This window comes from Trachypithecus francoisi, unplaced genomic scaffold, assembly GCF_009764315.1.
Source record: "Trachypithecus francoisi isolate TF-2019V2 unplaced genomic scaffold, Tfra_2.0 Contig01705, whole genome shotgun sequence".
Taxonomy (NCBI): domain Eukaryota; kingdom Metazoa; phylum Chordata; class Mammalia; order Primates; family Cercopithecidae; genus Trachypithecus; species Trachypithecus francoisi.
This window is the reverse complement of record NW_022681450.1, coordinates 898,542-969,655: the sequence shown is the minus strand read 5'-3', so window position 1 is coordinate 969,655 and position 71,114 is coordinate 898,542. Positions and strand designations below refer to the sequence as shown.

The following is a 71,114-nucleotide window of genomic DNA, read 5'->3' as shown; positions in this document are numbered from 1 at the left end:
CCACAAGGCAGCACTGCTGCTGTGCCTGGTAGTGGCCAGACTGTTTCTTTCAGTTTGACCTTGATTCATCCCTTCTCGATGAATAGGTCCTTCCTGTGGAAATTTCAGGAACTCCAGCCAGGGTTATATGGTTGGTGGGAAGCCTGATCTTTTTCTGGGATGGAGGCCCTCGGGGAAGGGTCAGCTGCCATCTGTACAGTTGTCAACTCAATCATTCCAGCGGAAGCAAATGAACAAAACTGTCGGGATCACATTTTCTGACTTCAAATTATATCACAAAGCCAGTCACCAATATGGCATATTACTGGTATAAAAACAGACACACAGATCATTGTAACAGACTAGATAACTCTTTGGCACAGAGTCAAAGGAACCTGCACACACAGCCAAGGGAAGCAGTTACTGAGTGTGTGACCCCTCCCAGAAACCATGCTTCTTCTATGGATCTTTGCAACCCATGGTTCAAAAGATCCTCCCATTAGCTCATGCTATAAGGGCCTTCTGTTTGATAGACAGAGCTGTGTTAGGTGTTGGCGGAGCAGCCACTCAGACACACACAGAGACCCAGGAAGAATATATACTCTGGCCTTGAAAAGCTGGGCAAGTCAGGAGTTCCATCTCTACTTTCCCTCATGAAGGCCCCTGAATCCAGGGAGCCAATTCTGTGGGCCCCACTTCCAAGGTACTTGTCATGTTAAGACCCACTGGCTTGGAATACCAGCCAATCAGAGGCAATAGGATGGACACTACCTGAGACCACAGTGCTCTGGGGAGGTGAGAGCGGCCACCATCCTTGTGTTTCTATGGATTCAGACACTCTAGCCTGCAGGCTCCAAGGAGTCTAGGTGGTCTGGTCCCTTACAAGGCAGCACAGCTGCTGTGCCTGATTGTGGCCAGACTGTTTCTTTAAATTTGACCTTGATTCATCTTTCCTCACTGGGTGGGGCCTTCCTTTGGGAATTTCAGTAACTGCAGCCAGGGTTATGTGGTCGTGGGAACCCGGATGTTTTTCTGAGATGGAGCCCCTGCACGGAGGGGCAGCTGCCATCTCTGCAATTGTCAACTCAGTCTTTCCAGCTGAAGCAAATTAACAAATCTTGGGGCATCAAATTTTCTGACTTCAAATTATAATACAAAGCCATAGTCACCAGTACAGCATGGTATTAGTTTAAAAATAGACACACAGATTGATGTAACATACTAGAAAACCCAGGAAGTAAACCACACATTTATAGCCAACTGATCTTTGACAAATCTGACAAGAAAATATATTGGGGAAACACACCCTTTTTAATAATTGGTGTTGGGACACTTGAATTGTTATATGCAGAAGAATAAGGCTGGACTCCTATTTCTCACCATACTTACAAAAGTCAATTTAAGATGAATTATAGACTTAAATATATGTACTGAAATGGTAACAATATGAGAAGAAATCTAGAGAAAAGTCTTCTGATCATTGTCTAGTAAAGAGTTCATGACTAAGACTTCAAAAGTACAGGTAATAAATAAAAAAACAGACCCATGCAAATTTAAACAAAACTGAAAATTTTAACTAATTAAATTCAAAAGCTTTGTTTAAATGAAAAAGCTGCTGCACAGCCAAAGAAATAATCCTCTCAACAAAGTGAGCAGACCATCTGCAGAATGGAATAAATTATCTGTAAACTCTTCATTTGACAAAGGACTAATATTCTGAGTATACAAGAACTCAGCTACACAGAAAATTCCAAAGGATCCCATTAAAAAGTGGGAAAACAACATAAAGAGACATTTTTTATTATTTGTTTATTATTATTATTATTTTTGAGATGGAATTTTGCTGTTGTTGCTCATACTGGAGTGCAGTTGGTGAGATCTCGGCTCACCGTAGCCTTTGCCTCCTGGGTTCAAGTGAATCTCCTGCCTCAGCCTCCATAGTAGCTGGGATTACAGTCATGCACCACCACACCTGGCTAATTTTGTATTTTTAGTACAGACAGGTTTTCTCCATGTTGGTGAGGCTGGTCTCAAACTCCCGCCCTTAGGTGATCTGCCCACCTGGGTGTCCCAACATGCTGGGATTACAGGCATGAGCCACCAGACCTGGCAGAATTATTTATTTTTTTGAGACAGGTCTTGCTCCATTACCCACGCTGCAGTGCATTGGCATGATCTTGGCTCACTGCAACCTCTGCCTACTGGGTTCAAGCAATTCCTAAGCCTCAGCTCCTGAGTAACTTGCACCACAGGCAGGTGCCATTGCACCTGGCTAATTTTTTGTATTTTCAGTAAAGACAAGGTTTTGCCTTGTTGGCCAGGCTGGTCTCGACCTCCTTGCCTCAAGTGATCCACTGGCCTCTGCCCCCCAAACTTCTGGGATTACAGGTGTGAGCTCCCGTGCCTGGAGAGGAGACATTTTTTAAAAGAACACATACAAATAGCCAAAAGATATATGAAAAAAATGCTCCACCCAATGAATCATCAGAGAAATGCTCATTAACATTATAATGAGATATCTTACTCCCGTCGGTATGAGATATCTTACTGCAGAATGAGATGTCAATGAGATATCTTACTCCTCAATAAGTATTATTAAAGATAAAAACATAACAAATGTTAGTGAGAATGTGGAGAAAAAAATAACTCTTTTACATTGTTGTTTGGAATATAAACTAGCACAACTTTTATGGCAAGCACTATGGAGATTTCTGAAAGAACTCAAGACAAAACTAGCATTCGGTCCTGCAATTTCATCACTGGATATCTAATCAAAGGAATAGATCAAAACGACAGCTGCACACATATATTTACCACAGCATTATTCACAGTTACAAAGATATGGAATCACCTTACCTGTCAAACAACAGGTCAATGAATAAAGAAAATGTGGTATATATACATAATGGAATACTATTCAGTTATAAAACAGTAGAAAATAATGTCTTTTGCAGCAACATGGATGGAACTGGAAGTCCATATTTTCAGTAAAACAAGCCAGGCATAGAAAGCTAAATATCACATTTTTCAGTACAGTCATGGTGGTTCACACCTGTAATTCCCATGCTTTGGAGACAAGTATGAGAGGATTGTTTGATGCCAGGAGTTCAAGAGCAGCCTGGGCAACATAGTGAGCCCCCATCTCTGCCACAAAAAATAAATAGAAAGAAAAAGAGAGAAAGAAAGAAGGAAAGAAGAAAAAAAGAAAACAAAAAAAAAAAGAGAGAGAGAAAGAAAGAAGAAAGAAAGAAGGAAAGAAAGAAAGAAAAAAGAGAAAGAAAGAAAGAAAGAAAGAAAGAAAGAAAGAAAAAAGAATCAGCTGGGCATGGAAACATTTGCATATAATCCAGGCTACTCAGGAGGCTGAGGCAGGAGGATGATTTGTGCCTAGGAGTTTGAGGCTACTGTGAGCTACGATCACACTCCAGCCTGGATGATAAGAAGGGATAGTGTTTCAAAAAAAAGCAAGATGATTCTGTTCCAAGATGTCTGAATAGGAGCAACTCCAATCTGTAGCTCCCAACATGACGGATGCAGAAGATGGGTGTTTTCTGCATTTCCAACTGAGGTACATGGTTCAACTCAGTGGGACTGGTTGGACAGAGGGTGCATCCCGCAGAGGGCAATCTGAAGCAGGGTGGGCCATCGCCACACCCAGGAAGCACAAGGGATCAGGGAATTTTCCTCTCCTAGGCAAGGGAAACTGTGACAGGCAGTACCTGGAAAAACCGGACACTCCCACCCAAATACTGTGCTTTTCTAATGGTCTTAGCAAATGTCCCACCAGGAGATTATATCCCATGCCTGGCTTGGTGGGTCCCATGCCCACGGAGCCTTGCTCAATGCTAGCCCAGCAGTCTGAGATCTACCTGCAAGGCAGCAGCCTGGCAGGGAGAGGGGCATCTGCCATTGCTGAGGCTTGAATAGGTAAACAAAGCCTTTTTTTTGTTTTGTGAGGGAAGCTCAAACTGGGCTTAGCCCACTGCAGCTCAGCAAGGCCTGCTGCCTCTGTAGACTCCACCTCTGGGGGCAGGGCATAGCTGAACAAAAGGCAGCAGAAGCTTCTGAAGACTTAAAAGTCCCTGTTTTACAGCTGTGAAGAGAGCAGTGGTTCTCCTAGCATGGTGTTTGAGCTCTGAGAATGGACAGACTGCCTTTTCAAATGAGTCACTGAACCCCGTGTAGCCTAACTGGGAGACACCTCCCAGTAGGGGCCGAGTGACACCTCATACAGGTGAGTGCCCCTCTGGGACATAGCTTCCAGAAGGATCAGGCAGCAATATTTACTTTTCTGCAACATTTGCTGTTCTGCAACCTTCACTGGTGATACCCAGGCAAACAGGGTCTGGAGTGGACCTCCAGCAAACTCCAACAGACCTGCAGCTGAGGGACCTGACTGTTAGAAGGAAAATTGACAAACAGAAAGGAATAGCATCAACATCAACAAAAAGGACATCCACAACAAAACCCCATTTTTAGGTCACCAACATCAAAGACGAAAGGTAGATAAAACCACAAAGATGGGGAGAAACCAGAGCAGAAAAGCTGAAAATTCTAAAAACCAGAGCACCTCTTCTCCTCCAAAGAATTGCAGCTCCACACCAGGTGTACAGCAAAGCTGGATGGAGAATGACTTTGACAAGCTGACAGAACTAGGCTTCAGAAGGTCAGTAATAACAAATTTCTCTGAGCTAAAGGAGCATGTTTGAACCCATCACAAGGAAGCTGAAAACCTTAACAAATATCAGATTAATGGCTAACTAGAATAAACAGTGTAGAGAAGACCTTAAACGACCTGATGGAGTTGACAACCATGGCATGAGAACTACATGACACATGCACAAACTTCAACAGCTGATTCAATCAAGTGGAAGAAAGGGTATCAGTGATTGAAGATGAAATTAATGAAATAAAGTGAGAAGAGAAATTTAGAGAAAAAAAGAGTAAAAAGAAATGAACAAAGCCTCAAGTAACACGGGACTATGTGAAAAGACCAAATCTACATTTGATTGGGGTACCTGAAAGTGATGGAGAGAAAGGAACCAAGTTGGAAAACACTCTTCAGGATATTATCCAGGAGAACTTCTGCAACCTAGCAAGGCAGGCCAATGTTCAAATTCAGGAAATACAGAGGACACCACAAAGATACTTCTCAAGAAGAGCAACCCCAAGACACATAATTGTCAGATTCACCAAGGTTGAAATGAAGGAAAAAAATGATAAGTGCAGCCAGAAAGAAAGGTCGGATTACCCACAAAGGGAAGCCCATCAGACTAACAGCGGATCTCTCAGCAGAAACCCTACAAGTCAGAAGAGAGTAAGGGCCAATACTCAACATTCTTAAAGAAAAGAATTTTCAACCCAGAATTTCATATCCAGCCAAATTAAGCTTCATAAGTGATGGAGAAATAAAATCCTTTAAAGACAGGCAAACACTGAGAGATTTTGTCACCACCAGGCCTGCCTTACAAGAGCTTCGGAAGGAAGCACTAAACGTGGAAAGAAACAACCAGTACCAGCCACTGCAAAAACATGCCAAATTGTAAATACCATCGATGCTAGGAAGAAACTGCATCAACTTACAGGCAAAATAACCAGCTAACATCATAATGACAGGATCAAATTCACACATAACAATATTAACCTTAAATGTAAATGTGCTAAATGCCTCAGTTAAAAGATCCACAGTGGCAAATTGGATAAAGAGTCAAGAACCACCAGTGTGCTGTATTCAGGAGACATGTCTCATGTGCAGAGACGCACATAGGCTCAAAATAAAGGGATGGAGGAAGATCCACCAAGCAAATGGAAAGTAAAAAAAAGCAAGGGTTGCAATCCTAGTCTCTGGAAAAACAGACTTCAAACCAACAAAGATCAAAAGAGACAAAGAAGGCCATCACATAATGGTAAAGGGATCAACTCAACAAGAAGAGCTAACTATCCTAAATATACATGAACCCAATACAGGAGCACCTAGATTCATAAAACAAGTCCTTAGAGACCTACAAAGAGGCTTAGACTCCCACACAATAATAATGGGAGACTTGAACACCCCATTGTCAATATTAGACATATCAATGAGACAGAAGGTTAACAAGGATATCCAGGACTTGAACTCAGCTCTGCACCAAGCAGACCTAATAGACATTTACAGAACTCTGCACCCCAAATCAATAGAATATACATTTTTCTCAGCACCACATCACACTTACTCCAAAATTGACCACATAGTTGGAAGTAAAGCACTCCTCAGCAAATGTGAAAGAACAGAAGTCACAACAAACTGTCTCTCAGATCACAGTGCAATCAAATTAGAACTCAGGATTAAGATGCTCACTCAAAAGCGCACAACTATATGGAAACTGAACAACCTGCTCCTGAATGACTACCAGGTAAATAATGAAATGAAGGCAGAAATAAAAATGTTCTTTGAAACCAATGAGAACAAAGACACAATGTACCATAATCTCTGAGACACACTTAAAGCAGTGTGTAGAGGGAAATTTATAGCACTAAATGCCCACAAAAGAAAGCAGGAAAAATCTAAAATCGACATCTTAACATCAAAAATAAAAGAATTAGAGAAGCAAGAGCAAACAAATTCAAAAGCTCTCAGAAGGCAAGAAATAACTGAGATCAGAGCAGAACTGAAGGAAATAGAGACACAAAAAATCCTTCAAAAAATCAATGAATCCAGGAACTGGCTTTTTTTAAAAGATCAACAAAATTGATAGACTGCTATCAAGACTAATAAAGAAAAAAAGAGAGAAGAATCAAATAGATGCAATAAAAAATGATAAAGGGGATATCACCACCAGTCCCACAGAAATACAAACTATCATCAGAGAATACTGCAAACAAGTCTACACAAATAAACTAGAAAATCTAGAAGAAATGGATAAATTTCTGGACTCATACACCCTCCCAAAACTAAACCAGGAAGAAGTTGAATTCCTGAATAGACCAATAACAGGCTCTGAAATTGAGGCAATAATTAATAGACTACCAACCAAAAAAAGTCCAGGACCAGATGGATTCACAATTGAATTCTACCAGAGGTACAAAGAGGAGCTGGTACCATTCCTTCTGAAACTATTCCAACCAATAGAAAAAGAGGAAATCCTCCCCAACTCATTTTATGAGGCCAGCATCATCCTGATACCAAAGCATGGCAGAGACACAACAAAAAAAGAGAATTTTAGGCCAATAACCCTGACGAACATCGATGTGAAAATCCTCAGTAAAATATTGGCAAACCGAATCCAATAGCACATCAGTAAGCTTATCCACCACGATCATGTCAGCTTCATCCCTGGGATGCAAGGCTGGTTCAACATATGCAAATCAATAAACGTAACCATCACCTAAATAGAACCTATGACAAAAACCACATGATTATCTCAATAGATGCAGTAAAGGTCTTTGACAAAATTCAACAGCGCTTCATGCTAAAAACTCTCAATAAACTACGTATTGGTGGAACGTATCTCAAAATAATATGAGCTATTTATGACAGACCCACAGTCAATATATTGAATGGGCAAAAACTGGAAGCATTCCCTTTGAAAACCGGCACAAGGCAGGGATGCCCTGTCTCACCACTCCTATTCAGCATAGTGTTGGAAGTTCTGGCCAGGGCAATCAGGCAATGGTGCTGGGAAAACTGAAAGAAATAAAGGGTACTCAATTAGGAAAAGAGGAAGTCAAATTGTCCCTGTTTGCAGATGACATGATTGTATATTTAGAAAATGCTGTCGTCTCAGCCCAAAATCTCCTTAAACCGATAAGCAACTTCAGCAAAGTTTCAGGATACAAAATCAATGTGCAAAAATCACAAGCATTCCTATATACCAATAACAGACTGAGAGCCAAATCATGAGTGAACTCCCATTCACAATTGCAACAAAGAGAGCAAAATACCTAGGAATCCCACTTACAGGCGATGTGAAGGACCTCTTCAAGCAGAACTACAAACCACTGCTCAACGAAATAAAAGAGGACACAAACAAATGGGAGAACATTCCATGCTCATGGATAGGAAGAATCAATATCATGAAAACTGGTCACACTGTCCAAGGTAATTTATAGATTCAATGCCATCCCCATCAAGCTACCAATGACTTTCTTCGCAGAATTGGAAAAAACTACTTTAAAGTTCATATGGAATGAAAAAAGAGCCCACATTGCCAAGACAATCCTAAGCAAAAAGAACAAAGCTGGAGGCATCACGCTACCTGACTTCAAACTATACTACAAGGCTACAGTAACCAAAACAACATGGTACTGTTACCAAAACAGATATATAGACCAATGGAAGAGAACAAAGGCCTCAGAAATAACATCACACATCTACAACCATCTGGTCTTTGACAAATATGGCAAAAACAAGAAGTGGGGAAAGGATTCCCTATTTAATAAATGGTGCTGGGAAAACTGGCTAGCCATATGCAAAAAGCTGAAACTGGATCCCTTCCTTACACCTTATACAAAAATTCATTGAAGACAGATTAAAGACTTAAATGTTAGTCCTAAAATCATAAAAACCTTAGAAGAAAACCTAGGTAATACCATTCAGGATATAGGCATGAGCAAGGACTTCATTACTAAAACACCAAAAGCAATGGCAATAAAAGCCAAAATAGGCAAATGGGATCTAGTTAAACTAAAGAGCTTCTGCACAGCAAAAGAAATTACCATGCGAGTGAACAGGCAACCTACAGAATGGGAGAAAATTTTTGCAATCTATCCATCTGACAAAAGGCTAATATCCAGAATCTACAAAGAACTTAAACAAATTTACAAGAAAAAAAACAAACAAACCCATCTAACAGTGGGCAAGGGATATGAACAAACACTTCTCAAAAGAAGACATTTATGCAGCCAACAGGCACATGAAAAAGTGGTCATCATCACTGGCCATCAGAGAAATGCAAATCAAAACCACAATGAGATATCATCTCACACCAGTTAGAATGGCGACCATTAAAAAGTCAGGAAACAACAGATGCTGGAGAGGATGTGGAGAAATAGGAATGCTTTTACACTGTTGGTTGGAGTGTGAACTAGTCCAACCATTGTGGAAGACAGTGTGGCGATTCCTCAAGGATCTAGAACTAGAAATACCATTTGATCCAGTGATCCCATTACTGGGTATATACCCAAAGGATTATAAATCATACCACTATAAAGACACAGGCACACGTATGTTTATTGTGGCACTATTCACAGTAGCAAAGACTTGGAACCAACCCAAATATCCATCAATGATAGGCTGGATTAAGAAAACGTGGCACATGTACACCATGAAACACTATGCAGCCATAAAAATGAATGAGTTCGTGTCCTTTGCAGGGAAATGGAAGCAGCTGGAAACCATCATTCTGAGCAAACGATCACAAGAACAGAAAACCAAAAACCATAAGTTCTCACTCATAGGTGGGAACTGAACAATGAGAACACTTGGACACAGGGTGGGGAACATCATACCCCAGGGTTTTTCCTGGGGTGGGGGGCAGGGGGAGGGATAAAATTAGGAGAAATACCTAATGTAAACGACGAGTTAATCGGTGCAGCAAACCAACATGGCACGTGTATACATATGTAACAAACCTGCACATTGTGCACAGGTACCCTAGAACTTAAAGTATAATAATGATAAAAAACACAACAAACAAAAACAAAAAGAAAAAAACAAGGATGACAAAAGAAAGGAAGAAAGAAAGAAGGAAGGAGAGAAAGAGAGAAAGAAGAAGGAAGGAATGAAGGAAGGAAGGAAGGAAGAAAAGAAAAGAAAGAGAAGAGAAAGAAAGAGAAGAAAGAAAAGAATGAAAGAAAGCAAAGGAGAAAAAAGGCAAAAAGAAAAAGAATTTTGGGGGACATGGGAGGTGCAACCTCGCTTGCACCAACAGAGAGTGAAGATTGAGCCACACTGTCACTGCCCGGGGTGTGTTCTGGTTCCTGCCAGGGTCATCCACTTCAGTTTTGACTTTACATTCTCATTATTTTGCTTTCTTTATCACTTTCACAAACTCAGTGTGACTTTGTGAAACCAAGTATATGAACAGGACAGGGGATGTAGGAAATAGAATCCACCATCTGGGTTCACCGGCCATTGTGACTTCTCGTGTTGAGCTCAGGGTGCTTTAATGAATTCTTCAGAGACATGCCCATGAGGTGAGGTGTGGAAACTAGAGGTGGGCAACAAGTGTAGGATGTCTTGGAGGTCTGGGATCCTAGGCAGTGGATGCAAATCAAATCATAAGGATTGAGTGAAGAATTTTGGTGTTTGGCATGATTGGGGATGAGGAGAATGTAGATTGGCAAGTAAGTGGCTTTGGGAAAATCCTAGGAAGGGCTGAGGACTCTGAGTGGGGGATGACCTACCTGTTCCTGGGAGAGTAACTCAAGCTGGCAGAGTGAAGTTGACCAGCCGTTCTTCCAGGTGCAGGTGGGTATGAGAGAAGGAATGGAGTGTTGAGAGAGAGATTAAAATTCATAATTTTCAGAGACCAAAATGTAAAATTTTCAAAGGGAAGAAAGCCCTACTTTTAGAGTTTAAAACAGTCGCAGCTCACCATTTCCATAGGTGTCCCATGGCTTGAGTTTGACATGCTATTTGCATGGAAGATCAAGCTATCATTTGTCCTTTTAGGCAGAGAAGGCAGAATCATGAGCTGGCAAATTGTGCAGTCACAAAGTCACTTTGAAAGGTGTGTGTGCTTAGTTTACAACTGGGTTTCACCATCTTAAGATCATTAATGAGTCTTAGCAAGGAGCTGTATATGTTCACTTTGCCCTGTGTCCTTTTATTTTATTTTACAGTAGGTTGCTAATTCAAGTTGTAAGAATGTCACTGGATGGATGAGCTTCATTCGAGTACAGAAAAGTCGGAGGCTTTACAGCGCTACAATCTGGTCTTTGGCCACCAGAGGGAGGCAGCTCATCAGGGCAATTTGGAGTTGCCGTTCATCCTGGATGACTGGCTGCTTCTACAGTATTGTGTCACTGTAAGTCTGTAAACTGCTCCCTGGGAGCTCAGAGCAGGCTCTTCTGGAGTCATGATGTGCTTCAGGGATACACATTTTTGAACCTACAATACAAGTAGGGTACGGGCAGAAGAAATCGCAGCTAATTAACTGGAATATGAATAACATTACATAGACATTCGTAAGTAAATATTGGTCATAGGAAAATATTGGAAAGACAGAAATGGAAGGATATGTTTTTATTCTGCCGACAGACATGATGGAGGCTGAATCTTTGTTTTCCAAGAGAGAAGACCTTACATAATGGGTGTAAATAGAAAATCAGTTGGCAGCTGTAGAAAATATCATATAAGGTGGGTTTAGTTCCACCCAGAGAAGGTTACTTGGTGTAGATCTCATGGGTGGTGCTCCATAAAGGAGAATTCAGGAACTTTCCAGTTTTCACTTGGACATAAAACACAGAAACCCAGGGACTATCATGGCAAACCGCAGTGGTGTTTCACTGTACAAGAGGTGACACCATCTGCCTGGAGAGGGGATAAAAATGGATGCATTCACAGTGTTGCTCTCAGGGATAGAATAAGAATCTTATGTTCCAGCTGCAGTGGGGCTGTAGGACACCAAGTGAACACCTCCTTGGAGCTGCAGGTGACCACATCACAACACCCAGCCTGCTCTGACACCTAACCATCAGAACAGCCTCCCTCTTCAACATCTTTTATGTGTAGGTCTGCTGACCGTCCTTCAGGGCTTGCTGTTTTCAGCTACCTATATTGTTTTATTCTTTCCAAGACAGTTGGAGGAGATAAGGAGATCATTCTGGGGAATTTATCCTAGAAATTCATGTGGTATATGCACAATAAGATATGCTCAACCAACACTGGAATGCTCCTTGCACCTGATTCTCCCTAATTCTTGTTTTTCTCAGCCAAAATCAACTGCATTTTTACAGATGCTCAGGATAGAAATCTTGATGTTTTTCTTGAACTCTGGTGACATTGTACTGCGTCTCCAATCAATGGGCAGACTGTGCAACCTATCTGAAAGAGATAAGGAGCCCCTGCCTGAACATCAATCTACTCACTGCTTTTATGAAGAAAATCTTTCCATGACAACAAAATGTAAACTGAAATAGTCAGGGCACTTATTCACATGGTTGATTTTCATTCTTGTCCAAGATCCTGAGCTCTGTGCAGATCACATTTTGAATGACACTGCGCTACACAGTCTGCTCCCTGTCTGTGCTTCTCACCTAATTCTACTCATCTCATCTGCTTAGTTCACAGTGGCTTCTGACCAATTCCTCCAACAAATAAACTAAGCTTCTGTCCCAGGGCCTTTGCACTGGCTGTCCCTTTCTCTGGAACAATCTTTATCCAGAGACCTACATGGACATCTTCTTTCCTTCTTTCCTTTAGGTGACTGCTCAGATGCCACTTCTTCTCAGAGGATATCGCTGACCAACTTATAGAATCAGCGGGAATCTTATGGTTGACATACTCTTTAATTCTCTCACTTGCTTTCTTTTCTAATAGAGGACTTACAGCTATCTGAAATACAGCATGCTTCTTTCTTGGCTGCCTTTCTGTCCTCATGACAGTATCAATTGCATGAGGCCAGTGACTGTTTCTCTCTTCCCTGAGTCTCCTGTAACCATTTTTAGCATGTACATAGTGTGTGCTTAATATCTCCTTATTCAAAAGATGAATTTCTTTATTCATGAAGATTTGGACATTGGTAATTGAGTACAGCCACCTTAGTTTCCCTGTGATAATTCCAGCCCTGTCAACTTGTGGGAATCATGTAGGATGGGTCCTTTTGCTGGAGTGTATTTCTGTGTAATAAAACATCCCAAATTAGTAGTAAAAAAATAAATAAATAAACCATCATTGGTTTGTGCTCACAGATGCTGTGAACCAGAGGTTCAGACGAGAAGAGTGCAGATGATTTGTCTGTGCTCCACCATCTGGGACCTCAAAAGGCTGGAGTTGACTCTCGAGTGGAGGCAAAAGCAACCAGAAAACAGAGAACATAAGAGCACTATTGAATTGTTTTTTTCCTTTTTTGAGACCAAATCTCACTCTGTTGCCCAGGCTGGAGCGCCATGGCACCATCTCGCTCACTGCAACCTCTGCCTCCCAGGTTCAAGTGATTCTCCTGCCTCAGCCTCCTAAGTAGTTGGAATTACAGACATGTGCCACCATGCCCGGCTAATTTGTGTATTTTTAGTAGAGATGGGGTTTCACCATGTTGACCAGGCTGCTCTCGAGCTCCTTACCTCAGGTGATCCACCCACCTTGGCTTCCCAAAGTGCTGGGATTACAATTGTGACTTACCATGCCCAGCCGTAAGTTTTTACTTATCAATAATAACAGTGCCAATGGTCTAAATTGTCCAATTAAAAGCTGCAGAGTAGTCGAATGGATTGAGAAATAAGACCCAACTATATGCTGCCTTAAAGAAATGTACTTCACTACTAAAGACACAGAAAGGGAAATGTAAACAGGGAAATGGAAAAAGATATTTCATGAAACTTGAAACCAAATAAGTGCAGGAGTATCTATACTCATATTAGATAAAACAGACTAAAACCACATACTGTAAAAAAAAAAAAAAAAAAAGACAGGGAAGCTCATTAATGATAAAGAGGTCAATTCAGCAGGAAGATACAAGAATTATGAATACCTAAGTACTCAGCACCAGTGTTTTTACATGTAGTAAGCAAACATTTTCAGAAAATCAAGAAGGAAGAAGTGGAGTTAAACTACACATGCAGAAGAAATATCCTTTTCATCAGTACGTAGGAGTTTGCCAGCTTGCTTCTATGCTACCATTTTGGAACTGGAACTGAGATATACAATTTTGATATCTATTTTGTGTGTCTGTGAGGCAACAGATTCCCAGGGGTTGGTTTGTTTGTGTATTTGTTTGTCTTTTCCAGATTTGACAACTGTCAAAATTGAGCTATGAAATGGAGAAACAGTATGGATAATCACATCATTACTTACCAGTTTTCATGTAATAAGTTTTAATCTTTAAAGGCCCCATTTCAACTCACATTGGGCCATATTTACTGTCTTAACTGAGGTTTCATGGGATCCCATTTTATCAAGTCAATGTCTCAGTACCAAAAACACTTCTATTTTATTTATTGTCTCAGAGCACCTATGTCCAATAGAGAATGTTTTACAGCAATGGGTATATGACTCCAGGAAATTTAGACAAGACTACAGTTAAATTGAAGCATACTTGCTTTATTCAATTTTATGTTTAGTTTTCTTCTCAGGATGATAGGAACAGTGTTTAAATTTATGGGATTCCCACGTGTGGCTACAGTTTGAGCCCCAGCATTGATTAAATCCATGAATATTTGTCAATTAGTGTATTTAGCAAATGTGAAGTTAAATTAGATCCTATATTGTAGAGGCACAAAAGCAAATTGGTGCCCTTTTAAAAGTCTTTTTTTTACATAAATTCCTTAATATATAAGTTAATAAATGAATTTTGAATTTCCAATAGAATCAAAGTATGAAACTTTACTCGGATTTAGTTACATATTATACATACATAATTTAACTATTTAGTATATATTATATTAAAATATTATATATGTATATATTTAGTTACCTTTTATTTTTTCCTCCTATATCTAGGGGTTTTTTGTAAATGAATAAGTAATCTAGGGCTAGCATTATGTTTGCGAGACCTGTGGTTTGCTCAGTACTTAAAGTTTAAAGTTTCTCTTCTATTTTTCTTGGATTTGTAGTCAATCAAAGTGGTAGCTTCTTTTCTTGGGGGGTGGGGTTAGCCACCTGAAGCTGAGTTTTCCGTCTCTAGAATGATAAGAGGAAAAGAGGGAGGAGGATGTAGCCTCCCTCTGGGATGACTCCACAACAACAATGAAACCCCGTCTTTTTTTTTTTTTTTTTTTTTTTTTGAGACAAAGTCTCACTCTGTCACCCAGGCTGGAGTACAGTGGTGTGATCTTGGCTCACTGCCACCTCTGCCTCCCAGGTTCAAGCAATTCTCCAGCCCCAGCCACCCGAGTAGCTGGGATTACAGGCACCTGCGACCATGCCCAGCTAATTTTTTGTATTTTTAGTAGAGACGAGGTTTCCCCACGTTGGTCAGGCTGATCTTGAATTCCTGACCTCAGTGGATCCACCCACCTTGGCCTCCCAAACTGCTGGGATTACAGGTGTGAGCCACTGCTCCCAACCCAGGCCCATCTTTTAAGCAAAATCTTTAAAATGGCTTGTATTTCTAGATGGCATATCTATATCTATATCTATATCTATCTATCTCTCTCTATATATATCTTTTTCTTCTTTCTGTCTTTGGATGTTTCTTTGACAAGTTCCTGGTGGTACCCAAAGCCCCCTGTTGTTTTAATCTTACAACTTCCAGATACAGCCTGTGTGACTGCCCCACTGACTCCACACCCTCCATGCTGCAGTGACCACCTCTAATCACCTGGATCTCATGTCTGCTTACATTAAACCCACCAATGAAAACTCTGGGAAAAATCTGTTTAGATAATATTCTGTACCCCAGAATCCAAAGACAGAAAGAAGAAAAAGGGGAAAAAAGAAAAGACATATATATATATACACACACACACACATATATATATATACGCCGTCTAGAAATACAAGCCGTTTTAAAGATTTTGCTTAAAGGAGAACCACAGCTCCTCCACATGCTGTCACCCATTTGTTTTGCTAACAGTAATGGTACCCTGCCCTGGTCCCCATAGCTCACCTTGGCTCAACCTTGGGACAGTGAAAGAAAAGTCAATACATGGCACCTCCATGGGGAAAATAAATGGGAAATGTCATTCCTCACTCCAAGGAGGGGTGGGGTTCACCCTCTGTGGATGCCTCCCCTATTAGGATTCCAGAAACACACCTAGCCCTTGCCCTAGATGGAGAATCCCCCTTCGCATGGGGTACACCACTTTGAAAGCACATTACAAGTTCCTACTCAGTAACAATTTGGGGAGAACAACCTGGCTGCACTCTACAGCAGCTACACAGCAGCACAAAGCAGAGCAACTGAATTGCGCTGGAGAGAACGGCCTCATCAGTGAGGCGGCCACACCGGCTAGGATGTTAAAAGCCTCAGTATTTCTGAGATATCTTGTACTAATCAGAAGAGGTACTCTATATTGTGCCAACTACACCAATTACTTAAATTTGCGATCTGTAAGATGCAGAGCTCTTGTCAATGATTGTGAGAGACATAAGATAAAAATAAAGATTTATTACTTACAGGTCCTGGGGGATATAGGTCCTGTCTGGAGGACACACACACACACACACACACACACACAGAGGTCAGGGGCAGTATGGAGAGGACAGAGGGGGAACCCAAGGGCCAAGGCCTTTATTGGGGTACAGAGTATTATCCAAACAGATTTTTCTCAGACTTTTAATTGGTGGGTTTACTGCAAGCAGACATGAAATCCAGGTGATTAGAGGTGGTCACTGCAGCATGGAGGGTGTGGAGTCAGTGGGGCAGTCACACAGGCTGTATCTGGAAGTCCCATAGGGAGAAGGTCACCAGGAGGCAGTTGTATAAAGCAGATATCTGATCAGTCACCTTGAGGAACTGGAAGGAGGTGGAGAACTGGAAACCATTTCAAGGGTGACTGAGCCCCGCTTCTGGTAGGAGAAAGGCCAACTTCTGTCCAAAACGGATGCCAAGGCATTGTAAAATTGTAAGCATTCTCAAATACTTTCTATGTGTTCTTATTTTGCTGATTTCTAGTTTTTACAGCCCAAATATCATCAGCTTTCATTCTTATTTGGCAACATTCTGTTAGGTACAGCATGTGTGGAGGGCGCCTCCTTCATTGATCCATGTGGATTTGCTCTAATTGTGGTTTTTCCATTTGTTTCATTGCATGGCTACACTATGATCTTTTATCCACATTGCTGTTGCTGGATTTGAGGCTTCTCCTCACTTGTCACAGTGACAAGACATTCTGCAGTGAACATCCCCGTGCACATATCTCTACCATGTGGAGTACTGTTCCCGGAGCTCATTCATTCAACATGTATTTATGAAGTACCCTGTGCTGGGTGGGCTATTGGCTGGTCTCTGGCTTTAACAGAGACAGAACAGGCACATCCGGCCTTCTCAGAGCTCACAGCACAGGGAGGCCTTCAGAAGTAGGATGGTGGTCAGAGCATGTGCACATTAAACATGATGAGGTCAATGTTGCTTGTAGGGACTAAACTGCAGTCCCATCAGAAGTATATGGGAATGTCCATCTCCATGTCCTCACCTTTCTTGGCATAATTATTTGAGTACTGCATGTGTTCCTGTTTTCTTCTTCTCTGCCCATACATCAACCATATTTACCCTCTTAACTGTTCATCCTCCACCTGTCCCTACGTGCTGTTGTTAATATTTCTGTGGTAGACCAGATGCCAGGATCCCTGAGATATCCTAAGCAGTTCCCTCTGCCAGTCCTTCCAAGAGTTCTGGTTCCACAGGTGACACCTCCGAACACAGGTAACCCCTGCAGAACCTGTGATTAACACGCAAGGCTGACAGTGAGTGGTGGGTGTTCTAGGAGGGGCCATCACCTCCATATGCAGGGTCAGAGAAGACTGAGGGGAGCAGGAGGCTGATGACTTTGACCACAAGGTAGGTGGGTGAGTATGTTTGGGTTTATAGGGAAGGGAAGAGAAGATAAGGGAAGAGGAAGGGACACAGGAGGGGAGGAAAAGGGGAGGGGGGAAGGGGAGGGGGAAAGGGAAGGGGAAGGGAAGGGGGAAGGGGAAGGGGAAGGGAAAAGGTGGGAATTGCAGGCAACAACACAAAAGTTGGAACCTGCCTGTTAGAACAGCAGGGAGGCCACCCAGACTGCAGCTGGGGAGGGAAGCTGTGGGAAACAGTGGGTCTAGGGGAGAAACAGACTGTGATTGACCTTGGGGGCTGGGCGGTGAGCACAGGTGTGTTACGTGTGTCTGTCCCAGTCATAGATATGAGGAGGGGTGGGGCCGCGAGTGGGCCCTGGTTCAGTGGGATTTCCTAATGCCTGCTGTTCATCAGAGCCTCTCCATGTAGCAGGTCAGTATAGATCTGAGGCTGTGTATGGGAGGGGGAGCTGGTGGTCCAAGGCAGCCTGTGGTGCTCACGGTCCCTAGGGGTGGGAGGAGAGGGATGAGGACACCCCTGTGCAGTGAAGCCTCAGGTGTGTGGAGCCACAGGTGTCTCACCTGGTGATTCTCGTCAGACACGTGCCTTGGATGAGGATGTCAGGGCCAGAGTCATTGTCATTTTTTTTTTGAAATGTACATGGCATGGACCCAGGTATCCAGGGACCCAGAGAACAAGGCCCCTGGTGAGAGAAGGTTGCATGGGGCTGAGCAGTTTCATGTGCTCAGAGTGGGAGGGACTCTGGAAAAGACAAAGCCCCGACCCCACCTGTCAAAAGCCATGCCTGTTTCCAGGAGAGATGACAAGGGTGACCCAGGACAGACATTGAGTGTGAGGACAAGGCAGAGAGGACCCTGGTGACTTCTCAGGTGTGGGATGTTAGGTGGGGTTTGTTCCCGTCCAAGGCACAGAAGCCCTCCAGTGTACCCTGAGTGCTGTGTGTGACCAGCAGGGACACTGGAAGGGTTGGACCTGTGCCTCTTGAAGGCAAGGCTGGGTCTGTAGGACCAGAGATGCCTCTGTGGGTAGGAGGTGATGGGAATGAGGAAGATGAGGGTGACTATGAACCTATTTTGGTTCCCTGGGGATGTGTGCTGAGGAGGAAGTGGCCTAGAACATTCCTTTTCTGGGTAAAGTGAAGTGGGGAAGCGGTGTAGATTGTGTGTGTGTGTGTGTGACAGAGCCTCGCTCTATCTCCCAGGCCAGAGTGCAGTGGTGCGATCTTGGCTCACTGCAACCTGTGTTTCCTGGGTTCAAGTAATTCTGCCTCAGCCTACCGAGTAGCCAGGACTACAGGCATGTGCCAACAGGCCTAGCTAATTTTTTTGTATTTTTAGTAGAGATGGGGTTTCACCATGTTGGTCAGGCTGGTCTCAAACTCCTGTCCTCAAGTGATCTACCCCTCCTTGGCCTCCCAAAGTGCTAGGATTACAGGCATGAGCCACTGCCTCCAGCCGCGGTGTGGATTCTTCAGTGTGTTCTGATAGCCGTGTGTCACTACACACTTGTTCTTTGTATCTTCACATCTCCTCCTATTGCATTTTAAAACATTTTCATAGTATGTGATTTTGCCTAATAAAGTATTCTCATGCTTTATATATATATATTTGGATAGATAGATAGACAAAAGATAGATATATAGGTAGATAAACAGATAGATATTCAGACAGATCTTCAGGCCCCACTTGTCCCTGAGAAGGATTATTTGCCTATGGGAAGAACAAGCAGATGGCAAAGGCCTCTGACACCAAGCACAAGGCTCAGCCTGGAGGAGCTGGCAGAGGACCCCAGGAGATCCCCTCAAGCATCTCCCCAAGGGCTCAGCTGGCGATGGAGGAGCAGAATGCTGAGCTCAGCGGATGCTCCAGGTTGAGTGATGGGTGTGCTTCAAAGGTCAGGCACAGAGAAGCAGATGTTAATCATGGAAGGTTCCCACCATGTTGGAGGCAGAGATAGTGGCCTAAATGTCAAGGGCAGGGAGACTTACCCTGAGGCCAAAGCAGGCTCTCAGCCCCCCAGAGACCCCATCCTGGGTGCAGCAATCAGTCCTGCAGGGAGTGGCAGCAGATGTGCTAACAATCATGATGTCCAGACATGCAAATGTTTCGCAATTTGTGGATTGGAGAAGAATAGCATTATCTCTGTGATGACTTCCTCTTTCTTACAGTCCTCATATAGAATAGAATGGGCAGTTTTTCCTGCAGTTCCTTCCTATCTGCAAGCTCCCTGCTGCCACCCCGGAAAAGAGCCTCACTGGGTCACTGTCCGTGGTGCTGATGTCCAGGAACTACTGAAGGGCCGGTGAGTTGTGATCTTTCAGTCACCTCTGCTCTCTTTTATTCTTAGCAACTGAGCATGTCACCAAGAAGAAGGTGGAGAGGTACTAGGGGCATGGAGAGCCCTCCGTTTCCCTCTCTCAGGACCTGGAGGGTGCTGCGGATATCACTGCAGGAACTGACGCCACAGTCAGGATGAACCCATCCAGGTGCCTATGTGTAGTTTGTGGTGAACGATGATGAGAAGATGGCCTTGAGAGGAGTGATGGACAGAACAAGGACATTTCAAAGATGTGCACATCCTCATCCCCAGATCTGTGGACATGTCACATGGTAAAGGACACTTTACAGATTAAAGGAAGGATCATGAGATGGGGAGGTTATGGTGGTTTACCCCAGGTGCATCCAAAATAACAAGGCTCCTTCCTTTTAAGTGACAGAGGCAGGCAGGAGGAGGTGGAGATGTGGGGATGGAAACGGCACAGAGTGGTTTCAAGATGCTGCACTGCTGGCCTTGAAGATGGAGAAAGAGGACACAGTCAAGTTTGCAGGGGGCCCCTAGGAGGTGGAAAAGGAGAGGAAACGAGCTCTTCCCTGGAGCCTCCAGAAACAACAGTCATGTGGGCACCTTGGTTCAGGTTTCTATGTCACTAAGCTTGTGGGAATTTGTCACAGCATCAACGGGAAACTAAAGAGGCCTCATCTTGTCTCATCTGATGCTGTGTGCAGGTGGGATCGGGGGTCATTTAGAGCTAAATCCCTACGCAAATCCTGATGTAAAACAATTCAATGCCGGTTGTTTTCTTACGTCTCATCTCATGATGAAGAACCTGTGGCAGTGGCAGAAAACCCTTGGGAACCGTGTGGTTCTGTGCTTTAGTGCAGGGACTGGCTTGTTTGTGGGAAGGTGGCACTTGGTTCAAGTGAACCTACATGAGATCATCACCCTTCCAGGGGCCCTCAGGGAAGGTCTGAGAACCGCTGGCCCAGGTGTGTTGAGGAGCTGCAGGTGAGGCAGGGCTGTGGGCCAGGGAGAGGAGCAGACAGGTTGTCCCATCACCATGGGAGCCTGCATGAGCTTTAGATGGGGGAGCCCTGCTCCTCTGACCTGGATGCTCCTGTGTAAAGAGTTGGCTTGCTCAGTCAGATCCATGCCAGGGGGTAAAGTGGGAACTGATGGGCAATGAGGGGCTAGAGTCCTTGTTAGTGTTCAAGGACTGACTTATGGGTCTGTATTCACCTTGATTACTCTGACAGCCCCTCTCTGTGTCCCACCAGGGATAAAGATGTCCTGAGCAGAAGCCACTGAGACAGAGGAGAACCTGGTGGCCAGGGCTAAGCACACAGGATCCTGGATTTGGGGAGAGGCAAATTCATTTGTGGAGGACAGTGATAGACAGGGCTGCCAGGGCCTGGCTGAAGAGGGCAGGAGGGTCCAGGACACTGGAGCCTGTGTGGGGGTCACACCCATGATCTGCACCACCCTTGGACGCTCCTGCATTGCTCACCTTTGTGTGGACATCAGATGGCCCCAACTTCCGTGCTCCTGAGACACCTCACGCATTCACAGACGGACCCAGGCTGGGGCTGTGCATGGCCTTGGTCCCTGGGGCAGTGTGAGGACAGCCGAGCGCTCGGCTGGCTGGGCAGGGCTCCTGTGAATCCCACCCTTTCCTGTGTAGGGTCCACTCCAGCCTGACTCCCAACCCCCTATTTCTGCCTCCCAGGGAAGAAGACTGGGGTTGAGATATGGTGAAGATGATATTTTCCCTGTGTGACCCAGGAGAGAATGGACATGGAGTTTCAAGTGAGTTTCTGCTAAGTTCCCATGAGCAGAAAAAGAGCCAATGAGAGGAAGGGTCCTCTTTATTCAGATCCTTTCCAGGTAACTCTGGGTGTGCCACAGGCCCATTCACTTTCCCTGCAAGCCCCCGCTTCCTGTGGTGATGGGAGGCCTTTTTCCCAGCCCATCCAGAGCCCAGGGCAGCCTGTCAGGGTCCCCAGATATTTAGGAGAGACCCCTTTCCTCCCTGTCCCCAGGCCAGTGTCTTCTCGGGACTCAGAGCTGGTTCTCTGGCTCAGGCTTCATGTCCTTCCCTGTCCCCAGGGCTGGAGTCTTTGGGTACCTCCGTCAACCCACAGGAGCAGCTCCTGGGAGAACCTAAGAGACCACATCTGCTTTGTGGTCAATCCGGCAGTAAATGTTTGCGTCAGAGTGTAGCAATTCCTGTAAAAACAGAGAAGAGGCCTCGACCCCTGTGGCCTTCTAAAACAGGGTCTGGCATCTCCCAGACTCTGGGCCCACCCAGGGCTGCTCTGGTGCTGAACCTGGCTGTGCTCAGGGGATTCCTGCTCCCAGGCCCCTCCCTCCTCTGCTCACCACCCACTGTTCTCATTTTTACTGCATTTTCCTGAATCTCAGAGCTCAGCCAGGTGCTGTTGAGGGTAGATCCTGGGTCCCCTGGGGCCTGCGGGACCAGAACATCCATGGCTCACACTCACCTCATACATGGGAGTGGCTGTCCTGGGGCCAGGTAGGGGGGCCTGGGCAGGGGAGAGAGGGGATGTCAGGGGACAGCGAGGGAGAGTCATGGAAACCCAGCCTGGAAAGTTCCTTCTCTGATCTGCCAGGACTTACTTCCCTGCATCTACTTCCAGGCATTTTCCCTCAGGAGTGATCAGCTCTGCCCCTGAGCTCAGCCTCCGAATGTGGACACAGCACCCCGACCCCTGTCCTGGCTGGACCCACCCCACACCCTTGTGAATGTGGGTCTCTGACTGATGCTCCCAGTGTCCACTCTGCACCTGCTGGACTCCAGGGGTCTCCTCAGGCGATGGAGGATCCCAGGGTGGGGTCAGCACAGGGTGTGGGTGGTCCTGGCCCTGTAGGGAGGCCGGGACCTTGGCCGGAGAGGCTCACTTTGACCTGACTGTTTGGGGGAAGGTGGGGCTGTGCTGTGCTGTGGGGTTGATGGTTCCCCTGCCCTGAGCCTGCACTACTGGGACCCCAGTAGAAAGGGACTGGGGAGGGAACAGGCTTACCGAGAAGGTGGATCTGTGAGAGGGACCGTGGCCTGGGGGCAGAGACAGGAGTGAGCAGCAGAGTGGGAGGAGAGCCTGGACCCCTCCTGCAGGAGGGTGTGAGGGTCCTCAGCTCCCAGAGAATCAGGGAGAGGGAACCTCTTCCCAGGGGAGACCTGAGCAGCTGAGGTTGAGGAGGTGACGCATGACCCAGAGCCCACAGATCAGTCTGATTAAGCCAGTCGGGGTCCCATGTGTCATGTTTCCTGATATCCTCCTTGCAGCCCCAAGGAAAGGGTCAGAGGCCCCCAGAGGATGACTGGCAGGATTGGACACTGTAGGGCAGACCTAGGGGCTTCCACACCTGGGCTGAAGGGACACTCACCGGGGGTGGAGGCTGGGGGCCTCTGCTCCCTGAGGTCACGCTGGATGCTGGCCCTGGGAAAGGTCAAGGGTTATTGATGAGGGTGCAGGGAGAAATCACACGTTTAGGGGCAGAATAAAGGCCAAGGAAGGGATTCCATTTTCAAGGACTGGAGTGAAGGCTTCCTGTCTCCATCAGTTTCGTGGTAGGAGCGGCTGAGGAGGGGAGCTGAGGAAAGGCCTTAAGCAGCCACATCTGTCCTGGCCAGAGAGGAAGGACCCCCAGGCAGACGCTGGGTGAGGAGAACATTGACCCAGGGACCCAGGAAAGGGGCTGAGGACCCAGGGAGGGAATCAGACCACCTGGGGGGTTTGCCTGAGAGGAAGGGTCAAGGCCCCAGAAGGAAAGCAGGGCCACCTGTGTGTGCAGGACACTGGGGGATCTGGGGGCACGAGGAGGCAAGGAGCATGCATTAGATTCTCCCAGAACTCAGTGTCTCTGCCATGGCCAGACCCTCCTTTCAGGCCTGGAGATGCTGAAATGGGGGCAATGGGTTTTTCCTCTCTCTCTCCACCCCTTGGCAAGAGACATAAAGGACAGCAGGTCCTTAGGTCCAGGTTCTCCCGTCTCATACCTCAGGGACAGCAGTTACAGCATCAATCATGGCGGGATGCTGACCCCACCCAGCCTGTCCAGGCTTTGCCACTCCCCACTGCGTGACCGTTTCCAGGACCCCCACCTTGGATCTCAAGCCTGCAAACCCCCCCCCCATGGGTGGGTAAATTCAATGAACAGCAGGAGGTACCAGATTCTGAGCACTCCCGTCCTATCTCCCTCCCTTCCTTCCTCCAGGCAGCTGTGACTTTGCTGTGTTAGGGAACTAGGACCACACTCAGGGGTGCAAATTTAGTTGTGCCACATTCATAAAGGAGGAGGCAGCCTAGGATCAGCAGCTGGCAAGGGAGGAGCCATGGAATGAGAAGGAAGGATCCCTCGGGAGGACGAGGAGAGCCTGGCCCTAAATACAGGGCGGGGTCTCCCTCCTCCCGGACTGGGATCAGCCTAGGGGGTGGGAGGAGGCTGCAGAAAAGCTGTGGTACCTTCCAGTCCTGGTGAGGAGCAGGAAACACACCAGGGCGGCCACCAGAGCCACCCCGACCAGGACCCCAGTCACGATGTCAGCGACAGCCCCCACAGGAAGGCCTGGGACGTTGTTTTCTGCAGAAAGGGGAAGGCAAAGGGGACGAGGCCCAAGTCTGTTCCAAGGGAAACCATAAGCAGCCTTGCAGGGCAGGGGCACTGTCAGGTAGGAAGGAAATGCTCCAGAGCCTGAGTGTGGTCTCTTGTGCTGTCCTCATAGCTGACTCCCTCGCTCTCCACGGTTGCACCATTTTCTGTGTCTCAGGCTTGAAACACTGGGATGCACCGACTCCTACATTCTCCCACAGGTACCTGCACCTCGCCCTGCTCCTGTGCCTTTAAATCCCTTCTTCCTCTCACTTCATGCCTCTTCCCTGTTTTTTTTTTTTGGACGGAGTCTTTCTCTGTCGCCCAGGCTGGAGTGCAGTGACGCAATCTTGGCTCACTGCGACCTTCATCTCCCAAGTTCAAGTGATTCTCCTGCCTCACCCTCCCAAGTAGCTGGGATTACAGGTGTGTGCCACCATGCCAGGCTAATTTTTGTATTTTTAGTAGAGATTTTGCCGTGTTGTCCAGGCTGGTCTCAAACTCCTGATCTCAGGTGATCTGCCCGCCTCGGCCTCCCAAAGTGCTGGGATTACAGGCGCGAGCCACCATGCCCAGTCTTCTCTCTGTTTCTTCTTTTCCATTCCATGATTGTCATAGACAGCGAGCCCTTGCCATCAACTCAATGCTGATGAGCGGGGATGATGCTCTTTGACTGTTTTCAGGGGACTTCCATGTGCCAGGCCCAGTGGGAACCAAGCTACCTACAGCTCATCTCATCCTCCCATCACCTTGAGGGAGGGGGCGTCAGCTCCAGCTGCAGAGTTAGCATCTGAGACTTACAGTGCCTCAGTAAGTCAAGGAAGGTCACAGAACTTGTACATGATACAACCAAATTTTTACTGCATTGTTCCTGATTTTATCGCTAATAACAATATCAAAAAATAAGAACACTAGTTGACAGCATCAAGGGAACTCTCACCCTGTGTGTAACTCTGCTTTAATCTCTCTAATCTCTTAATAAAGATCCTCACAACCACCCTGAGATCCACGTGTTACAGTGAGTTTGATCTCTAGCATATATGTAGTTAGACAGATGATAGGTGATAGATAGATAGATAGATAGATAGATAGATAGATAAATGTTGTTATTCTTTCTTAGCCTGTCCATCTCTCTGCTCACATCACCCTCTGTTCTGAACATTGTCTATGCTCTCCATTTCAGCCTGTAGCATATTAGTCAGAATTGTTTTTTCATTTGTTTATTTGTTTTTGAGACAGAATCTCGCTCTGTTGCCCAGGCTGGAGTGCAGTGGTGCGATCTCGGCTCACTGCAACCTCTGTCTCCCGGGTTCAAGCAATTCTCCTGCCTCAGCCTCCCAAGTGTCTAGGATTACAGGCTCCCACCACCATGCCTAATTTTTAGTAGAGACGGGGTTTCACCATGTTGGCCGGGCTGGTCTCGAACTCCTGACCTCAGGAGTTGGCCCACCTCGGCCACCCAAAGTGCTGGGATTACAGGTGTGAGCCACCGCTCCTGGCCCTAGAGTTGTTTTAAATTCCTGGTCTGATAATTTCAACATCCCTGCCACTTCTGCTTCTGGCTCTGATGCTTGTTCTGTCTTTCCAACTGAATTATTATTTTTTCTTTTTGCTCTAATTTGTCTTGTAGTTTTTGTTGAAAGCCAGGACATGATATACTGGGCAACAGGAAATTGGGTGAGCAGATGTTCAGTGATGCGGTGGTGAGTGTGGGGAGGGAGGGGTTCTGTGGTCCTGGATGGAGTCTGTGCCCTGGGCTGTGAATGTCACAAGTGTCTCAGTGCCTCTCAGTTTTTTCTTCCCCTTAGGTGGGAGATGATGGCTTGAGGGGGCCAGAGTTGGATATTTCCCCTCCTCTCGGTCAGTTAGGCTCCCATAAACCCCCAGCAGGTTAGACTCTGGTAAAATAACAATTTATTCCTGCCAGCTAATAACTATCTGGACTTGCTAAGAAGAACAGATGCCCTGGCATATTTTTAAATATTTACTTTTTTCTACTCCCCAGAAACGATGGGGGGATTATTATGGGATATTCACAGTGAGAACCGGGTAGAGCTGCAGGACGGAAGGCAAAAGTGTGGGGCTCCCCGCAAGCCCGATCTCTCCCCTGAAAACCTTCCCACAGCCCTGCAGCCCCAGAGTCACATGAGACTGCTCCCAGGGGCAGATTTAGGAGAAAGGGGCTAGAGGAATGGGACATGGGTCTTAGCCCCTAGAGGGACAGAAAACAGGTGTGGCAGCCAGAACCTCCTAGGATCTTGTATCGAGGTCTCTGTTTCTGAGGAGGTTATAGATCATTCCTTCATTCAATCCCTCCCTCCTTCATAAGAGAACTACAGAGTGTGTGTCTCATGTTGGGCCCAGAACCTCCCAGGATGTTGTATCCAGGTCTGTGTCTCTGAAGAGGTTACAGATCATTCCTTCATTCAGTCCCTCCCTCCTTCATAAGAGAACTACAGAGTATGTATCTCACCCTGGGCCCTGGCTGGTGCAGGGTGTGAAAGGGGGAGAAAGCAAAGTCCTCCCCTTTATCCTTCCATCGGAATGATACCAACACATCAGTAAACACAAGATTTCATGTCCAGAGATGGGGGTGTGGACCTGAGCAAGGAGGCCTGAACTTCCCCAGCACTGACTGATTGTTGAGGCGGGTGATTTAGTTAAGAAAAAACTGAGTAATTCTGTATTTACTCGTAACTCTCCAGACCAGAATCTCCCCCTTTGAGCTGTAGACACCTAAGAAGAAAACATCTGAACCGGTGGCTGCTCTGAGGTCCACGGACACCTAATAAGGCACCAGGGAGGAAGGAGAGGACGTGGCAGTAGCTGCAGACAGTCCTCCCGTGACTCTGCCAGCTGCGATCTGCCCACCCTGGCCGGTGTCTGTATCTCTCTGTGCCTCACTTTCTCCTCCATACAATATGTAAATGGGAAATGGTCTGTGGCTTGCCACATTGTCTATGGATGAACTGTAAATTATTCACAGGATCTGACATGAAGCTGGCACAGAGGAGGTGTTCACATCAAGAGCCTCTGTTATTATTTGCCTCCATGGGAGAGCACCCCGGGCATGATCCCTGGTGGACAAGAAGCTGCCAGGAACATTTTCTCACCTCTGTTCCTACTCCTGGGCCACTGACTGCCCGAGGGCATCTCTTAAGCTCCCCATTCAGAGGGCCGATGCCCTAGTAATCCTGTCCACCTGTCCTCTCCAGACTGAGTCCCAGGTAAAGTGGTAGGCTCTGTCCTTGTCCAGATGAGACTCTGGGAGTTGAGCTGGCACTGGTGAGCTCAGCTGGTAAATCCTTGCTCCCAGTCAACCCTGCCCAGGAGACCACACCCAAGCCCTGGCACAGGCTTCCCGGGGTCACCTGGAGTCAGGAGCCTTGGGGCTGAGCTTCTCTGTGAGGATCCCAGGACCCCCTCAGGCCAGGCCCTGACCTAGTTCTCCAGAGTCTTTCTCAGGGTCAGGTTCATGGGGAGGGCACGGGGTGCTTGGCTGAGACTGACCTCCTCCTGCTGAGGCCCCCCCGCCCTGACCCCATTCAGCAAGTGTCTGCAGGGTCTGGATGCAGGAAAGGAATTCTGATCTGTTGAAGTTTACCCCCTGTGTGTGTGTCCTGCACTAAATGCTCAAATCTCAACACGGGACAAAATGCAGAGGGGAATGCAGGCACAGCCCAGGCCTGACAATCTCATGTGTGTGAAGCGGAACTGACCCCCAACACCCAGAGGTATGGGGGAATCACTCACGGTGTACGTGGAGCTGGCCAGTTGCTTGGTCAGAGTCATAACTGGCATTTATGGTTCGTAGGGTGTAGGATCCTGCGTCCTCCAGGGTGACGTTTTGGAACAGCAGGGATCCATTGGGGTATATTGTCTCTCGACCGCTGTATGCAGTCCCCGGGATATGTACTTGAACGTCTATCAAATAACCAGCAATGAGAGGGCTCCCTTCTGCCGTTTTCCCCTTGTGCCAATAATAGGCTTGAATAGTCTCTGAAATATTGCGGGCCAGTAGAAGAACATCCTTTCCCTCTGCAGCACTGGACGGCAGGGCTTCAATAGTGAACTGGACAGTGGTGGGCAGGTCCCAGAAGGTTAAAAGTGAGGCTAGGAGGTGAAGAGAGCGTCAGTCAATACCGGGACCTAGGTAGTGGGATGGAAAAATAAGGCCCTGGGTCCTCAGCGGGTCTCCTCCTCCCTCAGCCTTGGAGTGTGTGTGTGTGTGCGTGTGTGTGTGTCCCCGCCTGGGTCAGCAGCAACGACCCCCATTCCTTCAACACCTCTGACCTTGGCATTTTCTGGTGTGGAATCCTCTTCCCCAGGGGTCTGCATGGCTCCCTCCACACTGCTCTCAGATACTGCTCACATCAGGGTGTTTTGGGAGACTCCTCCCCTGACACCTCCTCTAGAGACCCTGGGTCTTCCCTTTCTGAACTTTCCCTGCTCTGCTCCCTCCGGAGCTCTTGTCAACACCTGACCTCACATTCTTGATCCCTTTGGGTGTCTGTCTTCCTCCCCATGAGAGCGTGAGCTCCGTGAGGACAGGGACTTGTGTGATCTTGGTTGCACCCCAGTGCCTGGGACAGGCTGCAGACTCCCGTGGATGAATTCATAGCATTCCCAGGGCCTCCAAGTCCTGAGGTTTATTTCCCAGTGTCTGAAGTTGTTGGCTAAGAACAGTGTTTTATGCCCTGGTTATGTTTATTTGAAGTGTCATCTGATAATAGTTATTATTCTCATTTTTCAAAATGTAGTGGCCAGTGATGATTAACTAAAACAAGAACACTTGAGATTTTCCTGCCTTTTACCAATTTCAGTTCACTGAGATTTTCCTGTGGTGACCCCTGCCCCTCTATGATGTTCTCTCTCTTATCCAGCCTCCAACAGAAGCCCTCAGTCCCCTCTCAGAGCCCCAGGAGACCCCAGCCAGAAGCCCTCTGTCCCCTCCTACCCAAGAGACTCCAGTCAGTCTCTGTGCTCCCTCCTCCCACCCACTCCCAGAGAGTCCTCCCTCACCTGTGATCAGGAGCCCCTGCCAGGGCCTGTGCCCGCCATGGGGAGCGACTGAGGGGGGGCCCATGGTCTCTGCTGCCTGCTTGTCCTCCGTGGAGGGGAGTTTGGGCTCCAGGAATGCTCTTGTCAGAGCTGCTGTGACTGTTAGGTCCCCTGACCTTCCTCCTTTTGTGCTGAGCCTCCTCCAGGGCAGAAGCACTTCCCAGGGCCAGGGCAGAGGCGGGACTCGGCCCAGGTCACCCCTCTGCCCCCTCCCCTCTCATTTCTGCCTTTTTTGTCCCTCCTTCCCCTTTCTCTTCTGTGTACATTATAGTTTCCTAACCACACTTTGAGAAGCAGGGTTGATGGAGTCTGCTGTCCCCAGAGAGGGTGACCTGTCACCCCTGCACTGACCCTTTGGGAATGTCACCACAAACAGAGGTACTCTGGGGTCTCCCAAACTCGGGGAACTGTTTCCCTTTGTGACACAGAAACCCAGCTGGGCCCTCAGGTCTCCTCATGCTCCCCAGTTCTCAGGGAATGTGGGATGATACCCAGCAAGAAAATGACAGAGGTGGCTCTGTGGGATAGAAAGTGGGGGGCAACTGCGGGGGACCAGTCCTCTCTCTCCAGTGTCACCAGCCTTGCCTCTGACCCAGGGACACAGATCCAGGCCTGGGAATCTTAGGAGGATCCCCAGCTCCTGGATGTGGAGGGAGGTGTCCTGCATGTCCTGGGAAGAGTGGACTGTGGTGGAGGGAGGTGGGTGGCTCTGGGTTCTGCTGTCCTTGAGGAGGGATTCAGGGAGATCCTCCTTCTCCGTGTTTGTTGGCTGCGCTGTGGCTCAGGGCCTGTCCATGTTCTCCCTGACCATCCCAGGTGGCCTCTGTCCTGTGAAGCTGACTGTCCTGTTGTCACTGTGCCTTCCCCAGGCATGGTGCCAGGAGAAAGTGGAGAACTGAGCAGGGAATCCTGGCAGAGCAGGATCCTCAGAGCCTCCAGGAAGGAGCAGGAGAGACAGAGCAGACACATGGGAGGCACTAGAAGGGCCTGCTGGAGCAAAGGATGGAAACCAGGCTTCACCTCCACCTCCTTAACAAAGCCAGGTTCCTGTCCAGGGGAACCCATTTCCTGTGTGTTGTCTGTGTGCAATGTTGCCCCTGGAGGGCAAGAAGAGACCTGTGGTAAAAGTCAGAGACTTCCCCAGGAATGCTGACCAGGGTTCATGTGGTATGAGTGGCCCTGGCCCCTGGGCAGAGGTGGGCTCTGAACTCCAGACTGCAGGGTCAGGTTACCCTTGGTCCCGTCCACTGCGGGTCCCCAGGATGCCCAACTCCACGCAGTGCAGGATGAGCTCAGGGAGAGGACGAGAGTTGTCCAGAACACTCCTGGTCCTGATTTGGGAGAACTGTCCTGCAGGCAGATGGGTTGCCTCAGAAACAGCCATCCGTCCACAAGGTTTCAAAAGAAGGGCCCAGGGAGGAGTCTCTGGGAGCGTTAGAGAGAGGGCACTGGCCTGGGAGGTGGTCCCCAGAGTGCCCTGTGTTCCTCCATCCCAACACTGGGGGTTCCGCCTCCAGGTCGCCTGTGTCCTTGTCTGTTGTCTGCCCCAGGCCTCCCCACAGGGCCCAGGAGCTGGGGCAGCTCCCACCTGGAGACTCCACAAAGGGATACCTGGTTCCTCTATTAGAGCAGGGGAGGCCTCATGACCCTCAGTCCCTCTGAGACGGAAACAAAGGCAGATCCTGGGTTATCCTGTCCCCTCCTGCAGGAGAAGTTCCCCTGGATCCCTGGTGAAATGTCTGCAGGGACCGTAGGCAGATGTCCCAAATACTGGGGACCTTGAGGGTGGGGAGTCACTCCCCGACTTCCTTGTGGTCATTCTGCCCTGGTGGAAGATCCACCTGGGATCGAATATCCAGAGTTTGTGCCAGTTTCAGTGTGTTTGTGAGGAGGACATATGTTAGAGGCTGGAGGGGATGTCAGTGAATGATGTCAGGGAATTAATTGGGTTTGACCCCTCACTGTTAGAAAGACCCTGAATTCCCTCCCAATGCTACTAGGGTAAAAGCCCTGTTCTTGTGCCATGTCTCTACGTTAATGCAAATAGAGTTTATTAAGGCATTTCTGGCCAACTAAGGTGGATTTCGTCCTGTAGACACAATATAGACCATAATACATGTACATATGCAAAAACAGACCTAAACACACATCCACAAACGCACATAAAAATCTTACAGCTTTCATTTTAGAATTTTAGTCACGAGATAGTAATACAAACTTACTAGTTGATTAAAGCCAACTAGATCCAATTGTATTTCTGACAAATTGGAATCGTTAACATGGCTAAATTTTATTTGCCCCTATAGGTAATATAATGAAGGCTGTGGGGGAATATTTTGGGCAAAGCAGTTTCTAATGGCAGTGTAACTTATAAACAAGCAAATGAAATCTCTACCCTTTCAGCATCTTTTTTTGCTGTTTCACATGAGTTTAGGATTAAATTTTCAATTGCTTACACTTTAGCTAGAACTGGCTGAATTGTATAAGAAAAAAAATCTCCAACTAGCCTTAAACTAGTTTTTTTATTGTTGTTGGGGGTGGTGATGGTGTGGTTTGCTTGATTAGCAAATGTGGATGAGGAAATATTTTAGCTTTTTTTCCTGGCTTTTTCTTTTTTGCCCCTGCATGGCAGTAGAAGAAAAAAGTTTATGTCAGACAGAGATACCTTAAATTATTGTTCTGAGCTCAAGATTTTGACCCGTATGATCTGAGAGCCTACCTTTTATAAACATGTATTTTTAAAAATTATTGATTTTTAATTGTGCTCCATCATTATAAGCAATTACTAGTTAGGCAAACTTAAATTTACATTTCCTACAGGTGTCTAAGTTGTTTCTTATCCTGGAATTGTTTAATTTGCAAAGTCATTCATTTTAAAGCCCTTCAAAATTTCTTTTTTAAACCTCTGGGCTGGAATGCCATAAGTAGTGAGTTTTATCTCAACACCAGTAGAAAAGTCAGTAGATTCAAAGCAGGTAGAGAAAAAAAATAGAGAATTTAGAAGACTCTACATTTTCACCCTACCGATGCAGGGCTTTTTAAGAGAGGCTTAATGATGATCATCGAGTATTGAATTTTCCTTGATGTAATTTTGCTCATAAATTTTAAAATGTGCACAAGAAAGAACCATAAAATGTAGCCAGCTGGAGCCCCAGAAAACCTGGCTTGCCTTAATGTTTGAGAGTCCCATTCCATTTCTTATTAATCTCTTGAAAGTGAAGAAAATTTTACAAATCCTGCCAGAGAATGCCAGGCATTTGTACCGGTGTTTTAGATGGTGGCAACCATGCTAGTGGCTGTTAATTAGCCATTTTGTGCCCATCATTTAGAACGTTTATTTGTGCTCTGGGACAACTTTCAGAAGCAAGCAAGGGGAAAAGAGACAAACCAAATAAAAAGAAATCCAGATAAAGCATTCACAAGAATTTTAACCCAGGCATGTAGATTTTAAAATATTTAAATTAGGCACACAGATCAAAATGGAAGTAAATTCACCAGAATAGACATACCTCACAGGCAGAATGTAAATTTTGTAGAATTCAGAGTACATGATCTAGAAAGATATACGCCTTTCTACCAGGAAAGACTTGCCAGAAAAGACAAAAATTTTTTTAATCATCCCAGGAGAAATGTACAGTCTTTTATTAAGGCAGCCTTATCCAAATCAGAATCCAAATAAAGTCAAGAGCTTCTACCAAAAAGAGGCTCTGCTTGAGCAAAAACTTGTCAGGGCAGGAAAGGTGAGATGTGGAAGCAGAGAGCTCAAACTTCAAAAGTGAGTAGTGCACACTGGTTCAAAGATCACAGATTTCTTCTGATAGTGATCGTTCGCAGATCCCACTTCAGACACCACATGTATTAACAAACAGAGTGAGGCTTTCTATGAGAAAATGATGTTTGTTGGGAGTAGCACATTTCAATGGAAATGCATGTGCCATAGTAAATCATCTACATATTCAGGGTTTTTAAAGGAAAAAAATTAGGATTATTACCTAGTCATTTTGAAAAAAACTATCTTTAGCTGCAAAGGTCAATAACCAGAAAGATGCCTCTGTGAGGATCCATAGGCAGTTGCTGGGCAGATGTCCTTGCAAAAGTAGTTTTTGTATAAGGTTGTGATGGCCTTTGTGTAAACTTGTGGCTTTTGCAGTCTTTTGTGATAGTTTTGTTATCAGGCATGAGGATCCTCTCTTCATGGCCTTCTCTGGCTCTATTTGTCAGAGGTTTTTTTTCACACTGGTAACTCATTTTGACTCTGACAACTTTCACATCTGTTAATATTTAAAGAATAAATAAAATTAAAAAGACCAAAGTCTAGTAGAAAAGTAGGCAAATATATAAACAGTTTACAGAAGAAAAAGCAATTTGAATGATTCATAGACATATGAACAAAATACCCTCACACATGCAGGAGAAATTGACATTGATATTATCCTGGAATGGTGAGGCTCATAATATGGCCCAGTGATTTCAAATGCTGAAAAGTTCCATTTGATAACACAATGTATGGGAAGAACTGGGGTAAAAATTGTACTTCCTAACTTTGTTGGGTGACATGAAAATTTGTAACAAGTGTGTAGCATCAAATTTGTCAATACCTATCAAAATTTAATACATGCATTCTCTTTGCCTCCCAAACTTCACTGGGAGGAATTTATCACACACTCATGAAAAATGACACCTAATCATGGTTTCTCATGGCAGTGATGGCTTAACAGTAAAATACTGAAAACAACCTACATTTACATTAGCATAAACAGGTTATGTACATCTACGCAATGGAATATGAGGCAGATATTTAACCAACAAGGAATTGTTTTGGCCACAGATATGGAAACTCTTCCATAGTGTTTTTAAATTATATGGCATAAACAACATATAGCCTATGTGTAGTTTGTACATTGAATGGGATATTTCTAATTTTCTTTTTTTTTTTTTTTTGAGACAGGGTCTCATCTTGTCCCTGGGCTGGAGTGCAGTGGCACGATCTTGGCTCACTGCAGCCTCAGTCTCCCAGATTCAAGTGATCCTCCTGCCTCAGCCCCCACCCCCAAGTAGCTGGGACTACAGGCATGTACCGCCATGCCCCGCTAATTTTTGTACTTTTTGTAAAGATGGGGTTTCACCATGTTGCCCAGGCTGTTCTTGAACTCCTCAGCTCAAGTGATCCTCCCACCTTGGCCTCCCAAACTGCTGGGATTACAGGAGTGAGTCATCGTGTCCAGCCTAATCTTTTTAAACTTTAGAGTTGAGTTCGTATGTATTTATTCTATAACTTTTGTTTTTTAATTTAATACTTCTGTATTTGGGTTTTTTTTTTTCTATTGTCCACTTTTCTGGTGTGTTTCCGTCCTTTGTTTTTGATTGATTCACTTTGACTTAATGATATAGTATCTTTTTCTTTTTTTTTTTTTTTGAGATGGAATCTCCTCTGCTGTCCAGGCTGGAGTGCAGTGGGCCATCTTGGCTCACTGCAACCTCTGCCTCCCGGGTTCAAGCGATTCTCCTGCCTCAGCCTCCCGAGTATCTGGAATTACAGGTGTGCGCCTGCACACCCAGCTAATTTTTGTATTTTTAGTAGAGACAGGATTTCATCATGTTGACCAGGCTAATCTGGAACTCTTGAGCTCGTGATCCACCCACCTAGGCCTCCCAAAGTGCTGGGATTACAGGCGTGAGCCACCACACCCAGTCCCATGATGTAGTATCTTTTTCCTTTAATGTTATCTCCTACATATAATCATAAACATTTACGTATACTTCACAATTACCTTCTGGTTCCCAAATTATGACTCTTGCACAGTGATTCTTTGAGATCACTCCCTGTTTTCAGCACTCCCTGAAATGTTTTCAAAGCTTCCTTTATATTGACATTTATGGATATTTTGAGCTAGTACAGATTTCTGCTACTCCAAAATACGGACTCATTTGTGCCTCCAGGAGCACTGGCTCTTCTCATAAAAAGAATAATTAGAAAATACATCATATCACCAACCACAAACTCGACCCATGGGGTGAATTTTAATTGTTTTCCATGAATACAATTGCAGAGAGGATAATATTGTCACCAGTGGAAGGTGTCTAGGTTCTTGGTGTATTGGACAAAACGCACAAACAAAGCCATAAAAGAATGAAGCAACAAAAAACACACATTCATTTAAATGAAAGTATACTCCACAGAGTAGAAGTGGCCTCAAGCCAGCAGCTCAAGAGTGCTGGTTATAGGATTTTCTGGGGTTTAAATATGCTCTAGAGGTTTCCCATTGGCTACTTGGCTTACACCCTATGTAAATAAAGTAGTGGCCTGCAACCAGTCTGATTGGTCGTGGAAGGCAACCAATCAGAGGCTGAAGTGAAGTTACAACGTTACACCCTATGAAAATGTCTGATTGGTTGCCTGAGGGGACCAATCAGAGGCTGAAGTGAAGTTACAAAGTTACATTCCTATGCAAATGAAGACTAGACCCTTGACCAGTCTGATTGTTGCAGGAGGGGACCAATCAGAAGTACTTTCCATTTCTCATCCGCCAGGAGGGTGGATCATCCCAGGCCAGAGACCGCACCCACCACCTACTTGGCTTTACCAGAGAGCAATGCAGCAGCCACCACAGTAGTCACAAACTGCCCAAGTACCTTTTTCCATTTTAAAGTGGTGGTGATGATGCATTTACTTTATCGAGCCATCGTGAATAGTCAGTGAAATCAGGTGACTTGCCTTGAGTCAATAAATACTAAACACCGTGGACTGACATTGTCATTGTTGGCTTAAGGTCCCATTCAACACCAGATCCCACTGTTTGTCTGAGTTGCACCATCTCCACAGTGGCGGCAACACCGTGTCCCTCAGAGGAAGGACTGTAATTGTGTTTGAAGGTGGGAACACGTTATCAGAGGGAAGGAAAACTCCTGGTCTGTGGAAGGACCACAGTGTCCCTCTAAGCTGAGTCACAACATTGTTTGAGAAAGTCCCAACCAAATTTCTGCTGTGTTCACTGAGCCTGAGTCTGAGACATTCACTTGTTGCTCCCATCACAGGCTGTGGACCCTGAGCCTCCCACGATGGGAGCAGCCCCTTTCTACCTATTCTTGGTCAGGGCTGTGCCTGTCCAGGTTTGCCTGGGGCAGGAAGTCACAGCCAGCACGGGTATCCAAGGGCGAAGATCTGTGTTCTTGGACCCTGGGAGAAGTGGATGGTTTGAGCTCTGGATATGTGGATTTGAACTGGCAGCCTGAGCCCCAGAAGAAGAGAGGATACGGGGGACGTTCAGGCTAACTGAGTCACTGCAGTCAGCATTCACTGGGTTCTGGGTTCCACTCCCATACGGTCCTGTGTCATTCCCTGTGACACTGAGTAAAGTGAAGGTCCTGGTGTCCTTGGACATCTTCAGCCTGGGACTGGCCAGGAAGCTCTGACCCCTTACCCACCACAAGTATGTTGTGTCCTGAGTCTCAGGTTCACAGGTTAACCTACAGAGTCTTTGCCCTCCACGGGGTCCTGTTGCCTTGATGGAGGGCTTGGTTAGCTCTACTGTGCAGATAACAGAGAGAACACTGCCCTATGGGACACCCTGATTACTCCAAAGTGAACATGGAATGCATATAGCATGCATCTTTTCTTATCAAACTTGTGCAAGTCAAACCTTCATGAATATTAATAACTCTTCCTATACCCTACTGAATATCTACTTGGCCAACCTGTTCAGTGTCAAACCCTGTTCCACCCTCCCCTCCTTCAAGTGCCTGCTATTGGTCTCTGCTGGAAGCTGCACTTGCTAGACTGAGGAATGGCCAGCAGGCAGGCTGTAATATTTTATAAGAAATAAATGCACCAGGTGCAATAGCTCAAGCACGTAGCATCAGTGCTTTGGGAGGCCATAAAGGGAGGGTTGCTAAAGGATAGGAGTTGAAGACCACCCTGCGCAACATAGCAAGACCCCATCACTAAAACAATTTTAAAAAATTATCAGAGCATGCTAGCAAGTGTCTGTAGTCTCAGCTATGATGGAGGCTGGTGTCCTCTCCCTTATTCCCACTTCAGCAGAAACCCTTGATCCCTCTCAGAGCCCTGCCCTCCCCAGGAGACCACTGCCAGTCTCTATTCTCCCTCATCCCACCCACTCCCAGGGAGTCTTCTCCTCACCTATTGTTAAGTTCCCCTGCCACGGAATGAACCCTCTGCTGGGAGGGACTGAGGGGGCCCCAAGGTCTCTGCTGCCTGCTGTGTCCTGCACTGTGGAGAAGAGCTGGGGCTCCAGAAATGCTCCCAAGCACGGCTGCTCTGACTGTCAACTGTGCTGTTTGTGCTGAACCTACTCCCAGGGCACTTCCCAGGTGGGCCTGAGGCATGGTCTCGGCCCAGGATGCTTCTCTGTCCCCTCCCTTCTCACACTTGCCTCCCGTTTCCTTGCTTTTCCCTTCACTTCTGTCTACATTTTGGTTCCCCCAGAACATGCTTTGAGAAGCAACTCTTATTTGGATCGCTGTCCCATAACAGGATGAGCTGCGTTCCTCTGCGCTGACCTCTGTGTGTCCCGGGTGTGGGTCTCTTATGCACCACACAGAGAGTCCCTAGGGTCCCCCAACCCAGCTTTTTTCTCTATGACACAGAAGCCCCTCTGTGTGCATTCAGAGTTTGCCTAGTGTTCTTTAATAGTAGGGAAGGTTGGATTGACTCCCAACAAGGAGGTCACAGCGATGTCCAGGGAGAAGGTTCCTAGAAATGGACACATGGGGCTAAAATCCATGTCTAAGATTCTTAGTTTTCCTTTCTGCAGCACTATGAGACTTTAATTTTATAGACATAACTGAAGATGAAGCTACCTGGTACTACAGTATTATGTCTCCCAAGCCTCAGATACTTATAGACCATCTCTATAATGTTTTCTACAGTTTGAACCACCTTTATGATTATTGACTTCATACGTTTTTCTAAATAAATTTACTTTACAAAACATCCTGTCCCAGCAGCGTGCAATGGCTTACACTGTAATTCCAGGTATTTGAAAGGCTAAAGTGGGGGGATCACTTGAAGCCAGGAGTTTGAAACAAAACATCCTTGTCCTTTGCAATATTGTCCATGAAATTAAAGGTTTTGTGGATGTGCTTAAAATTATTTCTAACATGCATTAAAATAAACATATAACTATTAAAGTTTCTTAAAAGCTTATTTATGTTCTACCTAAAGTCAGTTTTGGGAAACACTGATACAGTGGAATAACCTTGGAATTTATATCCAGAGACACCTGGGACTCACTTGGTTCTGTCACTTAACTGTGTCATCTTGCACGAGTCACTTGGCTTCTTTGATACTCGATTCCACAATTTTAAAAATGATGACGGTAAAATCCACTTTGCAGAGCTGTTAGGAATAAGGATTGCTTCAGCCAGGAGGTGGAGGTTGCAGTGAGCTACGATGGCACCACTGCACTCCAGCCTGGATGACAGAGCAAGACTCTTGTCTCAAAAAAAAAAAAAAAAAAAAGGAAAGTAAAAAAGTTACCTCCACTTGTTAGGACTTGTGGTGCATCTGTCATTGTTTTCATTTCCTAGTTCCACTACCTATGTGCTCTGTGATTTCGATCAAGTTGCCTAACTTTTCTTGTTCCTCATTTACCTAATTTGTAAAATGTGGGTAACAGTACACTAGTGTGAGTGTGTGTTATTTCCCAGCTCTGACCACTAGAGGGCCTAGAAGCACCGGCACCCACTGGCAATGGACGTGTCCCTGCCCATGGTTTACAAACATCATTCTCCCATGAAAGGAACCAGGGTTCCCTGGAGAAATAGCTGATCCAGGGCTGGGGCAAGAAAGCACAAGAGAAGCCTGGAGCTTTTTGTGAGGCCAGAAAGTAAGGAACCACTGGAAAAATTATGGCAATGTTTCAAAAGATTACAGATGTCAACAGGGAGCTTAGAATTACCAATTTTGGGACAACATGAGCAACATAATAAATAATGATAGCAATGGATTCCAACCCATAATTATCCATGAGTCCATGCTGATATGAATAATTAAACAAAGAAATAAATAAGGAATAAGAAATAGCTCTTTCTTATAGCAGAATTCCAATTAATAAATGTAGAAGGAATTATGGAAATAAAAAATCACTATCTGGCTAACACCTCAGTAATAATTGTTTATAGGCAAGAATCAAGAAACATCCATAGATTCTAAAAATTAATGGGTCATACATAGTAAGATGATGCTGTAAGTATTGAGTACCAAGGAGGGGTGGGAGGAAGTATGGTGAGAAGAAACAGTCTACTTGCTTATTCCCAAAATATCTGTGCACAAGATGCGTATTAATTACAATGAGATGAATGGTAAATGTATAGAAGAGAAACCTGGCAGACACCACCTGAACCAAGGGCTTAAAGTGAACCTCATCAGTAATGAGAGATATCAACATCCTACACCTCCGGCTGGGATGTCCTGAGAAAGACACATCACTTCTGTGCTAATCTTGCCCGAAATACACAACCTGAAACATCCCAAGGAAACATGAGACAAACCCAAACTGAGGGGCATTCTACGAAACAACGGACCAGACCTCCTCAAAAGTGTCAAGGTCCTGAGAGAGGGAAAGAATGGGAACCTCGGCCGGGCGCGGTGGCTCAAGCCTGTAATCCCAGCACTTTGGGAGGCCGAGACGGGCGGATCACGAGGTCAGGAGATCGAGACCATCCTGGCTAACATGGTGAAACCCCGTCTCTACTAAAAATACAAAAAACTAGCCGGGCGAGGTGGCGGGCGCCTGTAGTCCCAGCTACTTGGGAGGCTGAGGCAGGAGAATGGCGTAAACCCGGGAGGCGGAGCTTGCAGTGAGCTGAGATCCGGCCACTGCACTCCAGCCTGGGCAACAGAGCAAGACTCCATCTCAAAAAAAAAAAAAAAAAAGAATGGGAACCTCCCCAGGTTGGAGGAGGCCTAGGAGATGTGACAATGTTATTCAGTGTCAGATCTTGGATTGGAGTCGGGACCAGAAAAAGGACATTAGTGGGATGATTAGCAAAATTTGAATATTTGTAGATTAGTTAATATTATTGCACCAATGCTGGTTCCCTGATTTGAACAATTATGTTGGTTATGTAAGATGTTGTTTGAAGAAAAAAAAGCTGGATAAAGGATAAACTGGAACTCTATTTTAAAAGATTTTTGTTAAAAATAAACGTGATAAATGAGAAGTCAAAAAATTTTTAAATGCTTTAGATTTCTGTAAGGCCAAAATGAGTGTATAGTGCTTAGAACAATGCTTGTGACGTAGGAGTTCTTAACATGTCAGCTATTATTATAAGTACTTTTATAATTAATAAGGTTATAAGGAATGAGTAATCTAAGTAATTTATTGCCTAATGTCCTCATATATTCTCATACTTTTTCCTCTCTGCTGTGAAATCCATATTGAGCATGTACGTGGCTATTTTAAGATATAAAATAAGATTAGGCCTGGCGTGGTGGTTCACACCTGTAATCCCAGCACTTTGGGAGGCCAAGGCAGGCAGATCACTTGAGGTCAGGTATTGGAGAGCAGCCTGGTCAGCATGATGAAACCTCGCCTCTACTAAAAATACAAAAATTAGCCGGTGCGGTGGGCATGCACCTGTAATCCCAGCTACTTGGGAGACTGAGGAGGGAGAATCACTTGAAAGTGGGAGGCAGAGGTTGCAGTGAACAGAGATGTCACCTCTGCACTCCAGCCTGGACAACAGAGCGAGACTCCGTTTCAAGAAAAATATATATATATAATAAGATTGGATTTTATTTTGAGAATTAGTTTGGGGATAGAGGAGCTATTATTTCGTTTAGCCGCTAATAGCAGCTCAGACTCAGGCCGGATTGCAAAACTTTGGCTGGGAAACAAAGCTTGAGGCAGGCTGCCACCCACCGTACGTGGTTTGTGATGGCGCCCCCTGGCGGGGCAGCGAGCTTTCCCGGTTTAGGAGAGACTCACCCTCGTGCTTGAGGAGCGACTTTTATTTTATTTTATTTTATTTTATTGTTATTTCAATAGTTTTGGGTTATATGGATAAGTTATTTGGTGGTCATTTCTGAGATTTTGGTGCACCCATCACCCAAGCTGTGTACACTGTACCCAATGTGTAGTCTTCAATCCCTCACCCTTCTCCCACCCCTTCCGGCTAAGTCCCCAAAGTCCATTACATTATTCCGATGCCTTTGCATTCTCATAGCTTAGTTCCCACTTATAATTGAGAACATATGGTATTTGTTTTTCCATTCCTGAGTTTCTTAGAATAATGGCCTCCAGTTCCCTTCAAGTTGTGGCAAAATACATACTTTCCTTTTTATGGCTGAGTTAGTAGTCCATGTTGTGTATATACCACATTTTCTTTGTCCACTTGTTGGTTGACGGGCACTTAGGCTGGTAGGAGTGACTTTAGAATTCCACTTGGTCGATTTATTGAACCCTTTCTAGCTCACATTGTGGATCCTTTAATCTTCACAACAGGTCTCTGTTGGGACATGAGAAGTGGTGTTTCTAACATTTATTTTATTGATTATTTATTATTATTATTTATTCATTTATTTTGACAGGGCCTCGCTCTGTCACCCAGGCTGGGGTGCAATGGTGTTACTATGCTCACTGCAGCCTCAACCACCTCCAGCTCAAATAACCCTCTGCCTCAGCCTTCCAATAGCTGGAACCTCAGGGGCACACCACCTCACTCAGCTAATTTTTAAAAAATTTTTCTAGAGACAGAGTCTCACTTTGTTGCCAGGGCTGGTCTCAAACTCCTAGCTTCAAATGTTTCTCCTGTTTCAGTCTCCCAAAGTGCTGGGATTACAAGTCTGAGCCACCAAAACCGACAGAGAAGGAGCATTGACTCATCTTAAGATGAGAAAACTGAAGTTCTAAAGAGTAAAGCAACTTGCCTTGCCCAGGGTTGCAAAGGGAGTGGCAGAGCCAGAATTTGGATCTAGGTCCCCCTGACTTCCAGGCTGAGTGTAAATGTCTAGGTGAATCTGAATGTGTATCCAGGTGGAGAAGTATTGGTATAGAGCAGGTGTTGTCAATTGGGGGTAGTTTCCCCCAGGGAGACAGGTGGCAATGTCTGGAGATATTTTTAGCTTTCATAACAGGGGTGGGGATGGGAGAGATGGAAGACTGTTATTGGCATCTAGTGAAGAAAGGCTACGTGGATGCTACTGAACAATACACAAGGCACAGAACAGCCCCCACCACAAGGAACTGTTCAGCCCAAATGTCAGTAGAGCTGCTATGAAGCCCTGGTTGGACTTAGAAACCTGAGGATGCATTCTTGCAGTGAGTTAATGTTTGCCAAGTGCTGAGCTGGACAGTATGAGGGATATGGAAACCGTGCACCATTTGTGCTGCCAAGGAAGCTGCAGCCTAGAAGGGCAGGGGGTGGAGGCAGGAGAGGCACATGAAGACCTTCAACATAAGGCAGCAGATGATAAGTGCCAAGAACAGAGCGTCCAGTAGGGCTAAGCCAGCTCTCAGGAGGGAGACCACATGTCTGGCTGTGGGAGGAACTGAGGGAAGCTGTGGGAAGGTGGTTTTGAGCTGGGTGTGTGAGTAAAGTTGAGCTGATGGGACAACACAAGACCTGTAGAGAGAAGGGCAAAGAGTCTAGTTTGGGTGGGGAGAGAGTATTTTTTTAGTGAGTAGAGAGGGACATGCTGGAAAAGCAGGTTGGGGCTGGAGCTTTGAGTCCAGGCTGAGGACTCAAGCCAGGGTATCTGTTATAGAGATAGAAAAGCCTTTCCTCTCCGAATGGTGGTCTAGGCTGTAGGGCTACAGGGCTCAGCAGCTTCCCAAGTGCTCTCTCTACAAAGAAGGGGACGTTGGAAATCATAGTGTAGAAGGGTGAACATCTCTTGATTTTAGGACCAATTTCACGCTGAGTATGTGACAAACCCATTTCATATCAAAGTGGCCTTTGGGTAGATGGTGTTCCCAAGTGAAAATATACATGGGGTGAGCTCTCTTCTTCATGGTTGCTCTGTGAAAGGCTGGACCACTTTATAGTGAAAACCCAGAGCAACTTGAGACCCCTAGGCAAAGGTTTGCTATCCAAAAGGTGAGCTGCTACAGCAGGGCTTGCTATGGATAAAGTTACAAATATGGACACTACCTGGTGATAGGATTTTTCTAGTTTATTACTTTACCATTAAATAGCATTAAGACATGTTTGTGGTATGTATGGTGCACTGTAAAGAATATAAGCAAGGACGTCCTGACCTTCTATACATGTACAGTTGCCTTTAACACCCTCCCACCACTGCCACCATGTTTGGCCCCAGAGAAATGCATTACTCTTCTGGAGGGTTAGAGGAGAATGCAAGAGAGCAAATCTTTGTTGAGCCAGCTTGTGTGTGTGTGTATTTGCCAGCTACAATTGTGGACACTTTCCCATACATTATCTTATTTAACTTTCTTAACACCGTTTGTATATAAGTACAGTTTACTTCTTTTGGTAAAGGGGAAGCTGGCACTGGGAAAGGCTAACTTGCCCTAAACCCCTGTAACTGAAAGAGGCTACATTTTGATGCATATGTGGCCCACTGTGCCACATTTTCTCCTCCCTTTTTTCTATTCATAGGCAATTAATCTTATTCACCTGGACTTGGGCTGCTAGAGACCATGGACATTAGCATTAGTGGCAGCAACAGAAGGAGGAAAGAGATAAGAACTTTCATTGCGATTGTTGGTGCAGCTATAAGTCACTTGGAGAGTGTATGGAAGTTTCCCGGTTGGAGGCTCCTGATATCTGGGGATGGCTCAGGCCAGGGTACACAGCCCGGTGGTCTACACTTTAGTCCCAGGTCAGTGTTTCCATCTGAGGGTGAGAACAGGTGAGGTGATGCTGGCCTTACTGTTAAGTAACAAATTAGACTGTGTGTTTTCCAGAAATGTGGGAGATAAAATTTCTCAAACAAAAATTGAGACAGAAGGTGTTGCAGCAGAGAGTTTAATACTTGCAAGGTGGCCAAGCAAAGAGGATGGGATATATTTCTCAAATCTGCCTCCCCAAGAATTTGGAGACTAAGGTTTTAAAGGATTGTTTGGTGAGCAGGGGACTAGGAAATGGACACTGCTGATTGGTTGGGCTGGAAATAAAATCAGAGGGTGTCAAAATTGTCTTGTGCACTAAGGAAGTTCCTGGGTGGAGCTCACAGGACGTGTTGAGCCAGTTTCTTAGCATAGGTCAACAGTCTGGGTGGTGTCAATTGGTCCACCAGAATGCCAAGTCTAAACAACATCTCAAACTCCAGCCTTAAATTTCACAACAGCAATAGAATCTGTAGGAGCAATTAAAGAACATATAAATCTTGTGCCCACTGGCTACGTGACTCCTGAGCAGTAGGTAATTATAAAAACAAAACAAAACAAAAAGATGGGGAACAATGACTGTTTACTGTTTAACTCTGCCTATATCCTAGCTGAATTCAGGCCCCTACCATAATTCTAACCTCGCAACATTTCATTTGTTTTACAAAGTTGGTTTCAATTCTGGAACAAGAAGGGGATTAGTTAAACTATAAATTCCTTCTATAGTTAGGCTGGCCTATGTACATGAATAAGCAAAGGTGGATAGTGTGTGAAGTTAGAAGCAAGATGGAGCCAGTTCCATTAGATTTCTCTCACTATTATAATTTTGCAAGGGTGGTTTCAGTCCCCCCTGGGCTTCAGCATTCCTCATTCCTGAGGTGTGAGCAGATGATGAGATGGGAGGGGTTGATGACCACTCTAACTTCTTCCTGATGATAGCGGACATCATTGGGGTTTATTCCAGGATAGGAGAAATGAAACTGTCTTGCTGTTTTCTTCCTGTATTCATGAGTGCCTGGTTGGGGACCCAAGTTTTGCACGACAAGGATATTAGTATTCACATCCCCAGCCCCAGCATAGTACTTAAGTGAACAGCAGACTATAAGTATTGAGCCCTACTATAGGGAGTGAAAGCCCAAGTCTCAAGAGTTCTTGTGGAACTGATCTGAAGTTTTAAGGCATTTAGATAAGTAACACCAAGAACCAACCAATCAGACGTGGGGTGACCGGTAGAGACCTGCTGTAGCCATCAAATTTCTTGGAAATTTCTTTCTATCCAGATTGCAACTTCTCCTGAGGTGTTTATGTAGGTGCAGCAAGTGATGTTTCAAATTGCACAAACTCCCCTTTGTGTAGCCAACAGATTGTCTAGGACTAAGTGAGCTAGCAAATTGAGGGACCTTGTTGAACCCTAAGGCTTCTTTATTGTGCGGTTGGGACAAGGGAGGTCATGAAGCCTGTTCCCAGGGCACTCTGTGTGAGCACACGAGACCCCCCTGCCCCATTAGGTCTCCATACACAGCTCTGACCATCAGGCATTGTGAGGAGGACTCCAGCATGGGCTCAGGGATCACACCAGAGAATCAGCTGTAGAGAGGAAGACGGGCTGGAGGAGCTGATGGATGACACAGAGCAGGATCCCTGCAGTTCACAGGTCCAGCTCACCCTGGTGTAGGTGCCCCCCCACCACCGATCCAGGCATCCCTGACACAGCTCCCTCCCGGAGTCTCCTCCCTGCTGACACATCAGTGTCCCTCACTCAGGCTGTCCAGAGAGGGCAGCACCTTGGACAGCGCCCACGCCCCCCATCCCCCACCCCCCAACTTCCCCCTTCCTCCCTTACAGGGCTCAGGGCTCATGGCTCAGAACAAATGGCAGAGGCCAGTGAGCCCAGAGATGGTGACAGGGCAATGATCCAGGAGTAGCTGCCTGGAACAGGGGCAGATGAAGCCACAGATGGGAGAAGATGGTGCAGGAAGAAAAACCCAGGAGTGGGCAGGAGAGGAGAGGAGGACACAGGCTCTGTGGCTGCAGCCCAGGGTGGGACTGTAAGTGTGAAGACATCTCAGCAGGTGAGGCCAGGTCCCATGAACAGGGAACAAACTCCCACCTCCCCTGATGCAGGGACACAGAGAGTGTGTGGTGCTGTGACCCCAGAGTCGGAATCCCCTGTTCTGGTCCCCAGGAAATAAGAAGTGAGATTGACTTGCCCCTGCTCCTCTCTGCTCCCCTGACATTCACCTTCCCCTCATGCCCTTCCCTCTCTAATATGATTTGGATCTATGTCCCTGCCCAAATCTCATGTCAAATTGTAAACCCCAGTGTTGGAGGTCGGGCCTTGTGAGAAGTGATTGGATCATGCGGGTGGATTTTCTGCTTTGACGCTGTTTCTGTGATAGAGGTTTCACGTGATCTGGTTGTTTAAAAATGTGTAGCACCTCTCCCCTCTCTCTCTCTCTTACTCATGCTCTGCCATGTAAGACGTTCCTATTTCCCCTTCACCATTCAGAATGATTGTAAGTTTCCTGAGGCCTCCCCAGGAGCAGAAGCCACTATGCTTCCTGTACAACTGCAGAATGATGAGCAAATTAAACCACTTTTCTTTATAAATTACCCAGTCTCAGATATTTCTTTATAGCAATGTGTGGACAGACTAACACAATCTTCTACTCCCAGATCCCTGGACAGCGCTCAGCCCCAGACATCACTGCCCCTGGGGGCATGCACAGTGCAGCCTCCTGCAGACAAAAACAAAGTCACAAAAGGTGACAAAAATCTGCATTTGGAGACATCTGATTGTGAAAGAGGAAGGACAGTATACTTGGAGCCACAGAGACTGGGGCTCACCAAGCTGAAACCTGGTGGCACTTTGGCGTAACATGTGCATGACCCGTGTTCAATGTCTACAGATCAGTGTTGAGTAAAACAGCCTGGTCTGGGGTCGCTGCTGTCCCTACTTCCCTCCCCGTCCACCAGAGGGAGGCAGAGTTCCTCCCAACCTGGAGCCTCCCCAGAGGCTGCTGACCTCCCTCAGCCAGTCCCACAGCCCAGCAGGGTCCACCCTCACCAGGGTCACCTCGGCCCACGTCCTCCTCGCCCTCCGAGCTCCCCACACAGACTCTGTCAGCTCTTCCCTGCAGCCCGCCGGCTGCCCACCTGAGGCCTCTCCCTCTGCAGGCAGCTCCTGTCCCCAACACCCCCTCCTCTCCAAGGCTCAGTTGAAAGGGCATTTCCCGGGGCAGCTCCCTGTGATGTCCAGGACAGCTCAGTCTCTCATAGGCTCCGACTCCCCCAATGTTATCACCTCACAGCCCTTCTCTCATTACCATTAACTCCTCAGCCCCACGAAGTTCACTGAGCGCCTGCCTCCCTGTTGCAGGAAAACTCTGTGGGTGCAGAGTCCACGCCTGTCCTGCTCTCTGTGGAATCCCAGGGCCCAGTCCAGTGCCTGACATGAGACAGATGCTCAATAAATACTGGTTAAATGTGTGGGAGATATCTAAAAAGAAGCACATCTCCTCCTTGTGGCCCCCGGAAGTCAGAGTCTGTTCCTTGTGGACACAGGGGCACTGGCACCAGCACGGGAGAAGGCCAGCAAGTGCCCACGGCTGCCCCAGGGACGACGCCTCAACCCCCGGAGCTTCAGAAGGGAGGACAGAGGCCTGTATGGAATAGAACCTGGGCCGGCCAGACCCTGCAGCCTAATCCAGGGTTCAGGGTCAGCTCACACCACGTGGACCCTGGTCAGCATCCCTAGGGCAGCTCCAGACAAGGCCGCAGGTCTCTTTTTGCCCTCCAGGGGGCGACATTGCAAACAGACAACACTCAGAAAATGGATTCCCCTGGACAGGAACCTGGCTTTGCTAAGGAAGTGTAGGTGGAGCCTGGTTTCCATCCCTTGCTCCAACAGACCCTTCTGATCTCTCCCACGTACCTTTCTGGGTTCTATGAGTACCTTGTTCTGCCAGGGGTCCCTGGGCAACTCCCAACTCCCTCCTGGTACCACCACGGGGAAGGTGGGGTGACCACAGGACAGTCAGCCTTGCAGAGGACAGAGACCACCCAGGACAGTCAGGGAGAACACGGACAGGCCCTAAGCCACAGTTCAGCCCACAGGTACGGAGAGGGAGGGTCCCCCTGGAGCCTTCCCCAAGGACAGCAGAGCTCAGAATCACCCACCTCCCTCTACCACAGTCCTCTCTTTCCAGGACACACAAGACACCTCCCTCTCCACACACAGGAGCTGGGGACTCCTGAGACCTCTAGGCCTGGGTCTCCATCCCTGGGTCAGAGGCCGGGCTGGTGTTACTAGAGACAGAGGGCTGGTCTCTCCTCAGTCACCACCCAGTGAGCCCTTTTCTATCTCCCAGAGCCACCTCCGTCACCTTCCTACTGAGCATCACCCCTCTTCCCAGAGCACTGGAGAACATGGGGAGATCCGGGGCCCAGCTGGGTTTCTCTGTCACAAAGGAAAATAATCCCCCTGGTGTGACAGACCCAAGGCCAGAACACAGCAGAGTTCAGCACTGGGGAAGGCAGGTTGTCCTCCCAGGGAACGGGGGTCCATCCACCTTGCCAGAAAGCTTTGTCTGGGGAACTGAAAGTAGAAGGGAAAAAGGAGGAGGGACAAAAGAGGCAGAAATGAGAGGGGAGGGGACAGAGAACACCTGAATAGAGACCACACCCATGACCCACATGATGCCAAGAAGTACTCCTGCGGTAGGAGGAGACTCAGGGCAGAGGGAGGAAGGACAGCAGACCAGGCAGTCACAGCCACCCTGACAAGAGCGTTCCTGGAACTCAAGATCTTCTCCACAGAATATGACAGAGCAGACAGCAGAGACCATGGGGTCTCCCTCAGCCCCTCCTCACAGATGGTGCATCCCCTGGCAGAGGCTCCTGCTCACAGGTGAGAGGAGGACAACCTGGGAGAGGGTGGGAGGAGGCAGCACAGAGACTGGCTGGGGTCTCCTGGGGAGGACAGGGCTCTGAGACGGACAGAGGGCTCCTGTTGGAGCCTGAATAGGGAAAAGGACATCAGAGAGGGACAGCAGTCACACCAGAAAAATCAAATTGAACTGGAATTGGAACGGGGCAGGAAAATTTCAAGTGTTCTATTTTCCTAGTTAATTGTCACTGGCCACTACATTTTTAAAAGTTGTAATAACTGTATCAGATGACACTTTAAATTAAAACATAACCAGGGCCTGAAACATTGTCCTCACCACCTACCGCAGACATTGGAAAATAAACCCCAAGCCGTTGAGGGCCCTGAGAAGGCTCATGAGCTCATCACAGGAGTCTGCAGCCTGTCCCAGGCACTGAGATGCAACCAAGATCACACAAATCCCTGCCCTCATGAAGCTCATTCTCTCATGGGGAGGAAGACAGACACGCAAAGAGATCTAGAATGTGAGGTCAGGTGTTGACAAGAGCCCTGGTGGGAACAGAGCAGGGAAAGGTCAGAAAGAAAAGACCCAGGGTCTCTAGAGGAGGTGTCAGGGAAGGAATCTCCCAAGAATGCCCTGATGTGAGCAGGACCTGAGGCCAGTGGGGAGGCAGTCACGCAGACCCCTGGGGAGGAGCATTCCACATAGGGAAATGCCAAGGTCGGAGGTGCTAAGGAAATAGGAGTCACGCTGCTGACCTTGACCCAGTAGGACACACATATACACACATACTCACTCACTCACTCCAGGGCTGGGGGATGAAGAGACCTGCTCAGGACCCAGGGCCCCGTTTTTCCACCCTAATGCATAGATCCCAATATTGACCGATGCTCTCTCCTCTCTCCTAGCCTCACTTCTAACCTTCTGGAACCCGCCCACCACTGCCCAGCTCACTATTGAATCCAGGCCGTTCAATGTCGCAGAGGGGAAGGAGGTTCTTCTACTTGCCCACAATCTGCCCCAGAATCTTGTTGGCTACATCTGGCACAAAGGAGAAAGAGTGGATGCCAGCCATCGAATTGGATCATACGTAATAGGAACTCAACAAACTACCCGAGGGCCCGCACACAGCGGTCGAGAGACAATATACTCCAATGCATCCCTGCTGATCCAGAACGTCACCCAGAATGACACAGGGTCCTACACTCTACAAGCCATAAAGGAAGATCTTGTGAATGAAGAAGCAACTGGCCAGTTCCGGGTATACTGTGAGTGATTCCCCATGACCTCTGCGTGTTGGGGTTCAGTTCTACTTCCTACATACAGGATTGTCAGGCCTGGGCTGTGCCTGTGCCCGCTCTGCATTACATGCCGTGTTAGGGTTTGAGCATTCAGTGCAGGACACACACAGAAGAGACAAACTTCAACAGATCAGAATTCCTTTCCGGCATCCAGATCCTGCAGACACTCACTGCAGAGGAAGGACAGTCTGATGGGGAGGACTCAGCAGGGGGAGGTCAGTCTCAGCCTAGCACCCCATGCCTTCCCCCATAAACCTGACCCTGAGAAAGACCCTGGAGAACTGGATCAGGGCCTGGCCTGAAGGACCCCCTGGGATCTTCACAGAGAAGCTCAGTCCCAGGGCTCCTGACTCCAGGTGACTCAAGGGAGCCTGTGCCGGGGCTAGGCTGTGGCCTCCTGGGCAGGGCTGACTGGGGGCAAGGACTTACCAGCTGTCCAAGGGCCGTGGCTCCTGGAGCTGGATTCTGGATGCAGAATCGGAGTTTCTGGCCACACCTGTTCCCTGTCCCCAGAGTCTCATCTGGGCAAGGACAGAGCCTTGTCCTTTACTTGAGACTCAATGTAGGGAGGATAGATAGACAAGGTTACTAGGGCATCAGTCCATTGCCCTGGGGACATAGGTGACTCCATGGGAAGTTCACTGTCCTCAGAAGGAGGAACAGAGGAGAGAAGATGCTCCCGGCAGCTCCTTGTCCACCAGGGATCAGGCCCAGGGCCCTCTCTCTTGGAGGCAAATAAACATAAATGCTCTTCACTTGGGCAGCTCCTCTGTGCAGAGCTGAGATCAAGTGATTGTAAATATTTTGAGGTTAATTCACAAACAGTCTCACAGCCAAATAATACTTATCCTACTTATTGAAAGGAAATTGAGGTACAGGGAGACAGTCACTAACAAGTGTCACACAGGCCATAGGTGGCAGATTAGAGACATATGAGATCTGTCTGCAGCCAGAACCCCCTCCTCTCCTCAACCGGGGGTGGGTGGGGCTGTTTGTTGTTAGGCATTTGCAGACCTGAGACCAGTCATGGGTCTGCTTCCTTTTGTCTTGGACATCCACAGCTCAGAAGCGGAGATTCTGGTCTGGAGAGTGAGAAGTAAATGGAGAGCTAATCAGTTTTACTCTAGAACTAAATCACCTCAGTTGTCAGGGTCAGTGCCGGGATTGTCCAGGCCTCTCCCTTAGATCCACAGCCCCCTCACTGGACCTGAAATCCTGTGGTTCCCGATTTGTCAGTGTCACTCCCATGGGAGGATAAAGGAAAGGACTTCGCTTTGTCTCCGCACTCATACCCTGCGCCAACACAGGCCCAAAGTGAGACACACTCTTGCTCAGTAGCTCTCTCATAAAGAAGGGAATGAATGAAGGAAAGATCCATAATCTCTATAGAGACTGGATCCTGGATGCAGAATCCTAGGAGGTTCTGGCCTGTTCCCTGTCCGTCAGGGGCTAAGATCCATGTACCATTCCTCTGACTCCCTGTCCTGAAAGTAACCCTATCTCATGTGACTCTGGGGTTCCTTGGCCATGGGAGGGTTTTCAAGGCTCCCTGGTCCTGGTCGGAACAGCCAAGGGACTCCTGCTCCTGGTGTCTCTGAGGTCACTATACCCCGCATGTCTCATTGCCATGGGCATTTCTGACTGTCTCCTGTTCCTCCGTGTTCCTCCCTCTTCATTCCAGCTGAGATGCCTATCCCTGAACATCTTCCTCCACTCTTAGGCCTTCCCCAGACACTCCCTCGAACAAGGCTGGCTGTGCTGTTTTCTTCCCGCTCACACTGTGGCCTGGCCCACTTCCCAGGCAATAGGGAAGGCACAGAAATCAGCTGGAGCAGCCGCCCCTGCCAGGCTCCATCACAAGCTAATGTCAACAGGTCACCAGGAGAATGAGCTTCCGCTGTGTCCCTGCCCAGGGCTCTTTACCTCCATGAGGCCAACACACGGAACAGGCAGCAGGACAGGGATGAGCAACTCCTCCATCCACTCCCTACACTGACTCACCAGGAGGTCAGAGACAGAAGGACAGGTCTGCAGTCCCCAAAGCCCACATGCTCATTCCACCCATTTCACTACCTACTCCATCTTCATCCTGGTGTGGGGGTCACATCCTCCAGTGGATCCTGGGGCCTCCCCCAGGTGCAGCTGGCCAAGCAGGTGCTGTCTGATGGGTTTGCTGTCCATTCTACATATACCTGTGTCCTCGAGATGATGCCATTGTCATAAGGTGGGGTCCCTTGGACTGAGAAGTGCACCAGCCACTGGCGTCTCACTTAGACTCTGCCCAGTTATACAAACTTAAACTCTAGTTGTGCTTTCTGAGGTTGATAGGAGAGGAAGAAAACCTTTCATGTGCCTGATTTGGGGCTTCTCCTCTTTTTGCCTAACTCTGCACAGGAACCAGGGGCAGGGAGCGCTTTCTAAACTTACTACCATAACACACATTGCTTCTCCTAATTTGGCATCATTTCTCCCTTTATGTAATCGACACACCTAAGACTTCCTCTCTGACCAGTTCTGTCTTCCTAACAGGACTCATACCCTTCTCTCTACTCAGGGAGTCACTGATTTCAAACCACCTTCAGCATCTGCCTTTGAGCGTAATGTGATCCCACTGGAATTGAGAGCAGACCTAAACCTTCGTATAATATCAAGAGAAGTACTATTTCCAGCAATTGATCTTAGATCTTTAGGCCATTAACAACAATTTCCACTTCTGGAAAATGTTTCCCCCAAATGTCTTTCATTTTTTAAACTCTAGTCAGAAAATAATATGAGATCAAAACCACTGACAAATTTTTAAGGGCAAATTATAGTATTACAGGTTGAGTATCCCAAATCCAAAAATCCAAAATCTGAAATGCTCCAAAATCCAACATTTTTTGACCACTGACATGATGCTCAAAAGAAATGCTCACTGGAGGCTGGGAGTGGTGGCTCACGCCTATAATCCCAGCACTTTGGGAGGCCAAGGTGGGAGGATCATGAGGTCAAGAGATCAAGACCATCCTGGCCAACATGGTGAAACCCCATCTCTACTAAAAATACAAAAATTATCTGGGTGTGGTGGCGTGTGCCTGTAGTCTCAGCTACTTGGGAGGCTGAGGCAGGAGAAGAGCTTGAACCCAGGAGGTGGAGGTTGCAGTGTGCTGAGATCGTGCCACTGCACTCCAGCCTGGCAACAGAGTGAGACTTCATCTCAAATTTAAAAAAAAAAAAAAAAAAAGGGAGAGAGAGAGAGAAAGAAAAGAAAAGAAAAGAAAAAGAAAAGCTCACTGGAGCACTTTGGATTCTGTATTTTCAGATTTGGGGTGCTAAACTAGTAAGTATACTGCAAATATTTTCAAAACTCAAAAACAGTCAAAAATCCAAAACACTTTTAGTCCTAAGCCTTACGCATAAGAGATACTCAATCTGTATGAACTACAGGCACCGAGCTGAACAGCAGATCTCTAGAACCTCCTCATCCTGCGTAACTGAAACTGCAGAGCCATGAACAACTCTCCATTCCCCCACTTCCCAGGCCCTGATAACCACCATTCTACTCTCTGATTCCACGAGTGTGGCTACTCTAGGGACCTCATATAAGTGGAATCCTACAGTATCTGCCCTGTGAGTGGCTTATTTCATTTAGCATAATGTCGAATGGGAGAAAATAATTGCAAAATTTCTTCTCAAAGTTCTATCTTATAACTGTCAAACGCACATGGTCCTTGAGGGCCAGATTTCCAGCAGTTCATGCTTTCCCTTTTCCGCCAGCCAGTTCCGCATTTGCAAATGTCCACATGTATTTATGGAGAGATCCACAGGTCCTCGCCTGCCCTCTGCAAGGGGAGAAGGGAAATTAAAGACCGAAGACAGGCCGGGCATAGTGGCTCATGCCTGTAATCCTAGCCTTTTGGGAAGCTGAGGTGGGCAGATCACCTGAGGTCAGAAGTTCAAGACCAACCTGACCAAGATGGTGAAACCCAATCTCAACTAAAAGTACGAAATTTAGCCAGGCATGGTGGTGGGCGCCTATAGTCCCAGCTACTCGGGAGGCTGAGACAGGAGAATTGCTTGAACCCGGGAGGCAGAGGTTGCAGTGAGCCAAGATCGTGCCTGGCCAACACAGCAAGACTTCATCTTGAAAAATAAACAAACAAAAAAAAGACCAAAGACAAAGAACATACATATGGTTCTGCTGTTAAATCCAGGCAGCTCCTGCCTGTCACCTCACTCTTTTCTAGATCATTCCCTGGACTCCACTCTATCTTTAGGGGTCACTGGCTCAAGTCAGTCATCATCAAACACCTGGGGAAAACTACCCCACCTTGTGCCTCCACTGCCTGATGACTGAGCTGACCTCCAGGCTTGCCTCTGGTGTCCCCTGTGTTATTTCTGCTGAAACATCCAGTCCCAGGCCAGCCTGTACAATACCTACAGGGTTTAAGGACAATGGGAAGTCCTATCATCATCCATTTCTAGGATGTCCTTAGACAGGGAAGCTGCAGAAAAAATACACCTAGGGAAACAAAGCAGGACTGAAGGTGGAAGGAACTCAGCACCTGAACGTTCCAGGTGAGTACCCCAAGGTGGGCCAGGCAGTCAGCTGATCAGGGAGGGACCAGGAGAGGCACCAGGAGCTATGACCCCCCAAGTCCTGTGTCTGTCCACAGCCCAATGCTGCTGCTCAATTCACACTTGAGAAAGTCTGTGATTCTCCCACACAGAGCAGATGGCCTCAGAGCTCTCAGATCATCATGCATCTGTCTTGTGACACACACACCTGCTGTGGGCTTTTAAGGACTCAGGTGGGCTGGGAGGTGGGAGGTGCCAACTCTGATTGAAAGATGCCTGTGAGGAATCAAAGGTGCCACACAGGGCAATCTTCTCTCTGTTACCTGCACAGCGGAGCTGCCCAAGCCCTACATCACCAGCAACAACTCCAACCCCGTGGAGGACAAGGATGCTGTGACCTTAACCTGTGAACCTGAGACTCAGGACACAACCTACCTGTGGTGGGTAAACAATCAGAGCCTCCCAGTCAGTCCCAGGCTGGAGCTGTCCGGTGACAACAGGACCCTCACTCTATTCAATGTTCCAAGAAATGACACAGCGTTCTACGAATGTGAAACCCAGAACCCAGTGAGTGTCAGACGCAGCAACCCAGTCACCCTGAATGTCCTCTGTGAGTATCTCAGCTCCTCTCTGGCCCAGGCTGCCAGCCCAAATCCACAGGGCCAGAGGCAGGGTGTCTCAGTCCCTCTCAGGTTCAAGTACACAGACCCTCACCCCTGGACATCCAGACTGTCTGTGACTTTCTGCCCCAGAAAAACCTGGGCAGACCAAGTCTTGATCAAGAATAGGAGGGGAGGAGCTGCTCCTGTTCTGGGAGGCTCGGGGTCCACACCCTGTGATGGGAGAAACAGGTGAATGTCTCAGACTCAGGCTCAGTAGATACAAGAGGGGTTTGGTTGAGACTTTAGGGTTGTGACTCAGCTTAGAGGGACACTGTGGTCCTTCCATAGACCAGGAATTTCCACTTCCCTCTGACAACATCACCTGTGGCTTTATTCTCTTTGCTCCAGATGGCCCTGATGCACCCACCATTTCCCCTCTAAACACATCTTACAGAGCAGGGGAAAATCTGAACCTCTCCTGCCATGCAGCCTCTAACCCATCTGCACAGTACTCTTGGTTTGTCAATGGGACGTTCCAGCAATCCACACAAGAGCTCTTTATCCCCAACATCACCGTGAATAATAGCGGATCCTATATGTGCCAAGCCCATAACTCAGCCACTGGCCTCAACAGGACCACAGTCACAGCGATCACAGTCTATGGTAAGTGGATCCATGAGCCCTGACATCACGTTTTGAGGTGGAGTCTGTCTGGTTTTCAGAGAAGAGCCAGGGAGAAATTTTCTATCCCAGCCTGTGTCCAATGGGCACAAGCAAATCCCAGATTCTCCCCCTGGACCTCCCCAGTGTGTCTCTACACACTGTCTTCTCCGTGTTGTTCTGATTTCTCATGGCTGACCCCGGGTCCAGCCTGGAATGAGGGGAAGAGGCTCCCTCAGCCCCCGAGCTCTGTGTAGTGGAGGAAGCTTCACAGAGTGGGAAGGAGCAAGGGTTCTCAAGGTCAAGATGCTTCTCTCTCACCAATCTGTCCCTTTCTATCACCTCTTTGTGTTCTTTTGCCTACTCCATGAACTGCAAGGAACATTCGAGGCTTTGAAACAAGCTCATACTTCTTTCCCAAATGAGAGAAGGAAGCCCTTTGGGTAAGGGAGAAACAGCTCAGACTCTGCTCCCTTCTCTGCTCTGGGCTCTCCCACATGACTGGCCTTGTCTGGCTCCACCTGGGGTGGGACCCAGGTGTGTGGAGAAGGAGCCCAGGTGGTCTGTCCTGAATTAGGCTAAATCAAGCTGCCAATAAACACCAAAGCCTCCCGTCGTCCCAGTCAGGCTGCAGGAAAGTGGAAAGAAAGGGAGCCTCAGGGCAGCTCCAAAGGGAGCTGTGTCCTGGCTCTGACGTCACCAGATATATGAGGCTGTGGGCACAGCACATGGGACACAGCACAGGGGACAGCGAGCAACCCACACGTGGAGAAATCAGGGGCTCTGCATGGCAGGGAACGGGCAGCGTCAAAAATTCTGTATTTACACAGAGGGTAACAGTGCATATCTAACACAGACTTACCATCTTAACCTTTCTACACGTGCAATTCAGTGGTATTAAATATATTCCCCTTGTTCTGCTACCATCACCACCATCTGTCCACAGAACTCTTCTTCCTCCCAAAATGAAACTCTGTTCCCATCAAACTCCTGGGCAGAGCTGCCCCACCTGTGGCCCACAGTCTGACCCTTGACTTGTCACCTTTAGACTTGCTCCTAGTCTCCTGCGCTATTTCTGCTCAAACACCCATCCCCATCATCACCCATCTCTAGGACGTCCTTAAATAGCAAAGCCTCAGAGAGAACACACCTTGGCTGGGTGGTGTGGGACCGTGCAGCTGGAAGAAACTCAGCTCCTTTGAATTCCAGGTGAGGACCCCAATGGGCCAGGCAACCAGACAGTCAGGAAAGGACCAGAAGTGCTGGGGACTGTGACCCCCAGTCCTGTGTCTGTCCACAACCCAACGCTATTGCCCAACTCACACTTGAGAAAAGTCTGTGCTCTTCCCACACAAAGCAGCGGGCCTTACAGTCTCTGAGCCCTCAGATCATTGTGCATCTGTCTTGTGACACACACACACCTGCTGCGGGCTTTTAAGGACTCAGGTGGGCTGAGGGGTGGGAGATGCCAACTCTGATTGAAAGATGCCTGTGAGGAATCAAAGGTGCCACACAGGGCAATCTTCTCTCTGTTACCTGCACAGCGGAGCTGCCCAAGCCCTACATCATCAGCAATAACTCCAACCCCGTGGAGGACAAGGATGCTGTGACCTTAACCTGTGAACCTGAGACTCAGGACACAACCTACCTGTGGTGGGTAAATAATCAGAGCCTCCCGGTCAGTCCCAGGCTGGAGCTGTCTGGTGACAACAGGACCCTCATTCTATTCAATGTTCCAAGAAATGACACAGCGTTCTACGAATGTGAAACCCAGAATCCAGTGAGTGTCAGACGCAGCAACCCAGTCACCCTGAATGTCCTCTGTGAGTATCTCAGCTCCTCTCTGGCCCAGGCCGCCCAAATCCACAGGGCCAGAGGCAGGGTGTCTCAGTCCCTCTCAGGTTCAAGTACACAGACCCTCACCCCTGGACACCCAGACTGTCTGTGACTTTCTGCCCCAGAAAAACCTGGGCAGACCAAGTCTTGATCAAGAATAGGATGGGAGGGGCTGCTCCTGTTCTGGGAGGCTCGGGGTCCACATCCTGTGATGGGAGAAACAGGTGAATGTCTCAGACTCAGGCTCAGTAGATACAAGAGGGGTTTGGTTGAGACTTTAGGGTTGTGACTCAGCTTAGAGGGACACTGTGGTCCTTCCATAGACCAGGAATTTCCACTTCCCTCTGACAACATCACCTGTGGCTTTATTCTCTTTGCTCCAGATGGTCCAGATGCGCCCACCATTTCCCCTCTAAACACATCTTACAGAGCAGGGGAAAATCTGAACCTCTCCTGCCATGCAGCCTCTAACCCATCTGCACAGTACTCTTGGTTTGTCAATGGGACGTTCCAGCAATCCACACAAGAGCTCTTTATCCCCAACATCACCGTGAATAATAGCGGATCCTATATGTGCCAAGCCCATAACTCAGCCACTGGCCTCAACAGGACCACAGTCACGGCGATCACAGTCTATGGTAAGTGGATCCATGAGCCCTGACATCACGTTTTGAGGTGGAGTCTGTCTGGTTTTCAGAGAAGAGCCAGGGAGAAATTTTCTATCCCAGCCTGTGTCCAATGGGCACAAGCAAATCCCAGATTCTCCCCCTGGACCTCCCCAGTGTGTCTCTACACACTGTCTTCTCCGTGTTGTTCTGATTTCTCATGGCTGACCCCGGGTCCAGCCTGGAATGTGGGGAGGAGGCTCCCTCAGCCCCCGAGCTCTGTGTAGTGGAGGAAGCTTCACAGAGTGGGAAGGAGCAAGGGTTCTCAAGGTCAAGATGCTTCTCTCTCACCAATCTGTCCCTTTCTATCACCTCTTTGTGTTCTTTTGCCTACTCCATGAACTGCAAGGAACATTCGAGGCTTTGAAACAAGCTCATACTTCTTTCCAAATGAGAGAAGGAAGCCCCTTGGGTAAGGAGAAACAGCTCAGACTCTGCTCTGGGCTCCCCACCATGGCTGGCCTTGTCTGACTCCACTGGGGTGGGACCCGGGTGTGTGGAGAAGGAGCCCAGGTGGTCTGTCCTGAATTAGGCTAAATCAAGCTGCCAATAAACACCAAAGCCTCCCGTCGTCCCAGTCAGGCTGCAGGAAAGTGGAAAGAAAGGGAGCCTCAGGGCAGCTCCAAAGGGAGCTGTGTCCTGGCTCTGACGTCACCAGATATATGAGGCTGTGGGCACAGCACGTGGGATGCAGCTCAGGGGACAGCGAGGGACCCACACTTGGAGAAATCAGGAGATGCACCACAGGGGCTCTGCATGGCAGGGAACGGGCAGTGTCAAAAATTCTATATTTATACAGATGGTAACAGTGCGTATCTAACACAGACTTACCATCTTAACCTTTCTACACGTGCAGTTCAGTGGTATTAAATATATTCCCCTTGTTCTGCTACCATCACCACCATCTGTCCACAGAACTCTTCTTCCTCCCCAAGTGAAACTCTGTTCCCATCAAACTCCTGGGCAGAGCTGCCCCACCTGTGGCCCACAGTCTGACCCTTGACTTGTCACCTTTAGACTTGCTCCTAGTCTCCTGCACTATTTCTGCTCAAACACCCATCCCCATCATCACCCATCTCTAGGACGTCCTTAAATAGCAAAGCCTCAGAGAGAACACACCTTGGCTGGGTGGTGTGGGACCGTGCAGCTGGAAGAAACTCAGCTCCTTTGAATTCCAGGTGAGGACCCCAATGGGCCAGGCAACCAGACAGTCAGGAAAGGACCAGAAGTGCTGGGGACTGTGACCCCCAGTCCTGTGTCTGTCCACAACCCAACGCTATTGCCCAATTCACACTTGAGAAAAGTCTGTGCTTCTCCCACACAAAGCAGCGGGCCTTACAGTCTCTGAGCCCTCAGATTATTGTGCATCTGTCTTGTGACACACACACACCTGCTGCGGGCTTTTAAGGACTCAGGTGGGCTGAGGGGTGGGAGATGCCAACTCTGATTGAAAGACGCCTGTGAGGAATCAAAGGTGCCACACAGGGCAATCTTCTCTCTGTTATATGCACAGCGGAGCTGCCCAAGCCCTACATCATCAGCAACAACTCCAACCCCGTGGAGGACAAGGATGCTGTGACCTTAACCTGTGAACCTGAGACTCAGAACACTACCTACCTGTGGTGGATAAACAATCAGAGCCTCCTGGTCAGTCCCAGGCTGCAGCTCTCCAATGGCAACAGGACCCTCACTCTACTCAGTGTCACAAGGAATGACGCAGGACCCTATGAATGTGGAATCCAGGACTCAGTGAGTGCAAAGCGCAGTGACCCAGTCACCCTGAATGTCCTCTGTGAGTATCTTCTGTTCCTCTGTGGCCCTGGTTTCCAACCCAAATCCATACAGCCAGAGGTTAGGACTCTCAGTTCTCCTCAGGTCCAAAGATGCAGACCGCCACTCCTGGACACCCAGGCTGGCCAAAACTTCCTGCCCTGGGAAAACTAGGGCAAACCCAGCCTGGACCAAGAATAGGAGGGGAGGAGCTGCTCCTGTCTTGGGAGGCTCAGGGTCCACAGCCTGTGATGGGAGAAACAGGTGAATGAATGTCTCAGACCCAGACTCAGTGGACATGAGGGTTATGGTTTGGACTTTTTAACACAGGATTGGGACAGGACTCAGAAGGACACTGTGGCCCTTCTACAATCAGGAGCTTCCCCTTTCCTCTGATGACATCACCTGTGGCTTTGTTCTCTTTGTTCCAGATGGCCCGGACACCCCCATCATATCCCCCCCAGACTTGTCTTACAATTCGGGAGCAAACCTCAACCTCTCCTGCCACGCGGACTCTAACCCATCCCCTCAGTATTCTTGGCTTATCAATGGGACACTGCGGCAACACACAAAAGTTCTCTTTATCTCCAAAATCACATCAAAAAATAACGGGGCCTATGCCTGTTTTGTCTCTAACTTGGATACTGGTCGCAATAACTCCGTAGTCAAGAACATCTCAGTCTCCCCTGGTAAGTGGCTTCCCTGGAGCACCAGCATCATGTTTTGGGGTGGAGTCTATCTGGTTCTCACAAAAGAGCCAAGAAGACATTTTCTTGCCCAGTCTGTGTTCCATGGGCACAAGGAAATCCCAAATTCTACCCTGAGCTCTCTCACTCCATCTCGGCCGACTCTCTCCTCGCCAGCTTCTCTGATATCTCATGGCTGACCTCGGGTCCAGCCTGGAATGTGGGGAGGGGGCTCCCTTAGCCCCAGAAGGCCCCCTATAGCGAAAGGGGCTTCATAGTCCAGGAGAAAGAACGGTCCTTAAGGTCGAGTTTCTCCTCTCTATCACCAAATGCCCCTTTCTGTCACCTCTTTGTGTTTTTTTTAACCTACCCTATGAGCTACAAGGAGCAAGGAGGTTTTGAAACAAGCTCACACTTTTTCCCCAAATGAGAGGAGGAAGCTCCTTGGATGAGGGAGGAGCAACTCAGACTCTGCTCCCCGCTCTGCGCCCGGCTCACCTGGTGACTGGCTCTGCCCTGGCTCCACTTGGGGTGGGACCGGGGCATGTGGAGAAGGTGTAAAGGTGGCCTGTTCTGAATCCGGTTAAATCGAGCTGCCAATCCACAGCAGAGCCTCCCTCAGGTCAGGTTGCAGGGAAATGGGAAAAGAGGGAGCCTCGGGACAGACTCCTGAGCTATGTCCTGGCTCTGAAGTCACTGGCTGTATGAGGCTGTGGACCCAGCACATGAGACACAGCACAGAGGACAGTGAGTGGCATACACTTGGAGAAATAGGGAGATTCAGCCACAGGGGCTCTGCATGGGAGGGAAGGGGCAGTGCCAGAAAGTGTGGATTTATAGAGAGGGTAAGTCTACCAGCCAGTATATATATCTAACATAAAACTTACCATTAACCATTTCTAAGTGTACAGTTAAGTGACACAGCATAAATATCAATCAAGTATATTGCCCCGTGTGGTGGTTCATGCCTGTAATCCCAGCACTTTGGGAAGCCAAGGCAAGTGGATCACTTGAGGTCAGGAGTTCAAGACACACACACACAAAAAAATAGCTAGGCATGGTGGCAGATGCCTGTAATCCCAGCTATTAGGGAGGCTGAGGCAGGAGAATTGCTTGAACCTGAGTGGTGGAGGTTGCAGTGAGCCAAGATTGTGCCACTGCACTCCAGGCTGGGTGACAGAGTGATACTCTTGTCACAAAAAAAAAAAAAGGAAAAATAAATCAAGTATCTTTATACTCTTGTGTAACCTTCACACTATCCATTTCCAGAACTTTTTCATCTTAACATACTAAACCTTTGTACCTGATAAACAGTAACTCTCACTCCTTCTCCCCCTAAACCCTGGTAACCTCCATTGTACTTTCTGTTTCTAGGTAATCAACTATTCTAATGAGCTTACATAAACGGAATTATATAATAGTTGTCCTTTTGTGTCTGCCATATTTCACTTAGCATAATGTCTTCAAGGTTCATCCATTCTGCACCATGTATCACAATTTTCTTCCTTGTTAAGACTGAATAACATTCCATTGTATGGACATACCTCATTTTTCTATCCACTTATCTTTCAATGGACTTTTCAGTTGTTCCCATCTTTTGGCTATCGTGAGTAATGGTGCTGTGAACATCAGTATACAAGTATCTGTTCAAGTCGCTGCCTTCAATTCTTTTTGGTGTATGTCCAGAAGTGGAATTCGTGGATCAAATGTTAATTATTTTTTAATTTTTTGAGGAACCATCATACCATTTTCCATAGGAGCTAATATTTCACATTTCTGTCAGCAATGCACTAGAGGTCCAATTTTTCAACCTTCTTGAAAACACTTACCGTTTTGTGGCCATCCTGATGTGTGTGAGGTGGAGTATCATTGCGGCTTTGATTTGCATATCTCTAAGTGTTAGTGATGTTGAGCATATTTGCATGTGCTTGTTGGCCACTTGTATCTCTTCCTTGGAGAAATCTCTACTTTAGTCCTTCATCCATTTATTAATTGGGGTTTTGGATTTTTGTGGTTGTTGATTTGTAATAGTTCTTCATATATTCTGGAAATTAATCCCCTATCAGATATATGATTTGCAAATATTTTTCCCATTTCATAGGTTGCCTTTTCACTTTTTCAATAATGTTCTTTGATATATAAAAGTTTTTAATTTTCGAGGCTGGGCACAGTGGCTCATACCTGTAATCCCAGCACCTTGGGAGGCCGAGGTGGGTGGATCATGCGGTCAGGAGATCAAGACCATCCTGGCTAACATGGTGAAACTCCATCTCTACTAAAAATACAAAAAAAAATTAGCCCAGTGTGGTGGCGGGTGCCTATAGTTCCAGTTACTCGGGAGGCTGAGGCAGGAGAATGGCATGAACCCAAGAGGTGGAGCTTGCAGTGAGCCGAGACTGTGCCACTGCACTCCAGCCTGGGCGACAGAGCGAGACTCCGTCAAAAAAAAAAAAAAGGTTTTTAATTTTCGTGAAGTCCAGTTTATCCATTTTTTTCTTTTGGTGCCTACTTGTTGTTATAACCAAGAAATCACTGTGAAATTAAATGTCATTAAGCTTTTTTCCCTATTTTCTTCTCAGAGTTTTATACTTTTCACTCTTACATTTAGGTCTTTGATCCATTTTAGGTTAATTTTCATATATAGTGTCAGGCAAAGATTCAACTTGTTCTTGTGCATGGATATTCAGCTTTCCCCATATCATTTATTGAAAAGAATATCCTTTCCCCATTAAGTGGTCTTGGCACCCTCGTCAAAAATAATTTGGCCATATATGCAAGCGTTTCTTTCTGGCTCTATATTCTATTCCACTGGTTTCAATATCTTCCTTTATGCTAGTACCACACTGTATTGATTACTGTGGCTTTATAGCAAATGCTGAAATCAGGAAGTGTGAGTCCTCCAGCTTCATTCTTTATTTTCCAGGTTGTTTGGCTATTTAGAGTCCTGAGAGTCCGTATGAATTTTAAGATAGGTTTCTTTGTTTCTGCAAAAATTGTCAGTGGGACTCTGGCAGGAGTTGCATTGAACCTGCAGCTCACTTTGGGCAGTATTGTCCTCCTAACAATATTGAGTTTTCCCATTCATGAAAAAAAAAATGTCTTTCCATTTATTGATGTTGTCTTTAATTTCTTTCAGCAATGTTTTATAGTTTTCAGGGTACACTCCTTTCACCTCCTTGGTTAAACTTATTTCTAACTATTTTATACTATTTTATGTTAATGTAAATTGGAAATTTTTTCTTAATTTCCTTTTAGATTGTTCATTGTTAATACATAGAAGTACAATTGATGTTTGCATGTTGATTTTGTATCCTGCAACATTACCAAATTTATTTATTAACTCTAACAGGTTCTTTTAATCTTTAGGGTTTTCTACATATAAGTTCAAGTTATCTGATAACAGAGATCATTTACTTCTTCTTTCCAATTTGGATGTCTTTTTTTTTTCTTGCCTAATTTCTCTGGCTAGGATTTCTAATACTATGTTGGATAGATGTGGCAAAAGCCGGCATTCTTGTCTTGTTCCTGGTCTTACAGGGAAAGCTTTCAGTCTTTATCCATTGAGTACCGTGTTAGCATTGGGCTTTCCACATACTCCCTTTATTATGCTGAGGTGGTTTCTTTCCATTCATAATTGGAGTGTTTTTGTTATGAAAGAGTGGTGAATTCTGTCAAATGCTTTTATTGGTTCTATCTAAGTATAGGTCTATTAAAATTAAATTTTTTGTGTGTTTCCAGGAATTTGTCCATTTCATCTTGGTCATTCAACAGTTTGCTGGCATACAATTATTCATAGCATTTTTGTAGTCCTTAATATTTCTGTAGAATTTGTAGCATTGCTGGCAATATCTCAATATTTTTTCTTTTTTTTTTTTCAAGAGACAGGGTCTCACTCTGTAGCCCAGCCCAAGCTAGAGTGCAGTAGTACCATCACAACTTACTGCAGCCTCAACTCCTGCACTCAAGTGATCCTCCTATCCCTATCTCTTGAGAAGCTGGGACTACAGACATGTGCCACCATGTCTGGATAGTTTTTTAAGAAATTTGGTAGAGACTGTGTCTCCCTATGTTGCCTAGGCTGGTCTCGCCCTCCTTACCTCGAGCAATCCTCCTGCTTGAGTCTCCCAAGGTGCTGGGATTAAATATGTGAGCCACCATACCTCCATTTTCATTTCTGATTTTAGTAATTCGAATCTTCTCTCTTTTTTCTTAGTCAGTCTAATAAATGACTGTCAATTTTTTTTATCTTTTTTGAAAAACCAACTTTTGGTTTCGTTGATTCCTTCTATTGTTTTCCATTTTCCATTTTATTTATTTCAACTCTAATCTTTATTTCCTTCATGTACTATTTGTGGTTTGAAGTGGTTCTTTTTCTATATGCTGAAGTTGTAAAGTTAGGTTGTTGATATGCGATCTCTCTTTATTTTTAACGTATTTACCATTTTAAATTTCTCACACAAGATTCTTAACTTCTCTGAGCCTTCAATTCTTCAACTGAAAATTGTAATAATTCTCCTCACCAGGAAATGGAGGGAAAAAGGAAAATTGCAATAAGAGTGACTGTTCAATAGTATTGTTTTAAAGATTTAATGTAATATTCGATTAAGCCTTCAGCAAAATGCCACACACTGAGGGAAACTTCATGAATATTAGCTGCTATTATCACTACTGGTATTATTAGCTTGAAGTCAGACAGTGCTAGAGCCAAATCCTAGATCCACTTCTCACTAATCATTTGACTTTGGATAAGTTTTTTTCACTACTCCAAGCCACTGTCATTTCCTCTGTAAAATGGAAATCATGCCTACCCAACAGGGTTATTGTATGGATCAAATAAGATGCCAGAAAAGCATTTGCAGTAGCTAACATAGCATTAATCACCAGCCTGAGTTGACTGGTGAGAGCTAAGCCCCAAATGAAAACCCACTAGGACATGGTTACTGGCTAAAAGTGGGGGAGAGAAAAAAAGCTAAGTGCAAAGAATCAAGCCTGGTATGTTAGTTTTCATCCACTGAGATGCAACCAAGATGGAATTAGAGATGCAAGATAATTTACTGGAGAAAACCACCATGAGGAAAAGTGGGAAGTGGGAGGAGCCTAAGAGAGCCCTCAGACCACGATGCAGATCTGATTCCTGAAAAGGAGAAAGAGGAGAGAGTTTTAGATAGTGATGCAGTTCTCAGAGTTTCCACAAGGCTGGTGGGGCATCCTCAAGCCCCTCACCCATGAGAGAGAAGCAGAGTTTCCCAAAACTGGGCTTTTCATTCCCCTGCTGGGAACCCATGAGAAGCGAGTTCTCTGTGCAACGGACTTAGTAAATACAGAATGCACTAGCCTGGGCTTTCTGTCAATCAAGTCCCTGCCATAGAGACCCAACAGACCCTTATTTTTACCTACCACAACTGAGACACTGAGAAAAAGATGCAACCATGAAAAGATAGAAAGTTCTAATGCCACGCAAAAATATCAATCAGTCTTTCTCAAATTTCAAAGCCTTCAGAAATATCTGAGTGCAGAAACGCCAGGGTGGAATTGACAGAAGACTGATCACCAACTAGAAACACAGTGAGAGAGAAAAAAATTACAACCTTCCCACAAAACTAATGCATTCCTTGAAGGAACAAGTGGAGACTACTTCACGCTGAGAGCTGGAACCTGGGGCACCCCACTGCAAAATAACATCACATTCATTCCTTCTCTTTTCTTTCCATGACAGGCAGTTCAGCACCTGGAGATTCTGGTCTCTCAGCTAGGGCCACTGTCGGCATCATAATTGGAGTGCTGGTTGGGGTTGCTCTGATATAGCAGCCCTGCTGTAGCTTCTGCAATTACGAAAGACTGGCAGGTATGACGGCCTTTCCTCTTGTTCAGTTTTCTGCAGTGCTGACTGCCATGCTTGGGAGAGAGAAAGGACTTCTTTGCCTGTATCTGGGACTGGATCTCCTCCTCCTACTCCCAAGCTCCTGCTTCTCAGCACTCATTCCTGCAGGTCTCTTCTTCCCTGGTCTTCATGCTCCCTGTACCCCACTGTCTCTTAGACATAATTATCCCCAGCCTCTGCTCATTTGTTTCCCAAATTCAATACATTGTCAAAGCCTCTTGGTCCTTTTTTAACATCTCTCACTTGTGTCATTCTCTCCATTCCCATAAACATCAACAACTGCTCAAAGTCCTGCTTGATCCCTTGTTGCCAGTCTTTGAAATGTTTCTTGCATATGACTGCCTCATTACCTTCCTAAAATCTAGTTCACTCACCTACTCAAGAAGACACAGGGACCTACTGTGGTCTATTAGATAAGTTCACATTTCTTCCCTTTACTAAGCTTTCTCGATTCCTTTACCACCACTCCCTTGTATAATTCCATCATCCGAATTAGATCTGTCTCCCTACACATCCCTGCCTCTCCACCCCATATGAACATAGAATTCTTAGTTCCAATGTTACACCTAAAAACATGTCAAACAGGGTGACCTCCTTCCACCAGCTGCACTGTGGAGTTACCCACACCCTTCATCACAAGCAACTTCTGACCTCGTGAAGAACAAAGACTGTAGCATTAACATGTGAGTCTTAAGCTCAGGACACACCCTACCTGTGGCTGAGAACCTTTTCCTGATAACCAATTCATGTGTTCATAGCAGATACAGAAATGAAGAAGGCAAGGTCCTTAATTCTATGACAGGAGACAAAACCTGAAAAATAATCGTAATACCAAAACAGAAAGGAGTGAACGTCATGAGAAATCAGAGAAATCTGATGGAAAATATAGCTATACGTGGGAATCACTCAGAAACATTTTATAAAATGGATACTTAGGCCCCACCCCTAAATTCTGATTTACTGGTCTGGAGTGGGACCCAGGCATTCATAATTTTTAAGCCTCCCCAGATGCTACTAATGTGTAGCCAGGGTGGAGAACCCTGTTCTAAATAAGTAGGACTTGGGGCTAAACCCATGACTTTCAGCTAGGAGTATTAGAATTGCCTATGGAGTTTTTCAACATACATAAGCCTATGCTTTGTTGGCCTTGTTCATTAATGGGCTCCATCAGGAACTCAGGAATCCAGTTGAGAAACAGAAGCTAAATGGAAAGGCCATCTTATTTGACATGTTAAATTATATGGGAAGCACTGTCAAATGATAAGTGATGCTAAACCTTCTTTAAGTTATATTTATGGGTATGTTATTGATGTGAGTGTTCCAAAAGTTATATAAGAAAATCTAGAAATCTAACAGGTTGTCAGCCATAATGTCATATGCCACAGAAGTAACTAAATTTCTATGTGAGTTGTGTTCTCATTATAATAAATTCTCATCAGATTTTTAACCATACTCATTTTAAATCTTTGTCATTCACAGACAGTTGTTTTGATTCTTCCTTAAAGCATCTGCAATAGCTACAGTCTAAAATTGCTTCTTTACCGAGGATATTTATAGAAAAGACTCTGACCAGAGATCGAGACCATCCTAGCCAATATGGTGAAACCCCATCTCTACGAAATTGGCTGGCGTGCTCCTGTAGTCCCAGCTACTTGGGAGGCTGAGGCAGGAGAATCGCTTGAACCCGGGAAGCGGAGATTGCAGTGAGCCGAGATCGCGCCACTGCACTCCAGCCTGGCGACAGAGCAAGACTCCATATCAAAAAAAAATATATATATATATATATATACACAAAAGAAAAGACTCTGACCTGTACTCTTGAATGCAAGTTTCTGATACCACTGGACTGTCTGAGAATTTCCAAAACGTTAATGAACAAACTGACAGCTTCATGAAACTGCCGACCAAGATCAAGCAGAGAAAATAATTAATTTCATGGGACCAAATGAACTAATGAGGATATTTTCGTAAATTTTTATTTGAAATTTTGCTGATTCTTTAAATGTCTTGCTTCCCAGATTTCAGGAAACTTATTTTCCTTTGAGCTATCTACAGCTTACAACAATTTGATAAAATATACTTTTGTGAACAAACATTGAGACATTTACATTTTCTCCCTATGTGATCGCTCCAGACTTGGGAAACTATTCATGAATATTTATATTGTATGGTAATATGTTTATTGCACAAGTTCAATAACTCTGCTCTTTGTATAACAGAATACATTTGAAAACATTGATTATACTACTAAGACTTTGACTAGAATGTCATATTTGAGGATATAAACCCATAGGTACAGCAGACAAAGTCTGAAGTCAGCCTTGGTTTGGCTTCCTAGTGTCAATTAAACTTCTACAAGTTTAATCTGAGATTCCCTATACAAACTTCCAGCGAAGCAACTTTAAAAAAGTCTATGTGGTCAGTCGCTACTCTTGCTGCAATTATAAAAAGAATGAGGCCAAGTTTGATGAAAATAAACGTATTTAAAAGAAAACAAATTTGTCTTATTGGGATTATCTTTGGTAGAAATAGAGATGCCTATGGAGAGAAATTATGTTGAAAAGAAAAACTATAGTACACCTGTTATGAGGATGTCACTTTGTACATTGTTACTAGTTTTTATTATCCATCTGTAGGCTAGAGTGGACCCTGCATTCTTCCACTTTCTTCAATCCCATTTTCTGTCATGGAATCACTAAGAACAAAGTCTGCTATGTTCCTGAAGCTCTATAACCTACAGATGGATAACTCAATGTAAATTTCATGGGAAAACACTCATGCCTAAGGTGTCGGCCACTCAGAGCTCACCAATATGTTCAACACCATAACTAGAGACACTGAAACTGCAAACCAGGACAAGAAATTGACAACTTCACACTGTGGACAGCTTTTCTCAAGATGTCAGCACAAGACTTCCCACCATGAGGAGGCTCCTACCCCTCTTAATTTGTCTTTGCTCATTGCTGCCTCTTTTGCTTGGCAGGATAATGCTGCCATTAGAATTTCACAGGAAGTATCTTCTGAGGGTAGCTTAACAGAGTATCATATCTCTCGTATCACTCCCAAATTTTTACATAAGAGATCCTTTAGTCCACTCAATGGCTGACATTAGCAGCATCTTTAATACACCTGTTTGTTCAAATGTACCGTGGTCCCTTTTAGAGTTATACTTCTAGACTCACCTGTTCTCACTCCCTGTTTGAATGTAACCCAGGCATGAGATGCTAGATAATAGAATTGCTACCTACTAGCTGAACAGGAAAGAGCCTATGCTATTTCTGACACTTCTTGTTGCACATAAATAAATACAATGGGTATTACAGAGACTCAGTTGCAGAAATTAACAAACATCCTGCTTGGTTAAAATGGGTAGACTCATCTGGCTCATTCTTTATTCCATTTTAGTTGGTTTGCATCTTGCCTAAGGTGCATACTCCAAACTCTTGGTATTATTCTCCTGATAGTCACACTAGTAGTCTCCCTGGTGTGCTGTGATCTCTAAAAGCTTTAAATGTTTGCATGCAGCTATCCATCAAATGTCAAATGGTCTCTCTTTGGCTGGCGACAAAACTCAAAGGAATGTGTGATCAGGAAGACATCATAACCTATGAATGATGGAAGCCCAAAATGATGGTAGCTGAGAGTAATGTCAATGCTTTCAGTTTTAGTCACACTCTCACCTAAGTGAGTGCATAGAGACTCCAAAATAGGGCCACTGATGTTAAATGTTACATACTCCAACTGAAATTTTAAGAAAGCAGATAGATACCAAAACAGACCACTAAAAAAAAAAAAAAATGGCCTAGCACAGTGGCTAACGCCTATAATCCCAGCACTTTGGGAGGGCGAGGCAGGCGGATAACGAGGACAGG

General features: G+C 46.4%; 2 protein-coding genes across 7 annotated transcripts; one reads left to right on the top strand and one right to left on the bottom strand.

Moving 5' to 3' along the window:
* Nucleotides 1-21,757: 21,757 nt before the first annotated feature.
* Nucleotides 21,758-29,706, bottom strand: CEACAM4 (CEA cell adhesion molecule 4). Of its 3 annotated transcripts, XM_033198490.1 has the most exons (7): nt 29,544-29,706; nt 28,275-28,634; nt 24,395-24,512; nt 23,316-23,368; nt 22,952-22,983; nt 22,412-22,453; nt 21,758-22,136 (listed from the first exon to the last, which is right to left on the bottom strand). In XM_033198490.1, exons 1-7 carry the CDS (start codon nt 29,605-29,607, stop codon nt 22,071-22,073), a joined length of 735 nt encoding a protein of 244 aa, XP_033054381.1. In that variant the 5' UTR covers nt 29,608-29,706; the 3' UTR covers nt 21,758-22,070. The 3 variants fall into 3 exon arrangements, with proteins under 3 accessions (XP_033054381.1, XP_033054388.1, XP_033054370.1); XM_033198497.1 differs by lacking the exon at nt 24,395-24,512; XM_033198479.1 differs by lacking the exon at nt 21,758-22,136 and having other exon boundaries at nt 22,181-22,453.
* Nucleotides 29,707-49,097: 19,391 nt separating this feature from the next.
* Nucleotides 49,098-70,461, top strand: LOC117075731 (carcinoembryonic antigen-related cell adhesion molecule 5-like). 4 transcript variants are annotated; one of them, XM_033198347.1, is made up of 10 exons: nt 49,098-49,304; nt 50,193-50,552; nt 55,474-55,752; nt 56,153-56,407; nt 57,949-58,227; nt 58,624-58,878; nt 60,419-60,697; nt 61,107-61,364; nt 67,078-67,206; nt 68,722-68,869. In XM_033198347.1, the coding sequence occupies exons 1-9, from the start codon at nt 49,217-49,219 to the stop codon at nt 67,164-67,166; spliced, it is 2,142 nt and encodes a 713-aa protein (XP_033054238.1). In that variant the 5' UTR covers nt 49,098-49,216; the 3' UTR covers nt 67,167-67,206; nt 68,722-68,869. The 4 variants fall into 4 exon arrangements, with proteins under 4 accessions (XP_033054238.1, XP_033054245.1, XP_033054254.1 ...); XM_033198354.1 differs by lacking the exons at nt 56,153-56,407; nt 57,949-58,227 and having other exon boundaries at nt 67,078-67,202; XM_033198363.1 differs by lacking the exons at nt 60,419-60,697; nt 61,107-61,364; nt 67,078-67,206; nt 68,722-68,869 and adding an exon at nt 69,859-70,461.
* The last annotated feature ends 653 nt before the right edge of the window (nt 70,462-71,114 follow it).

Coding starts and splice junctions, on each gene's coding strand:
- LOC117075731 (XM_033198347.1), top strand. CDS start 49,217: ATGACAGAGCAGACAGCAGAGACCATGGGGTCTCCCTCAGCCCCTCCT. Junction 55,753..56,152: donor AGTCACCCTGAATGTCCTCT/GTGAGTATCTCA, acceptor TCTTTGCTCCAG/ATGGCCCTGATGCACCCACC. Junction 58,879..60,418: donor CACGGCGATCACAGTCTATG/GTAAGTGGATCC, acceptor TTATATGCACAG/CGGAGCTGCCCAAGCCCTAC.
- CEACAM4 (XM_033198479.1), bottom strand. CDS start 29,607: ATGGGCCCCCCCTCAGTCGCTCCCCATGGCGGGCACAGGCCCTGGCAG. Junction 24,513..28,274: donor TGGCCAGCTCCACGTACACC/GTGAGTGATTCC, acceptor CCCTTTCTGCAG/AAAACAACGTCCCAGGCCTT. Junction 23,369..24,394: donor CTCCTCACCAGGACTGGAAG/GTACCACAGCTT, acceptor GACCTTTCCCAG/GGCCAGCATCCAGCGTGACC.